The following is a 72,089-nucleotide window of genomic DNA, read 5'->3' on the forward strand; positions in this document are numbered from 1 at the left end:
CTCAAATCAACACGGGTGTTCATGGTGGTACTTTAACTCATACTCGGACTAAACTAGTTTCATAGTTAACAACATCAAACGATGCATAACGATAAACAATGTAAAAACGAACAATAAAAAACAAACATAAAAAGAACGAAATAAAAGGGAGAAGAGGAGGATTTAATGCACCCTCAACCTACATGTATCGTTGACACCGTTTTGGGTCGTAATCGATCATAGATTTTATCTCGAGAGGCCGTCATCGACGAAGGAACAAAGCAACAACACGTTTTTTGGTAAATCTGGACAGCAACTTTCAAACTGCAATTTCTCACTCGTTTCTCGGTGAAAATTAGATTTAAAAGATGTTTTGAAAACTAGAAAGAGAGTATAGTAAATATCTTAAAACAAACCACGCTCGTTCTGAGTTATTGGGCACGAAAAACGAGCACAAACAGAACTGAACAGACAGGAAAAGCCGCGAAAACAGAGTGTATGACACTCTGTTTTTCGAGGGGATTCGTGTACTCTCAAGGTCAATTTGGCTCGTGAATATTTGTCTAAGATGTAGATGGATGTTATATGGTTAATTAGGAGCAAGAAACTCGAATTTTAATGGAGATTTGAAGGGGAAACGAATGGTATTTCGAGAGAGACACAAACTGTTTCTCAGTTTGGATGTCTCGGTTTTGTCGAGAGTTTTGAGAGGCCACTAGGGTTTGTTTGTGGAGATTAATGCTGGTGAGTGATGGTAGTATGTATGGAGAACTTAGAGGAATGAAATTATGGCATAGGGGTGGTATTTATAGGGAGTTAAAGTAGGGTAAAAGAGAGCAACAAGCAGTCGGGCTCCTTTCTTTCGTTGCTGCTGTCCAGCAGCTTTTGTGAGCTCGTGTAGGGTTTAGGAGGGGTTTTTCTTGGTGGTTAAGCTAGGTTAATATGGGTAGGATACTAGGGTATGGATTAGGGTTAATGGGCACGGGTTTAAGTGGCGTTTGGAGCGGGTTTGGGGCTTGGTAAAGCTGAACACGGGAAGGGTATGGACTGGTTGTGTGGGCTGTTTGGGACGTGATTTGGGAGGGCTAAACCAGGGTTTTGTGGTGGGATTTGGCTGGAATTTGAACACGGGTTGGAGGAGAGGGGATTGGGCCGAAAGTGCGTCGAAAATCGAGCCCAGATCAAGTAGAAAACGAGCTCAAAATCGCGTATAAAATCGTCGTAAAAATCGAGTTCTTCAAATACGATTTATAAAACGATTTAAATTGATTTTTCAAATCAAGTAACTTAAAAATGATTTTTCAAATCAAATATCTATTTTATTTTCAATAAAATAACTTAAGAAAATAAATTCGAATTAAAAAAATATTAACTTAAATATCATTTAAATTAATAAAATACTTCATCGACGACGCCCATTCTACATCGTAAAACGAGTTCCAAATAATGACAATGACAACTAAATAATACATGTCGTCCTATCATCATCGGGTGTTTGTCGGGTTTTCTATAAATTCCAATATCGACGGATACGGGTATCTATATGTTGATATATTGTAGGATTTTAGTTAGATAATACTTACTTGAAACCGACATTTTGTGGTTTGTTTGTTCTACTGTTGGAGCTTGTGTCCTCCACAAATTAGTGTGATAACATTTGTTAATCTCTTAAAGGTTCACAAGGGTATACTTCGTATTTAATCAGTTGATTAACGATTACCTAATAACGGTTGGCTTGCTAGAAAGTTTGACGTTATTATCATACAAATGACGGTGATCAACTGGTCCCTAAAGGTCACACCTAAAGGATGTGTTTGAGAGATGTGGTTATGGAAATGTAATCACATGGATGCCTTATATGACTAAACAGTTAGTCAATGTGTTGATGAGACGATTATTTAATGCCGATTAAATAATATTAGTTGAGACGAATTAACTGTCAATTCGTAAATTGAATATAATAAGTTATATTTAATTAATGTATATGATGTAAGCTTGGACGAATTAATATGTTAATTCGTAATTAAATGTAATCGGTTATATTTAATCAACAAGATGAATGTGTCATAGTGGTAATAGTAAGGGTACTCAAACCAAGAGGTTATGGGTTCGATCCTCACCAGATGACAATTTATATTTAACACATTTTATACATTTTTGGAATAACCGAAAATAAGGATTTTAATCCTTATTATTTCGGTGGGATTTGGGCCGAAATGAGGAAGAAAAAAAAACTCTCCATTCACTTTTTTTTTCCGATTAGAATAAGAAGAAGAGGGAGCTTATTTTTTTGACCTAATCATTCAAACTCATCCTTGCCTCTCATCTAAAAACACAAAAACAAAACCCTAATTAATTTACAGAAAATTTGAGGAATCGATTCTAGCAACAAGTTAAGGGCATATCTCATATCATCTTGGGTGCAACTGATAGGCGAATATCAACTTTGATATTGTTCTTAGGCCGTATTTGCTACTTTGCTAGGACCGAAGGTTATTTCTTAATCCTTTATGCTTTTGTTTATGCAATTTAGTTTTATGACTCGTAATCGTCACTTTATTATTCGTTATAATCCTTGAATTTAAAGGGATGCATACAGATAAATCTCACAAGTGGTATCAGAAACAAGGCCACGAAATTATTTTGATGATTTTCATAAATTGGATTTAAACAAAATCGGAAAAAAAAAAAAAAAAAAAACGGCTGGAATTTTTTTTGCCTTGGTTTTTTTTTTGATGCCGTGTGTTTGTTCTTGGTTTTGTTTAATTAGTTCCATTTTGATTTTTCATATGGTTGTTTTAATTAGTTAAAATGATTATATGACGAATTTGTAGATGTTTGATTTAATGAGGATTAAATTAAAATGTAAATGGAATAGTTTTGATTGATGATGATAATTTGTTTTGCTATATAGTTTTTGGCATATATGGTTAATCTTGTTTCATTAATTTATATGCTAATCTTGTTCTAATAGCAACCACAAACGAATTCGTTCATCCTTTTTTGTTTAGGGCATAATGCCGAATTGATAAAAAACTTGGGCTGTTTTCGTTTTTCTATCAGCCGTGTATAATAATAAAAAAAACTGTTGTAATTTTTTTTTTACCTATGCTGTGAGCTGAAAAAAAATAGGCTGTTTTCTTTCGGTTTTTGCAGAATTGCCGAGGAAGAAATTTTTTTTTTGGTGCCCGTTTTTATTTCAGCCGTGCTGAAATTATAAAAAAAAAAAAAAAAAATCTGTTTTTTTTACTGTTCAGCCGAGACCAAAAGAAAAAAAAAAGGATTTTGTCTTTTGTTTGTTTTGGCCTATATTGATTATACATTAAATCTTTAATGTGTGATCAATTGTTGTGAAGAAGTTCACAATTTTAGATACCTAATTATTTTAAAGAGGTTTAAAATAATGTTGGATTAAATTCATATTACAAGTTTAATCTGAATTAAGATTAAAATTAATGTGAGTAATTGAGGAATTGTCACTTAATTTGATCATTTAAATAGGTGGTTTGGGAAATTAATCTACATAATTAAGGAATTATGTCTTGAATGTTAAATTTTTAGTTGATGCATTTTTTGTTGAATGAATCGTTGAATGGTTTTATTTACGTATTTTTGCAATCGGTTGTAATTTGTAATACCTAGTGTGGCCTTAGTTAAATTATGTTTTCGTAATGATGGACATAATTTTTAATGTAATTTGAGATCTCGCATCTCCGTTTGGTTTTCTTTATTTATTACGGTTTTGAAATTAGAATGTAAATAGGTTTATTATGTAATTTTAATTTGTAATTTTAAAGAAGACTAAAGATGGAGATTGGAGCTCACTCCCGCTACATGGATTAAGATGGAACATCAAGACAAGCTTTTCGGGTCCAAGGATGGATTCCAAAATTGTATTTTATGTTCATTTTGATAGATAGGCCACACTAGGACTTTATTTTTGTTTTACGTTTTACCGTTCTTATTGCTTTTCATTCACTTGTTAGTTAATGCATCATTTTCCGCCTAAAACCAAACCACCTACTAAAATGCATGAAAATTGACTCATATAGATTGTATGTTAGTTTTCATAGACATACAGATGTCACACAGTTTAAGCCATCACCTTAGTTTATTCATTCACGCATGCTAGATATTAATTCACTTAAAATGAATTAAAATAAAGCTGATGGGATCTTCCTCTAAAACGGAAATTGAGACTAGTCTTTATAAGGGCAAACAACTATGAATCCCTTCTTCGTCGGTAGGCATAATATGACCCCTTCTACGTTGGGTAAGTAGTTTGTGTTGACTTAGTTTATCTCAACATTATAGTCCGAAGAGTTTCTCGTTATTATGATGGACTAAAGATAGAATTTACAGAAATTTATCGACCAAGAATTCTAACAGTAGAATTAGCCAAAAGGTTGGCTTATCAATTTACAGATAATTGAGTCTTGGGATCATTTATATAATTCTTGAGGGAGGTCAATTGTATAAATGCATGAGTCTTCGCGTTATAACAGTATTGCATAAGATTTAAATCATAACGATGAGTATGCTTATTAAATTTATTCTTCTTTTCGCAGTGTAGAATACGTTTTATATCGATAATATTGTTACAACAAATGGCTGGAAATAACGAAATCCCAATGCCGAGTGCCACACTTGGACGCGAGTCCTGGTTGAAAATTTTTATGGACAACATGAATCAGTTCACACGTCTGAAAAATGACGGGTCCAACTTTGTGGACCGGGAGGCAGCACTACGGAATGCTGCCATTGCTGACGGTAAGCTCAAGTACTTAACTGAGCCAATACCGGTAAACCCAGGCCCCAATGCAGGAGTTAACGAGTCACTTGATTATAGTGATTTCGTCATGGAAGCAGGTGCGATAAAGAACGTACTCATCTTTGCAATGGAAACCAATTTACAGAGACGCTTCATTGCCCAAGGTGCAAACAAGATTTTCACCACGCTCACTAACGAGTTCTCAAAAGCACCGAGAATCGTTACTTATGAGCATACCTATCGCTTCTTTGATGCGAAACTCCAGAAGGGCCAACCGGTTAGCCCACACATTCTTCACATGATTGAGAATGTCGAGAAACTGGAGTCACTTGTGTAACACCCCGTATTTTATTAAGTTGGATAAAATTCTTTTAATTGCTATTTCGAATTTAATTACATCATTTAGCGATTTATATATATATGCTTAGCTAATTAATTAATTTCATCATAATTCGATACGTTAATTTTAATAATCATTAATAAGTTTATTTAAAGTTAGTTCGAGTTTATTGAAATTAGTTCGGGTTTATTTATTTAATAATTTCCGTTTCCGTACGAGTCCTTATGAAAGTTGTTTTAAGTGAACCCGAGATGGATTTTGGGAACAAAACCGTCCAATTAGCTATTTTGAGCTTATTTCACTAAAATAGCAATTTTTATTAATATCCGTTAGTTTCGTAAAAATCGCTAATAATTCTGATTCAAGCTGATATCGTATTATTTCCGTTAACTAGCTGAGTTTATTTTATTTTCACTCATTAAATTTATTTATTAATTTCGTTTTATTACTGAAAAACTTTACTAAAATCGCTTCTATTTAACTCGAGACGATTTTAAAAACGAGTGAAATTACTTAACGATGAAGAAACGTACGTATAATATATAGCAGGAAAGCAAGCTCGTCATTCTTTTATTATTATTACTACGTACCGTCCCCACCCCCCAACTTCATTTCCCCTTCCTTGTTTTCACGCAGCAAAGCAAACAACAACAATGGAACAATTCCATTTTCATCCCGACCTTAAAACCTCAGATCCCGCCTCCTTTCTCAACCAAATTCGATAATTTTTGTACCATTAGCTTCCTCGTCCTTTCCTCGTTCTTTTAAGGTAAGAAATCTTCTATTTTGTAGAAGTTCGAAAATACCGTCTTAAATGACAACTCGATTTCTTGTCTTAATTAACTCGTTTTTCCTCCTTTTTAGTTGAAGACTGAAGAAAGGCTCGTGCTTTGGACGTTTTTACTCGGGAATTCGAGAGTTAAAGGTAACGGTGATAGGATACTCGAATTATTTATAATACTAGCTATTATATTTCCTATTGTTAAGTTAATTAGTTGTGAGACGGGTTAATACCAATGGTATAGCTTAGAGTTGTTTACGAATATTGTTTTAATTTAGTTTCTGAGATAATTAATTTGGGTCACGAAAAGAATTACAAGGTGATTGGGAGTGCTAAGTATATTATACTAGATGTAAACCGTAAGATGATTGGCGTAGGCAATTTGGTTTGACATAAATTGTGGGAGACATTATTAAATTAAGGCCTAGTGGACAAGATTATTTGGTGCGTATGATTTGTAAATTGAGGCATTGACTCGATAGTTCAGGAGGTTGTCTTTGTTTGTTGAGCAAATTATTGAATTTGTTAGTTCACCATAGCCGAGATGAGATTTTTTTGGGATTTTGGATTTTAGTGTTGTAATTTTTGTTGTCATTGGGTTGTATGCGTTTCTAGGACTGTTTTAGGACTGTTTTGAGGACAGTCGAGTACGGTTTTGGTGGCTGTCTCGGCGCGGTTTTAAGTAGCTGTACTGGACTGTTTTTGATCCACTTTGAGCAGGCCGCTTATGGGTTAGTTACGGGTTACACGGTCTGGTATGGGCTGTTTGGGAATGTCAAGTAGGGGATATGGTGGTTGATTTGGGTGATTAAACATGGTTTTGGTGGCTGTTTTGGACAAGAGTAAGATCCGTAGAGGGGAGTGCAGGGGCATGGTTATATGGTGTTTATGAGGACTGTTTTGGGCGAGAATTTGCAGGCCAAGTAGACTGTTTTACACGGCTGAAATGAGGACCCAATGGACTGAAATTTGGTTGTATGAATTGGATAAATGGTTGTTGTAGTATTTGAGACCGTCACATTTTTGGTTTGAAGTGAATTCTAGTCTTATGGCTACATGGTTATATGGAATTAGATGATTAGGATTGTTGTAGTTTATATGTTCTAGCTTGCTTTAAGGTGATCTTATTGTGGGAGATTATAGTGGCAATTACTAGTTAGCCTGCAAAATGGACATGGGTAGATGATGATGGGAAACAATAAGGTTTTGAATTGAATTTGTATTGGTCCTATAAAGAATAAGATGATGAGGGTTCTCGTACTTCATTTATTATGCTAAGGTTTAGAGTATAGATTTTTACTTGGCTTCTGACCGGGAGCTTGAGGTTGTACTAAGGAGTGGAGTATGCTGGTAACGTTCTTCAGTGGTCGTATTCCTTGACCATGGTATAAGTGGGTGAGTAGCTTAGAATTTATACTCTTGTGGGTTGAACATGATTCCTTGAATCTTTGGTACTATAACAATGAAATGGAGATTAGATAATGGTATTGAGTTACGTGGCCTGCTGTGGCCTGGCAACAGCTTGGCAGTGGCCTGGCAATGGCTTGGCCGTGGCCTAGGCAGTGGCCTAGCTAATTCATGAGTTTGAGGCCATGTGTAGTTGGTGGTTAGGCCGAGTTTGAGGTTGTCATTATAACTTTTGAGCCGTGTCTATAAATTGTTTTGACGCTAGTTTGGTTTATTTAAAATATAATTAAATTAGTTTCCGTCTCATATTTTATATAAAGATAATTCGTTAATATCGTCCCTTCACATAATTATTTTAGGTGGCTCATATGTGGTTGAAGAGGAAGAGTAATTTTGGGTTTTAGAAGCTTTCTCAAGTTTATTACTTGTCTCTTTGCTAGCGTAAGGTAACTATTCCGAGTTACTCGACGAATAAATGTCACATTCTTTGCTTTTTGTATGATTTTGTGAATGTTATATTTAGTATAAGTAGCATATGGGTAATTTTATGAAATGAGTAATGTTAGTAGTAAATATAGTGTTGATGGTAAAATTATTCTTATGATGGTAGTTGTAATGTTTTGTTGATTGTGCCGAAAACTGAGCCTTAGTCCCTTTAACTGATGCGATGTCAGTTAATTGAGTGATTGGTCAGCCGCAATTTGACCCGTACCTGTCGCAGGGCTGGGGTTGCGGGTAAAAATTCGGTTGAATGAATTAGATAATCGGCCTTTTTCTTGTTTTAGGCCATTTATTATATCTCTATTTCACATGTGTAGTTAATTGAATTTAAATAGCTTCTTATTTAGTTAGTTGAATTTAAATAGCTTCTTATTTTGTAGAAATGGCCCTAGTTTCCCCTAAAGCCTTAAATATTGTTATAATTGCTAGGATTGGAAATTAGTATTGAATACTTATTGAGGAACTGTTGGTTTTATCTATTTGAATAGACAATATTATATAGCCTTTCACATGATAGAATGTTAGAATTCATATTGATAAGTAGGACTTTTTGCCCTCTTAAGGTTAAGTGGGTGTCTTACTTGACTTGTGTGGTGAGTTATGTGTGGTGTGGGCTAAAATATTCAAGCTGGGACTAGCTGGGACTAGGTCCTAGGTGAGTATTTCGGCCTCCATCATAGATAGGTCTTTATAGTCTTTGACGAGTATATGTTCACTGCTTGATAGCCTTTGTGTTCCTGACTAGTGGATGTTTATCCAAGTTGGGGCATGACCTCAGGTACTTATTTTGATAGTATGGGGTCAGCTTAAGTACTAGCCAACCCTTCGGTGGTGTCCTTAGGGTACTCACTTCACTTTGTTTTAAAAAAAGTTGTGAGTCTTGGGTGCGGTGGTGTGTATCCGCATGTCTAGGTCTGCGCAGATTTTAGGCTAGGGTTGTGTTGTCTCTTGGCCATGTTTTCTTAATAGTAACCGCTGAGCCAAGATACCGGTTCGATTACCTTCCCTACCTCGTGGTATAGACTCGAGTTACAAAGTGACTATTGACCGTACTAAGAACTTATGCCTGTCTTTGATATATTGCCCTTTCTTGTATGGTGATTCTATGAATCATAGAAGGTGAGATGCAAGCCGGCTATGGTTGATAGAGTTTGGATTCTGGATGTTATGTGATTCACATGATAGTGTAGTATGAGTCGGTCTAGTATTCACATGCTAGGACTATGTGTTGTTATATTGTTGTTCACATGATAAGCACGATTGTCTAGCATCTATATGCTAAGGCTATGTGTTATTCATATTCATATTCTTATGTTTACATGTTATATTAATTATGACATTTCGTGGTTGGGAGAACTCGGAGTTACTCCCCATCGACCGTGGCTTTCGTATTTGTATAAAATGCGAATGACAGGGTAGGTGATGCATATATGGGGTACATGGACGAGCTAGCGAGCAAAGTAACCTTGGGACCTAGGCTGGTTTTATTTCATTGTGACCCTTAAACCCTTTTTATGTCACATACATTTTAGGGACATATGTCTCCCTTTTCTATTTTGGGTTTGTATCTTTACTTTTTCTTATCATTAGCTATGTATGTAAAGTAGTTCATTAGCATTGCAGGTTTTGGCACCCGCTTCTGGGAATGTTGGAAATGTTGTGATTGGTTTAGAAATTTTTTTGAAATTACAGGTTTTTGGCTAGTTGAACCAATTACAAACATATCCTACCAGTTTTTCTGTAGAATTACGTGTTTACTTTTCCGCAATAAATGAGGGTGTCACAGTTGGTATCAGAGCATATTTGCTCCCGACGCACGTTTGTGCACCCCAATATAAATAACTTGACCTTAAAATAATAAACTTGAGAGATGGGTAGGATGGGTAGATTTAGGATCTTATGTTGTAGTCTCTTTGTGTTTGCTCCTTGTTAGGTACTAACCTGTTTGTTGATTGTCATTTAATAATTGTTGCGTTCTTAGATCAATGACCGTGAGCTTATCTATAGCTAATAGAGTTATTACCCTTATTATAAAAAAAAAAATTGAACTAAAGGTTTTGAAAATATTTTAATGTTTTTCACTGGTTTTAACGTCAATTAGTGTTAAAGCTTGTTATTGGAGACGTCTGATAATTAGTTTTATCATTTGTTGGTGTAAAAATATATTTTTATGTCTTTGAATTGGAATATTGATGTTCTTGAGTGATCGCCAAGAGTATCTCCGTTCCATTGAAAGGACACTTATATTTTACGAAGATCAAGGTTTGGTGCCTATTGCTGAAGATTGAAGATTTGTTCAAGTATTGAAGAATGCTTTTTCTTCCTCGAAGATGTTCCTTATTCTTTGTGTATCTTGCCTTACTCTTTACCTCTTGGTGCCTATCCTTCGTCTAAACCCTCTTTTCTTCTTCCTAGGAAGTTACATTTGTATCCTCCCAACTTGTCCTTTCACCCTTGCTAATCCTCCCTTAACGCCTTTTAGATAGTTCTCTTTCTTTTGAGGAATGTTGACCTTGGTTGGAAATTCGACTTTTGAGAAGATTGTTTGTGTTTGACCCTTTCCTGGTTTTGAGAGGATTTGATGATGGAAAGACATAGGTAAGGTGATGAGACATACTTAGTGATTCTTATACCTAGTTCCTTGATAAAGTGAGTATAATTGATTGGTGGATTATTTGTGTTAGGAATGAGTTGCCTATGTAATTAAAAGTTATAGAACTTGGCTTTGTTGTTTATGTTTGGGGATTTGAAAGCTTAGTAGGTTGAGCGTCGTCACCCTAGGATAAACATGAGATAAGTTTAGAATATGAATTTGGAAGAAAACCCATTTTTAGATGTTAACAATCCCGTATAGATTGGGAATGTGATTTGGTCGTTTTGTCATGAAGGTACAATACCCTAATAGGCGTTTCCTTGTTGTCTAATTTCCCTTTCTCCTTGATCATGAGCGTTACCGTTCATACCTCCTTTCCTCGCTTCATCTTGCTCCTCCTTTAAGTTTGACACTCGTATCTTGGGAAACTCTATCTTTTAACATCCTTGTAATTTTGACTTCAATTTTTACCCTATGAAAGTCATTATAGCTCTTCTGTTGGTTAAGCTTGAACCCTCTTAGCATACTTGTATCTATGATGCCTAACTTACTTTTCATTTCACACAATTTCTAAATATTTCAAACTACTATTTTTGGTTAGTTGTTAAAAATTTATGTTACCATTACAAAATTTTCCCCACTTGTATAGATTTGGAAAATGAAAATTCGATTAAACTCTCTAATTGTTCCTTGTGTATAGACTTCTTTATCATGATTTTAATCGCTAAACCCGAGATTTCTTTAAATTTTATCCAATTTCTGTTAACTTTGATCTATTTATGACTTCTTTGTCAAAGTTTAATATTATATTTCAGGAATTTAACTCCCTTTTTAGTTTAAAGGTGAAACCTTTATTTCTATTTTGGCTTTTTGCAAAAGAAAATTTGAGTAGATTACATTTCTCTTATTTTGATTTTAACGTTGATCGGATGTTAGAACTAGTTATTGGAAACGTTTGATAACTCGTTCTACGCTTGTCAGCGAATAATTTTTGTTTTAAATTTGTCTCTGACTTGGAAAGTTAGCGCTCTTGTGTGCACGACAAGGGCAATTCCGTTCCATGAATGAGACTTATATTTTTGAAAACTCTCTATAAATGTTTTTGAAAGCATTTTGATTTTTGATTCATTCAAATGATTTACTTTTTGACCTTATCTTTGATTTGGAATGAGATGTTCTTGACTACGTAACGAGGACACTTCCGTTCCTCTGATGAGAGTCTGGTTCTGTCGGAAAATCTTAGTTGAATCTCTTGAAAGAATTTTGATTCTTACGATAAATAACCTTTAAAATGTTTTGGTTACTGATTCCAATTCCAGTTTTATTTATATAACTTTTCATTTATACTTTCAAGTTTCGAGGACGAAACTTTTTAAAAGATGGGGTGATTGTAACACCCCGTATTTTATTAAGTTGGATAAAATTCTTTTAATTGCTATTTCGAATTTAATTACATCATTTAGCGATTTATATATATATGCTTAGCTAATTAATTAATTTCATCATAATTCGATACGTTAATTTTAATAATCATTAATAAGTTTATTTAAAGTTAGTTGAGTTTATTGAAATTAGTTCGGGTTTATTTATTTAATAATTTCCGTTTAAAACGAGTCCTTATGAAAGTTGTTTTAAGTGAACCCGAGATGGATTTTGGGAACAAAACCGTCCAATTAGCTATTTTGAGCTTATTTCACTAAAATAGCAATTTTTATTAATATCCGTTAGTTTCGTAAAAATCGCTAATAATTCTGATTCAAGCTGATATCGTATTATTTCCGTTAACTATTTGAGTTTATTTTATTTTCACTCATTAAATTTATTTATTAATTCCGCTTTTTATTCTTGAAAAACTTTACTAAAATCGCTTCTATTTAACTCGAGACGATTTTAAAAACGAGTGAAATTACTTAACGATGAAGAAACGTACGTATAATATATAGCAGGCAAGCAAGCTCGTCATTCTTTTATTATTATTACTACGTACCGTCCCCACCCCCCAACTTCATTTCCCCTTCCTTGTTTTCACGCAGCAAAGCAAACAACAACAATGGAACAATTCCATTTTCATCCCGACCTTAAAACCTCAGATCCCGCCTCCTTTCTCAACCAAATTCGATAATTTTTGTACCATTAGCTTCCTCGTCCTTTCCTCGTTCTTTTAAGGTAAGAAATCTTCTATTTTGTAGAAGTTCGAAAATACCGTCTTAAATGACAACTCGATTTCTTGTCTTAATTAACTCGTTTTTCCTCCTTTTTAGTTGAAGACTGAAGAAAGGCTCGTGCTTTGGACGTTTTTACTCGGGAATTCGAGAGTTAAAGGTAACGGTGATAGGATACTCGAATTATTTATAATACTAGCTATTATATTTCCTATTGTTAAGTTAATTAGTTGTGAGACGGGTTAATACCAATGGTATAGCTTAGAGTTGTTTACGAATATTGTTTTAATTTAGTTTCTGAGACAATTAATTTGGGTCACGAAAAGAATTACAAGGTGATTGGGAGTGCTAAGTATATTATACTAGATGTAAACCGTAAGATGATTGGCGTAGGCAATTTGGTTTGACATAAATTGTGGGAGACATTATTAAATTAAGGCCTAGTGGACAAGATTATTTGGTGCGTATGATTTGTAAATTGAGGCATTGACTCGATAGTTCAGGAGGTTGTCTTTGTTTGTTGAGCAAATTATTGAATTTGTTAGTTCACCATAGCCGAGATGAGATTTTTTTGGGATTTTGGATTTTAGTGTTGTAATTTTTGTTGTCATTGGGTTGTATGCGTTTCTAGGACTGTTTTAGGACTGTTTTGAGGACAGTCGAGTACGGTTTTGGTGGCTGTCTCGGCGCGGTTTTAAGTAGCTGTACTGGACTGTTTTTGATCCACTTTGAGCAGGCCGCTTATGGGTTAGTTACGGGTTACACGGTCTGGTATGGGCTGTTTGGGAATGTCAAGTAGGGGATATGGTGGTTGATTTGGGTGATTAAACATGGTTTTGGTGGCTGTTTTGGACAAGAGTAAGATCCGTAGAGGGGAGTGCAGGGGCATGGTTATATGGTGTTTATGAGGACTGTTTTGGGCGAGAATTTGCAGGCCAAGTAGACTGTTTTACACGGCTGAAATGAGGACCCAATGGACTGAAATTTGGTTGTATGAATTGGATAAATGGTTGTTGTAGTATTTGAGACCGTCACATTTTTGGTTTGAAGTGAATTCTAGTCTTATGGCTACATGGTTATATGGAATTAGATGATTAGGATTGTTGTAGTTTATATGTTCTAGCTTGCTTTAAGGTGATCTTATTGTGGGAGATTATATTATAGTGGCAATTACTAGTTAGCCTGCAAAATGGACATGGGTAGATGATGATGGGAAACAATAAGGTTTTGAATTGAATTTGTATTGGTCCTATAAAGAATAAGATGATGAGGGTTCTCGTACTTCATTTATTATGCTAAGGTTTAGAGTATAGATTTTTACTTGGCTTCTGACCGGGAGCTTGAGGTTGTACTAAGGAGTGGAGTATGCTGGTAACGTTCTTCAGTGGTCGTATTCCTTGACCATGGTATAAGTGGGTGAGTAGCTTAGAATTTATACTCTTGTGGGTTGAACATGATTCCTTGAATCTTTGGTACTATAACAATGAAATGGAGATTAGATAATGGTATTGAGTTACGTGGCCTGCTGTGGCCTGGCAACAGCTTGGCAGTGGCCTGGCAATGGCTTGGCCGTGGCCTAGGTAGTGGCCTAGCTAATTCATGAGTTTGAGGCCATGTGTAGTTGGTGGTTAGGCCGAGTTTGAGGTTGTCATTATAACTTTTGAGCCGTGTCTATAAATTGTTTTGACGCTAGTTTGGTTTATTTAAAATATAATTAAATTAGTTTCCGTCTCATATTTTATATAAAGATAATTCGTTAATATCGTCCCTTCACATAATTATTTTAGGTGGCTCATATGTGGTTGAAGAGGAAGAGTAATTTTGGGTTTTAGAAGCTTTCTCAAGTTTATTACTTGTCTCTTTGCTAGCGTAAGGTAACTATTCCGAGTTACTCGACGAATAAATGTCACATTCTTTGCTTTTTGTATGATTTTGTGAATGTTATATTTAGTATAAGTAGCATATGGGTAATTTTATGAAATGAGTAATGTTAGTAGTAAATATAGTGTTGATGGTAAAATTATTCTTATGATGGTAGTTGTAATGTTTTGTTGATTGTGCCGAAAACTGAGCCTTAGTCCCTTTAAGCGATGCGATGTCGATTAATTGAGTGATTGTCGTCACCGCAATTTGACCCGCACTGTCGCAGGCTGGGGTTGCGGGTAAAAATTCGGTTGAATGAATTAGATAATCGGCCTTTTTCTTGTTTTAGGCCATTTATTATATCTCTATTTCACATGTGTAGTTAATTGAATTTAAATAGCTTCTTATTTAGTTAGTTAAATTTAAATAGCTTCTTATTTTGTAGAAATGGCCCTAGTTTCCCCTAAAGCCTTAAATATTGTTATAATTGCTAGGATTGGAAATTAGTATTGAATACTTATTGAGGAACTGTTGGTTTATCTCTTTGAATAGACAATATTATATAGCCTTTCACATGATAGAATGTTAGAATTCATATTGATAAGTAGGACTTTTTGCCCTCTTAAGGTTAAGTGGGTGTCTTACTTGACTTGTGTGGTGAGTTATGTGTGGTGTGGGCTAAAATATTCAAGCGGGACTAGTGGGACTAGGTCCTAGGTGAGTATTTCGGCCTCCATCATAGATAGGTCTTTATAGTCTTTGACGAGTATATGTTCACTGCTTGATAGCCTTTGTGTTCGTGACTAGTGGATGTTTATCCAAGTTGGGGCATGACCTCAGGTACTTATTTTGATAGTATGGGGTCAGCTTAAGTACTAGCCAACCCTTCGGTGGTGTCCTTAGGGTACTCACTTCACTTTGTTTTAAAAAAAGTTGTGAGTCTTGGGTGCGGTGGTGTGTATCCGCATGTCTAGGTCTGCGCAGATTTTAGGCTAGGGTTGTGTTGTCTCTTGGCCATGTTTTCTTAATAGTAAACCGAGCCAAGATACCGGTTCGATTACCTTCCCTACCTCGTGGTATAGACTCGAGTTACAAAGTGACTATTGACCGTACTAAGAACTTATGCCTGTCTTTGATATATTGCCCTTTCTTGTATGGTGATTCTATGAATCATAGAAGGTGAGATGCAAGCCGGCTATGGTTGATAGAGTTTGGATTCTGGATGTTATGTGATTCACATGATAGTGTAGTATGAGTCGGTCTAGTATTCACATGCTAGGACTATGTGTTGTTATATTGTTGTTCACATGATAAGCACGATTGTCTAGCATCTATATGCTAAGGGCGTGTGTTATTCATATTCATATTCTCATGTTTACATGTTATATTAATTATGACATTTCGTGGGAGGAGAACTCGGAGTTACTCCCCACATCGATCGTGGCTTTCGTATTTGTATAAAATGCGAATGACAGGTAGGTGATGCATATATGGGGTACATGGACGAGCTAGCGAGCAAAGTAACCTTGGGACCTAGGCTGGTTTTATTTCATTGTGACCCTTAAACCCTTTTTATGTCACATACATTTTAGGGACATATGTCTCCCTTTTCTATTTTGGGTTTGTATCTTTACTTTTTCTTATCATTAGCTATGTATGTAAAGTAGTTCATTAGCATTGCAGGTTTTGGCACCCGCTTCTGGGAATGTTGGAAATGTTGTGATTGGTTTAGAAATTTTTTTTTGAAATTACAGGTTTTGTCTAGTTGAACCAATTACAAACATATCCTACCGTTTTCAGTAGAATTACGTGTTTACTTTTCCGCAATAAATGAGGGTGTCACGGTTGGTATCGAGCATATTTGCTCCGACGCACGTTGTGCACCCCAATATAAATAACTTGACCTTAAAATAATAAACTTGAGAGATGGGTAGGATGGGTAGATTTAGGATCTTATGTTGTAGTCTCTTTGTGTTTGCTCCTTGTTAGGTACTAACCTGTTTGTTGATTGTCATTTAATAATTGTTGCGTTCTTAGATCAATGACCGTGAGCTTATCTATAGCTAATAGAGTTATTACCCTTATTATAAAAAAAAAAATTGAACTAAAGGTTTTGAAAATATTTTAATGTTTTTCACTGGTTTTAACGTCAATTAGTGTTAAAGCTTGTTATTGGAGACGTCTGATAATTAGTTTTATCATTTGTTGGTGTAAAAATATATTTTTATGTCTTTGAATTGGAATATTGATGTTCTTGAGTGATCGCCAAGAGTATCTCCGTTCCATTGAAAGGACACTTATATTTACGAAGATCAAGGTTTGGTGCCTATTGCTGAAGATTGAAGATTTGTTCAAGTATTGAAGAATGCTTTTTCTTCCTCGAAGATGTTCCTTATTCTTTGTGTATCTTGCCTTACTCTTTACCTCTTGGTGCCTATCCTTCGTCTAAACCCTCTTTTCTTCTTCCTAGGAAGTTACATTTGTATCCTCCCAACTTGTCCTTTCACCCTTGCTAATCCTCCCTTAACGCCTTTTAGATAGTTCTCTTTCTTTTGAGGAATGTTGACCTTGGTTGGAAATTCGACTTTTGAGAAGATTGTTTGTGTTTGACCCTTTCCTGGTTTTGAGAGGATTTGATGATGGAAAGACATAGGTAAGGTGATGAGACATACTTAGTGATTCTTATACCTAGTTCCTTGATAAAGTGAGTATAATTGATTGGTGGATTATTTGTGTTAGGAATGAGTTGCCTATGTAATTAAAAGTTATAGAACTTGGCTTTGTTGTTTATGTTTGGGGATTTGAAAGCTTAGTAGGTTGAGCGTCGTCACCCTAGGATAAACATGAGATAAGTTTAGAATATGAATTTGGAAGAAAACCCATTTTTAGATGTTAACAATCCCGTATAGATTGGGAATGTGATTTGGTCGTTTTGTCATGAAGGTACAATACCCTAATAGGCGTTTCCTTGTTGTCTAATTTCCCTTTCTCCTTGATCATGAGCGTTACCGTTCATACCTCCTTTCCTCGCTTCATCTTGCTCCTCCTTTAAGTTTGACACTCGTATCTTGGGAAACTCTATCTTTTAACATCCTTGTAATTTTGACTTCAATTTTTACCCTATGAAAGTCATTATAGCTCTTCTGTTGGTTAAGCTTGAACCCTCTTAGCATACTTGTATCTATGATGCCTAACTTACTTTTCATTTCACACAATTTCTAAATATTTCAAACTACTATTTTTGGTTAGTTGTTAAAAATTTATGTTACCATTACAAAATTTCCCCCACTTGTATAGATTTGGAAAATGAAAATTCGATTAAACTCTCTAATTGTTCCTTGTGTATAGACTTCTTTATCATGATTTTAATCGCTAAACCCGAGATTTCTTTAAATTTTATCCAATTTCTGTTAACTTTGATCTATTTATGACTTCTTTGTCAAAGTTTAATATTATATTTCAGGAATTTAACTCCCTTTTTAGTTTAAAGGTGAAACCTTTATTTCTATTTTGGCTTTTTGCAAAAGAAAATTTGAGTAGATTACATTTCTCTTATTTTGATTTTAACGTTGATCGGATGTTAGAACTAGTTATTGGAAACGTTTGATAACTCGTTCTACGCTTGTCGTCGCCGAATAATTTTTGTTTTAAATTTGTCTCGACTTGGAAAGTTAGCGCTCTTGTGTGCACGACAAGGGCAATTCCGTTCCATGAATGAGACTTATATTTTTGAAAACTCTCTATAAATGTTTTTGAAAGCATTTTGATTTTTGATTCATTCAAATGATTTACTTTTTGACCTTATCTTTGATTTGGAATGAGATGTTCTTGAATACGTAACGAGGACACTTCCGTTCCTCTGATGAGAGTCTGGTTCTGTCGGAAAATCTTAGTTGAATCTCTTGAAAGAATTTTGATTCTTACGATAAATAACCTTTAAAATGTTTTGGTTACTGATTCCAATTCCAGTTTTATTTATATAACTTTTCATTTATACTTTCAAGTTTCGAGGACGAAACTTTTTAAAAGATGGGGTGATTGTAACACCCCGTATTTTATTAAGTTGGATAAAATTCTTTTAATTGCTATTTCGAATTTAATTACATCATTTAGCGATTTATATATATATGCTTAGCTAATTAATTAATTTCATCATAATTCGATACGTTAATTTTAATAATCATTAATAAGTTTATTTAAAGTTAGTTCGAGTTTATTGAAATTAGTTCGGGTTTATTTATTTAATAATTTCCGTTTCCGTACGAGTCCTTATGAAAGTTGTTTTAAGTGAACCCGAGATGGATTTTGGGAACAAAACCGTCCAATTAGCTATTTTGAGCTTATTTCACTAAAATAGCAATTTTTATTAATATCCGTTAGTTTCGTAAAAATCGCTAATAATTCTGATTCAAGCTGATATCGTATTATTTCCGTTAACTAGCTGAGTTTATTTTATTTTCACTCATTAAATTTATTTATTAATTCCGTTTTATTACTGAAAAACTTTACTAAAATCGCTTCTATTTAACTCGAGACGATTTTAAAAACGAGTGAAATTACTTAACGATGAAGAAACGTACGTATAATATATAGCAGGCAAGCAAGCTCGTCATTCTTTTATTATTATTACTACGTACCGTCCCCACCCCCCAACTTCATTTCCCCTTCCTTGTTTTCACGCAGCAAAGCAAACAACAACAATGGAACAATTCCATTTTCATCCCGACCTTAAAACCTCAGATCCCGCCTCCTTTCTCAACCAAATTCGATAATTTTTGTACCATTAGCTTCCTCGTCCTTTCCTCGTTCTTTTAAGGTAAGAAATCTTCTATTTTGTAGAAGTTCGAAAATACCGTCTTAAATGACAACTCGATTTCTTGTCTTAATTAACTCGTTTTTCCTCCTTTTTAGTTGAAGCGAAGAAAGGCTCGTGCTTTGGGCGTTTTTACTCGGGAATTCGAGAGTTAAAGGTAACGGTGATAGGATACTCGAATTATTTATAATACTAGCTATTATATTTCCTATTGTTAAGTTAATTAGTTGTGAGACGGGTTAATACCAATGGTATAGCTTAGAGTTGTTTACGAATATTGTTTTAATTTAGTTTCTGAGACAATTAATTTGGGTCACGAAAAGAATTACAAGGTGATTGGGAGTGCTAAGTATATTATACTAGATGTAAACCGTAAGATGATTGGCGTAGGCAATTTGGTTTGACATAAATTGTGGGAGACATTATTAAATTAAGGCCTAGTGGACAAGATTATTTGGTGCGTATGATTTGTAAATTGAGGCATTGACTCGATAGTTCAGGAGGTTGTCTTTGTTTGTTGAGCAAATTATTGAATTTGTTAGTTCACCATAGCCGAGATGAGATTTTTTTGGGATTTTGGATTTTAGTGTTGTAATTTTTGTTGTCATTGGGTTGTATGCGTTTCTAGGATTTGTTTTAGGACTGTTTTGAGGACGATCGAGTACGGTTTTTGTGGTCTCGGCGCGGTTTTAAGTAGTCAGATCTTTGGACTGTTTTTGATCCACTTTGAGCAGGCCGCTTATGGGTTAGTTACGGGTTACACGGTCTGGTATGGGCTGTTTGGGAATGTCAAGTAGGGGATATGGTGGTTGATTTGGGTGATTAAACATGGTTTTGGTGGTACATTTTGGACAAGAGTAAGATCCGTAGAGGGGAGGGGGGGCATGGTTATATGGTGTTTATGAGGACTGTTTTGGGCGAGAATTTGCAGGCCAAGTAGACTATTTTACACGGCTGAAATGAGGACCCAATGGACTGAAATTTGGTTGTATGAATTGGATAAATGGTTGTTGTAGTATTTGAGACCGTCACATTTTTGGTTTGAAGTGAATTCTAGTCTTATGGCTACATGGTTATATGGAATTAGATGATTAGGATTGTTGTAGTTTATATGTTCTAGCTTGCTTTAAGGTGATCTTATTGTGGGAGATTATAGTGGCAATTACTAGTTAGCTTTGCAAAATGGACATGGGTAGATGATGATGGGAAACAATAAGGTTTTGAATTGAATTTGTATTGGTCCTATAAAGAATAAGATGACGAGGGTTCTCGTACTTCATTTATTATGCTAAGGTTTAGAGTATAGATTTTTACTTGGCCCGGGGAGCTTGAGGTTGTACTAAGGAGTGGAGTATCTTTGGTAACGTTCTTGGTGGTCGTATTCCTTGACCATGGTATAAGTGGGTGAGTAGCTTAGAATTTATACTCTTGTGGGTTGAACATGATTCCTTGAATCTTTGGTACTATAACAATGAAATGGAGATTAGATAATGGTATTGAGTTACGTGGCTCTTTGTGGCTGGCAATGACTTAGCGTGGCCTGGCAATGGCTTGGCGTGGCCTAGGCAAATGGCCTAGCTAATTCATGAGTTTGAGGCCATGTGTAGTTGGTGGTTAGGCCGAGTTTGAGGTTGTCATTATAACTTTTGAGCCGTGTCTATAAATTGTTTTGACGCTAGTTTGGTTTATTTAAAATATAATTAAATTAGTTTTAGTCTCATATTTTATATAAAGATAATTCGTTAATATCGTCCCTTCACATAATTATTTTAGGTGGCTCATATGTGGTTGAAGAGGAAGAGTAATTTTGGGTTTTAGAAGCTTTCTCAAGTTTATTACTTGTCTCTTTGCTAGCGTAAGGTAACTATTCCGAGTTACTCGACGAATAAATGTCACATTCTTTGCTTTTTGTATGATTTTGTGAATGTTATATTTAGTATAAGTAGCATATGGGTAATTTTATGAAATGAGTAATGTTAGTAGTAAATATAGTGTTGATGGTAAAATTATTCTTATGATGGTAGTTGTAATGTTTTGTTGATTGTGCCGAAAACTGAGCCTTAGTCCCTTTAACTGATGCGATGTCAGTTAATTGAGTGATTGGTCAGCCGCAATTTGACCGCACTGTCGCAGTGTAGCTGGGGTTGCGGGTAAAAATTCGGTTGAATGAATTAGATAATCGACCTTTTTCTTGTTTTAGGCCATTTATTATATCTCTATTTCACATGTGTAGTTAATTGAATTTAAATAGCTTCTTATTTAGTTAGTTGAATTTAAATAGCTTCTTATTTTGTAGAAATGGCCCTAGTTTCCCCTAAAGCCTTAAATATTGTTATAATTGCTAGGATTGGAAATTAGTATTGAATACTTATTGAGGAACTGTTGGTTTATCTGCTGAATAGACAATATTATATAGCCTTTCACATGATAGAATGTTAGAATTCATATTGATAAGTAGGACTTTTTGCCCTCTTAAGGTTAAGTGGGTGTCTTACTTGACTTGTGTGGTGAGTTATGTGTGGTGTGGGCTAAAATATTTTTGGGACTAGTGGGACTAGGTCCTAGGTGAGTATTTCGGCCTCCATCATAGATAGGTCTTTATAGTCTTTGACGAGTATATGTTCACTGCTTGATAGCCTTTGTGTTCCTGACTAGTGGATGTTTATCCAAGTTGGGGCATGACCTCAGGTACTTATTTTGATAGTATGGGGTCAGCTTAAGTACTAGCCAACCCTTCGGTGGTGTCCTTAGGGTACTCACTTCACTTTGTTTTAAAAAAAGTTGTGAGTCTTGGGTGCGGTGGTGTGTATCCGCATGTCTAGGTCTGCGCAGATTTTAGGCTAGGGTTGTGTTGTCTCTTGGCCATGTTTTCTTAATAGTAACCGCTGAGCCAAGATACCGGTTCGATTACCTTCCCTACCTCGTGGTATAGACTCGAGTTACAAAGTGACTATTGACCGTACTAAGAACTTATGCCTGTCTTTGATATATTGCCCTTTCTTGTATGGTGATTCTATGAATCATAGAAGGTGAGATGCAAGCCGGCTATGGTTGATAGAGTTTGGATTCCTGGATGTTATGTGATTCACATGACAGTGTAGTATGAGTCGGTCTAGTATTCACATGCTAGGACTATGTGTTGTTATATTGTTGTTCACATGATAAGCACGATTGTCTAGCATCTATATGCTAAGGCTGTGTGTTATTCATATTCATATTCTCATGTTTACATGTTATATTAATTATGACATTTCGTGGCTGGGAGAACTCGGAGTTACTCCCCACTGACTGTGGCTTTCGTATTTGTATAAAATGCGAATGACAGGTAGGTGATGCATATATGGGGTACATGGACGAGCTAGCGAGCAAAGTAACCTTGGGACCTAGGCTGGTTTTATTTCATTGTGACCCTTAAACCCTTTTTATGTCACATACATTTTAGGGACATATGTCTCCCTTTTCTATTTTGGGTTTGTATCTTTACTTTTTCTTATCATTAGCTATGTATGTAAAGTAGTTCATTAGCATTGCAGGTTTTGGCACCCGCTTCTGGGAATGTTGGAAATGTTGTGATTGGTTTAGAAATTTTTTTGAAATTACAGGTTTTTGGCTAGTTGAACCAATTACAAACATATCCTACCAGTTTTTCTGTAGAATTACGTGTTTACTTTTCCGCAATAAATGAGGGTGTCACAACTTGATTGCAAAATCAGTGAGAGCATAGTCATTGACCGAATGCTTCATTCTCTTCACGATGGTTTTGCCTTTTTCAGGGCGAACTACTATATGAATGACTTAAAGAAAAGTCCTCATGAGCTACACTCACTTCTCGTACAGACTGAGAAGGATATGAAATTGAGTGGGAGCATGAAGCAGGACGTTCTCACGATTTCCAACAAGGGTAAAGGTAAGGGCAAAGCTCCAGGCGACCTAACTGTAGGTAAGCCAAAATTCAAGAAGCCAGGAAACGGTATGAGTGGGCTTGGTGAGACTAGTGGCTCACAAGGCAAGGCAAAGAGCAAGGGCGGTGACATAGAGTGCCACCATTATCACAAGACTGGACATTGGAGAAGGAACTGTCCCGTCTACCGTGAGGACATCAAAGCAGGCCGCGTCGTTCCTGTTGGTATGTCATCTTATATTCATATGATTGAGATTAACCATGCAAGTTTCGGAACTTGGGTACTTGATACTGGTTGTGGTTCTCATCTGTGTAATCATTTGCAGGGCCTAAAGAACATCATACCTCTCGAAAAGGGTGATGTGGACCTGCGAGTCGGGAATGGAGCACGAGTTGCTGCAGTCTTGAAGGGAACATGCATAATCCAACTCCCTAGTGGTTTTGAGTTATTTCTATATAACTGTTACTATGTACCCAGTTTGTCTAAGAACATTATTTCTGTTTCCGTACTTGCTAAAGACGGTTTTGCATTTTCAATAAAGGATAATAGCTGTATTTTCTCTTTCAATGAAATGATTTATGGCAAAGCAGTTTCAATGAATGGAATTTACATCTTAGATCAAACCAAGGAAATATTACACATGAATAATAAGAAATTAAAGGTTGGTGAGAAAGATCAAACCTATCTATGGCATTGTCGAATGGGACACATAAATGAAAAACGTGTAAAGAAACTCGTCGATAAAGGGACTATTCCCGCATTCGATTTTTCTACATATGGCACGTGTGAATCATGTCTCATTGGCAAAATGACTCGAATTTCCTTCAAAGGTGTTGGAATGCACGCTAGTGACCTATTAGGACTCATACATACTGATTTTTGTGGACCTATGTCAATTACCGCTAGAGATGGCTATAGATATTCTATCACTTTTACGGACGATTTGAGTAGATACGGATATGTCTACTTAATGAAGCATAAAAGTGAGTCCTTTGAGAAATTCAAGGAATACCAGAATAAGGTTGAGAAACAACTGGGTAGAAAGGTTAAAGCACTTCGTTCAGGTCGGGGTGGCGAATATCTTTCAAATGAGTTTGATCAACACCTTAAAGACTGTGGAATCGTTTTGCAGTTAACTCCACCTGGAACACCTCAATTAAATGGTGTGTCCGAACGCAGAAATCGAACTTTACTTGATATGGTTCGATCCATGATGAGTCACACGGTAGTACCTGATTCATTGTGGGGTTTTGCTCTTTTGTCAGCTGCTCTTATACTTAACCGAAGTCCGACTAAAGCTGTCGACAAGACTCCATATGAAATGTGGAGGGGAACGGTCCCTAACTTGTCCTTTATTCGGGTTTGGGGCTGCGAGGCTTATGTCAAGTGGAGACACGAGGATAAGCTCGGCCCGCGATCGGTCAAGACATACTTTATAGGTTATCCAAAAGGAACATTTGGTCATTACTTCTATTTGCCTACCGAACATCGAGTATTTGTTGCGGCTAGTGCGACGTTCTTAGAGAGAGAAATTCTCAAGAACAAGACAAGTAATAGAACCTTCGAGCTGTCGGAGATTCAAGAACCAACAACCGTGGAATGGATGGAGGAAGTTGTTCCTCCAACTGATGATACGGTTAATATTCCTGAGGAACCTAGGAGGTCGGGTAGAGTCTCTAATCCTCCGGACAGATACATTGGTATGGTCGAGGAGAATGACGTTTTACTCCTAGAGAGTAATGAACCCGCTACCTATAAAGGTGCCATGATGATAGGCTATCTCACACCTATACAAAGATAATATTTATACCCTAGACAACAAATGAATGTAGTACTTAGGGGTCGAACCCAAAGGATACGGGAGTTATTAATTAATTGTTATGGAGCGAAGTTTATCTTGAGTCGATGCGGTTGATTGAGTGATTGGTTGATTATGCAAATAAAATGAAAATAACAATAAAAAGAAATTGTCTAGGGAGGTCGGGTCACACATGCTAATTACGTTAATGTTTATGTCAAGTAGGAAGTTGATTTTGCGGTAAATGTTTAGGCTTAGAGATACCCACCTTATGGCATTAGTATCAACCATAGACCAGGTCCTAGAGAAACTCTCGTCCATGACTAGGTCGTCCTACTACACATGCTTAGTCTAATTCAATTCCGTGCCTCTCGACTTTAGAACGAATGAACATACTTAATCGATGAATAAGGCCTTTAAACATAGATTAACATTATGGTGCAAACATGTGATAGAAACAATTATACAATATTAACTTATCCTTATTTTGACATTTACAAATTACTTAATCATGCATGGCTTCCTTTATTCCCTAGACAAAGGTAAATTATTCTAACATTGTGAAAATATAAACTAAACTAATGCTAAATGAAATGATAAATAACATAGTTAAAATAAAGATAAAATTACCTTGAATGAAAATAGAAGAACAATTGCAAATGGAAATAACTTGGAATAAATCTTGACCTTGATAATAGAAATTGTTCCGGGTGTAATTCCAGAGCAATTATTTGTTACCACCCGTGCTTGTAGAATGACGTCTTTGGTTGAATCCTCCTCTCGGTCTCCTGAAACGATGAACAAACTGAGGGCTCGGCTTTGGACCGAGCGAACTCACTCCGACGCTCAAGTCAGTAAACTTAAAGAGAAGTTGTTGTTACTTGGCGAAGTATATATTGTAGAGAGATAAGGAAGATATTACCAGATGAATAGTGATTCTTAGGTTAAATTGTGGATCCTTTCCTCAATGAGGGTTGAGGAGTATTTATAGACTTTCACCTTTTGTCACGTAGTGGCCAAGTGGCTAGCAGGTGGAAAGACTGATCTATCTACCCTCGGCCGAGGGACCCATGGCAGGCCGGCGGGCCCTGTTGACTCGCCGCCGAGGGGTTTTGGATATGAGTTCGCGGATATGTGCCCCGGCTGGCTAGTTGTCTCGGTAGAGACCAGTGTGACAGCCGACAGCTGCGTCGGTTAAGTTATTTGTCTAAGTCGTTGACTTGCTTGTGGATATCTTTGACCTTGCTCAATATGTTGACTCGGTCAGCGGGTGCAGAATATGCCCCATCAATTTGCCCCCAGCGTAGTCTATGCCGTGGTATGGGCTCCGATGTATGTTGAGCGTATATTCCGCGTAAGTAAAAATTTTCTTTCTCGGCCTCTTCTACCTCGGCTTGGTTCTGCTTAAGCCGTACCATATCCCCCGTCCACATGGATGTGTAAAGGGCATCCGATGTGGAAAAGAAAGTGACGCTGGCCGAGACCTGGGTTGGGAGTGCCGGTTGTTTTTGATTGCCCCCGGCCGGTGCTACCTAGCTTGGTTAATCATGTGGCCGGCGGAGATCAGATACTTAGGAATTTTTTGAGGAAGATGAATAGGCAGAGAGATATGAAGGGGCGTGTTGAAGACGCTTGGTCACTGTTGCATTGATTGACGTTCAACTGTTGCAACGATTGACATTCCGTGGTCGCATGTCTGACACGTGTCTGTTCGCTGATTGGCTGACGTTTCATGGGCTGTGCCCTGATTGGTCCATCTTCATGGGCTTTCCCCTATAAATAGGGCAGTTAGTCCCTGAAATTGGCCACCAATTTCATTTTCTCTAAAATTTTCTTCTCTCTAAACTCTCAAGGGCTTTTTTTTTCTTCTAATCTTCAGAGTCGTTACTTCGGCTAGTGCTTTTCTTCAAGGTAAACAAACAAATTTTTCTCAATCTCTTATTTTGTTAAGTAATTGTTGCTACCATGTCTTCTACTGATGCCGGGCCTAGTAACCGTGCGCCGGGGGGTTCCCCGTCGCGTCTTGATGAAGAGGAGGCACTGGCCGCCGTGCCGCTAAGGTCCGAGGGTCCTAGGTCTCCTTCTCCCGAAGTTGACCTGAAAGTTTTGGAGGGTTGGGAGGATGATGACGAAGCTGATGAAGACTTTGATGATGACGGTGAGGAAAGGATTCCTTCTGGTGATGAGAGGCAGTACATCATGGATCACGGCGACGTCTGTAAGGTCTGCCCTGACCGCGCGTGGACCCATAAGTTCGCCAGTTGCTCCGGCGAAACACTTTTCGAGGGCCATTTCTACTTCGGCGGGGGATACAAAATTTTTATCCCTGAGGAGGGTCAGGCCGTCTGTTGCCCTCCCCCGGGTTGCACCGGCGTATACACCCGGCACCTGGAGTACGGGCTCCGGTTTCCGCTGAATGATTACGTTATGGCCATCATTAGAGCCATGAACGTCGCCGTGGCCCAGCTGCACCCGTTGGCTATTAGGACCATAGTCGGCTTTGTCTGGCTCTGTCTCTTCAAGGGGGAGGTCCCAACGGTTAATTTATTCCGTCGGCTTCACCACCTTCGGCCGTCATTTCCCGGTCGTGTCGGATGGTACAGCGTGCAAATGGAGCCGGGTTACGTCTCCGTTGATAAGCTTTCCTCCTGCAAGGACTGGAAATATCGGTGGGTGTACGTTGAGGTGCCGGATGACTATCCGCTGCCCCGGTCCTTCCAGCACCAAGTTAATTTGCGGTGCGAGAGTAAGGCGGAGCGTGAGAAATGGGTCACCCGGAGTAAGCTTAAGATGGACGCCAACAAGGTCCCTCTTAATGCGGATGAGAAGCTGGCGATGAGGCTTTTTGAGGCGGAGAAGAATGGGGTGCCGAAGAGATGGATTCCCCCGACATAGATCATTCTTCAGGATGAGCTGCTCTGCCATGTCGGCCTCATACCGGCCCTAGCACAGGGTGAGTGGGGTCGGTGTGAGGCCCATCTCTACTCTCAATGTTTCCGTTTCTTGAACTTTGATTTACTTCTTCTACTTAACTCTTGCTTTGTTTCCTTTGCAGACCACTTTGGACCGGACCTGTCTGAGGATATCCTCCGGAGAATGGGGCTGCACAAGGATAAGACCGTTGCTGATTTGCATCCTAAGGCTCTGGCCCGTGATCGCAGAACGTCGCCGAATGATCTCATGGATCAGCAGCTGAAAGGCTTGAATGTGGAGGCGGCCCAGGCGAAGGTTGCTAGTAACATGCCGCGCCGAACGCGGAAAACAAAGTCTTCGGCGGCGACGGCGTCGACATCAGTTCCACCTCCCATCCCTTCAGTCCAGAAGGAGACGGTGGTGATCGTTGACATTACCAATGGGGGGGACTCCGATGCGGAGGGGTCTCCCCTTGTCCGTAAAAGGAAAGAACCTACCCCTGCTGCTGATGCTTCAAGCTCGCTCTTGCATCGCTGCAATCTGCGGCAAGGAAATGCGTCCTCCGAGCAAGAAAGCCAAGCATGGTACAGATCTATCCTGTGGCTCAGACTTAGCCGGTTCATTAGGCGTTCCTGATGACAGGCTCTCTAGTATGTCCATGTATGTTGACACGGATGCTTTAATTGAATTTTTTGTAGATCAACCACTGCCGTCTACCGGTCACGCTATTGAACGGCGTGCCGAGAAGAAAACTGCGCAGGCAAGTGGTCAAGATGCCACCGTTGTCACCTCCTGCCCTCAGCCTACCCCTTTACAGATTAAGTCGGAGGGCCTAAGTTTGGCCAGGTTGCTGTCGAAGTGGGTTGATACGGACGGTGCTCTTATTGTGGAGCAAGAGAAGGCCATTGCTGAAGCTGCCCCACAGCTTGAGCGGCTCGGGCTTGAACTCGACGCTGCGAACAAGGAAGCCGAGAGGGCCAAGGCTGAGGCTGAGGAGGCAGTCCGCGCTGAGAGAAAACTCAGGGAGGATGCTGAAAAGGAGGTCCTTGCTGAGAGAGCCAAGGCAGAGGCTGCGGCGGCTGAAGCTGCTAAGCTGCTGGAGGGGCGTGACCTCGTTCAGAAGCACGCCGACCTTTACCGTACGCAGAGGGACGAATGGAGGGGCATGTTTCAGGCCCAAGGGAAGGTGGTCCGGAACAAGGATGCTATCATCACCCAAAGGGAGGAGGACATTGAGACGCTCCAAACCGTTATCCTCCCTAACATGTGCGCCCAATACCGGGACCTGGCCGAAGAAGCTGCCAGGGAAGTGATTGGGGAGCTCTTCCCTCTTGATGGCTCCTTTCCGTGGGACAAATTTGACGAGCTGTTTGATAAAAAGCTCGAAGCTAAGGAGAAAGCCGCGGAGGAGAAGGCCAAGGAGGAGGTAAGGGTGAAGAAGGAGGAAAAGGTGGCCGCGGAGAAGGCAGCCCTTGCTGAGAAGACTAAGGCGGCCAAGGAGGAAGCCGAGAGGATGAAGCGGCGGAGGCTCGCCGAGGCCGAGGCCGAGGCCGCCAAGAAAGCCGAGGCCGAGGTCGCCGAGAAAGCCGAGATCGCCAAGACGACTTTCGGGTTGCCCATCAAAGATGATGTTGCTAACGCCGCTGATGGCAAGCAGCAACAGGCATAGGGAGACGGGCGGTTGTCACAAGGCTTACCCGGCGTCTCGGATATCTTCAGCTGTTCGGGAGCCAATTATTAATCCTTTCCTCCCTGCCATGTTTTGGCGCTTAAATGATATGTCTGTAACCTTTTGCTTTTCTTTTCCTTGTATTTTGTACAACTTTGGTAGGTTGTGTTTTGGCTTATCCCTATGGGGGACGTCGTCGTCGTATTTTCCTCACTTGTAACCTGTTATCATTTTTAATAAGAGTTTGCTTATTTTGCCTCTGGCTTGGCCGAGGTCTTTTCTTGTCTTCGTCTGAGTTGTCTTCTTACGTTATTAATTGAGCGCTTCTTTTGTTTCTACCTCGGCCTGGCCGAGGCAGTTAGAATGCGTATCTCAACTGTGTTTAACGTCTTTTTCTTGAACATGTTAGCATGTTGGTCGCTTCCTCTTTCACTCTCGGTCTAGCCGAGGCGTCGGAATTGCGCTTCCCAACCGCTGTTGTGAACATGTTAGCGTATCGACCGTTGTGTCCTCTGCCAGGCCTTCGGTTGGCCGAGGCGACTAGAGTTTACGGCGCGACAGCGTTCGTTAGCGTATCGACCGTTGTGTCCCCTGCCAGGCCTTCGGTGGGCCGAGGCGACTAGGGGTTACGGCGCGACAGCGTTCGTATCTGTAGACATATTGATCGCTTCCTCTGCCAGGCCTTCGGTTGGCCGAGGCGGCTAGAATTGCGTCTCAACTGTGCTTATACGTTCCTAAGCTCAGGCTTAATTTGCCGAGGGCAAGTCGCGTTTCACTCGTCTCTTCTCGGCCTTGGCCGAGGCAACGGAGCTTACGTTTTGACTGTTGTTGTAAACATGTTAGCATCTTGGCTCGTTCCCCCGTCACCCCCGGTTTTGGCCGAGGTGATCGAGGTTTTGGCGCTGTCTGCTGTGTACATGTCTTCTTCTGTAGGACTATGGGGGGGGGGACACTCTTATTTTGATGGACAACTTGGAACATTCCTCATTAGATATACACGCGTTGGGGTGCCAACAACAGTTTTGGACACCTCCGCCGCTATACAAAGTATTTCCTGAGGTTGTCAGTGTTCCAATGGCTTATCAAAATTGATGGTTGAACTGGCAAGCTTTGAGAGAGCGTCGGCTCGGTTGTTCTCAGACCTGGGAATGCATTGTATCTGGAAGGATTTCAATTTTGAAGTGTCGGCTTTTACCCTTTCCAGGTATCTTATCATCCCGTCGTCCCGAGTCTCGTACTCTCCTCTAATTTGATTAGCCACTAAGAGTGAATCTGTTTTCAAAATGATGTGTTCCGCCCCGGCAGCTCTAGCTAGCTCGACTCTGGTTATCACCGCCTTGTATTCGGATTCGTTGTTTGAGGCCGAGAAGGTAAATTTCAAGGCGTACTCAAACTTGTCCCCGTTTGGGCTGATGATAAGGATGCCGGCTCCTGAGCTGTTCGCCGTGGAGGACCCGTCGGTGTATACTTCCCATACTCCGGGGTTTGGCTCTTCTTGACATGTGCACTCGGCCAGGCCTCGTCGGTGCTGCGGCGACACTGTCCTCCCGCGAGTGCGGGAAGGACTTAGGTCTACCACTTGCACTATGGGCTCCCCCGGCGTCTTGACAGGGTCAGCTTCCTCCAGGGCTCCGTTCAAGTCTCTCGGAGTCACATTTTGGGCCCTGGTCTCCTGTTGAGGTGCCGCCGCTCTTGTCGTTGTGACAGTGTGAGCCGGCGTGCTACCCATTAGGTCTAGGAGTAGCTTCAGTTTAGCTGCATCAACCATATGTCCCATGGTGGTGACTTGGTCGGCGGGCAGCGGCGTATCTGGTATTATTGGCATCCCGTTGGCCGGTTGGATTACTCGGCCGGTGGAGGGCTGCACAACCCCAGAATTGTGGACGGTATCATCTTGGCAGAGTTTGGTTTCGTCAGTCACAATTGCTTCTGGCTGTTTTGACATCTTCTTAGCTTTTTGGGTGGGTTTTTGTTTTGTGTTTTTTTTTTGTTTGGGAATGAATGTGACTAGCTTCTAGTATCTTTCCCCACAGACGGCGCCAATTGTTCCGGGTGTAATTCCAGAGCAGTTATTTGTTACCACCCGTGCTTGTAGAATGACGTCTTTGGTTTAATCCTCCTCTCGGTCTCCTGAAACGATGAACAAACTGAGGGCTCGGCTTTGGACCGAGCGAACTCACTCTGACGGTCAAGTCAGTAAACTTAAAGAGAAGTTGTTGTTACTTGGCGAAGTATATATTGTAGAGAGATAAGGAAGATATTACCAGATGAATAGTGATTCTTAGGTTAAATTGTGGATCCTTTCCTCAATGAGGGTTGAGGAGTATTTATAGACTTTCACCTTTTGTCACGTAGTGGCCAAGTGGCCAAGTGGCTAGCAGGTGGAAAGATCGTTCTACCCTCGGCCGATGGACCCATGGCAGGCCGGCGGGCCTGTTGACTCGCCGCCGAGGGGTTTTGGATATGAGTTCGCGGATATGTGCCCCGGCTGGCTAGTTGTCTCCGAGACCAGTGACAGAAGCCGACAAAGGCTGCGTCGGTTAGTTAAATTTGTCTAAGTCGTTGACTTGCTTGTGGATATCTTTGACCTTGCTCAATATGTTGACTCGGTCAGCGGGTGCAAGAATATGCCCCATCGAAATGTTGTAACAAACTAATACAAGCTAAACTAAACTAAACTAAACTACTAATATTTAGAGAGAATTTTGGAATAAAAATATATGTGAATGGTGGTGTCTAAAGGTGTGTGATTAGCACCCCTTACATAGAAAATAAGAGAGCAAAATTTGTAGAGGAATCCAAAATGGCATCCTAAACACACTCTTAATTTTCTCTTCAATTCTTGGTTTAATGCTCAAGGTATCCAAAGTTGGTGCTTTAATGCCTTGTTTATGAGTGTGATTAAGAGCATTAAGGAGGACATCTTAAGTATTTTGGCATCCTAAGCTCTTCTTTAGCATCCAAATTTTCCACCACATTTTGGACTTGAATTCTTGGGCTTTGACTTGCACAATGACTTTGCTTGCATTTTCATTTTGATCCAACACTTTCTTCATGCAAAATCCATGCACATCCAACACTTAGTCCAATCTCGATCTCATACTTAGCCTTGTTTCTAGTGTTGACACATTTTATAGTACTTTAGCTCATTTAGCTCATTTTCCTACAAAACACACTTGTACACGCAATTGCACTAGAAACACAATATTAGCTTAAAAACACTTTGATAAGTGCTAAATGATATGTAAAATCAAACTAATATAAGGGGTTAAAATGTATAAAATATGCACTTATCAAACTCCCCCAAGCTAAGTCATTGCTTGTCCTCAAGCAAGATCATCTCGACATTGCAAATCCCAAGTAGCTAACAAGCAAAATGATTCAAATCCCTAAACAACATGGGAATAAGGATAAGCAAAGTCATGGTTGAGATTTACACGGCGGCGTAGCGTGGTCGACTTCAAGTAAACTTTTCGGCTCTTGCATGATCTTTTGACTTTCGGACTCTCACGATCCACTCATAACTCAATTTTGTGTAAAAGACATTTTTGTGAATAATCACTCAAGTTATCCTCGACTCATGAAAATGTGCCCGCAATCTAATATGGTAAACAATCAAATTATAAGCCAAAACAATCAAATGCAAGCAAAATGTGAAGCCAAAGGGTAAGAAAAAGGCTTTTTGTGACATGGGAAATAAGGGGGAACAAAAGAATTATGGTATGTGGAGCTAAGGTTAAGCTAGCAACAACCATAAAAGGATGCTTAATCCAACCCAAATTACCCAAATAGAAATCAAATTGACAAATGACTTCTTATATTACTAATCATGAGAAATTCTCCATAAGATGTTGATAAACACATGAGAACTCTTAATAACACAACCTCTTCTTCCTTTCTTCCAAATTACATCACTTTATTCTTTTTCATTTTTTTTTTCTTTTTCTCTTTTTTTCTTCTTTTCATTCTTTTCGGATTCTTTTTTTTTTTCTTTTCTTGCTTCAATTCTTTCTTTTATAACTCCGGAAAACAATGACATATCCGGCAAACCAATTTCACAATGATATAGATTTTAAAGATCATCCCAATTTTGAGCATCCCATCACCAAAAGAACTTAGCTACTAGCTTAACAAGGGTAGGCTATTTATATATAGCTAGGGAAAAAGAACATGTGAAAGAGGATAGAAAATGGGCTAATTTATTAATGTGAATTTGGCTTCAAAAATGCATAGCAAAATAAAAGTAATGCTTAAAAGAGATGAAAAGAAGACCATATTTGTGCGTTTTAATGTAACACACACTATAAGGAGACCTACCACTCACTTAAGTGAGACCAAATAAAGATGAAATGGCCTTTAAGGAGGTTCTACCTTACCAATTTTGTAGCTTGCCAAAAGTCAAGATCAAGCCTACTTGGTTTAATTTCCATCTTTCACCTACTATGTCAAGACATCCTCATGCATGCTATATCCCGTCAAAAGTAGCGAATCAAGAGCTATCAAGCCAAAAATGGGACAAATAAGAGGGCATAAGTAGGACAAGCAAAGAATTAGAAGCAAAAATTCACACAAATTTTTCAAAAATTCTCACTAAATCTATACTAACTAAATGCAAACTAACTAATATGCGAATGCAATCTCCTCCCAAGCTAAACATAACATTCTCCTCAATGTGCCAACAATTAAATTACCAAACTAAACCATAACAATGGCGCAAAGCACATAAACAAGAAGGACAAGAGGTCATATTTAATGGGTTGCGAGAAATAAACTAAAGTGCAAAACAAAGAAAACTTACTAGACTAACGAGCCTCCCCCAAGCTAGCATAAACATTGGGGGATTCCTCCATTTAGCATCTCATCAAAAAAATGGGTCAAAATTCCGGTGGGTACTTTGTCCTTGATGCTAATAGAGGTTTTCGGATGTGATTTGACTGAGAAATGAAGAAAAATAGAGAGAAGGAGTACCGTCCTTTGCTTTTGAAGCATATGGAAAAGATTAGAATATCCCGTCTTTTATTAAAACGCGTAATAAGGAAGAAAGTCACGACCCCGATCGGGGTGGTCAACCCCGATCGAGGTTGACCGTTGACTTTTTTTAATTTTTTTTTTTTTTTTTTTTTGTTACGACCCCGAACGGGGTTACAACATGGGGTAGTATGCTATCCTTTAAAACGCTTATTCTCCTCTTCAAACACCTACAAATCACAACTCAAAATAGCTAATTAGTCTAAAATTTATTCCTAATTCTAATAAAACATGAAATTGCGAAAAAAATAAAACAAAACAAACTAGTTATTTTCTAATGAATCCTCCATCATCCTCTAAAAACCTCGTCAATGCCCTTAGAAGTAAATCATATACCTGTGCATGAGCAACATGAAAACATATGTACGCAATTGATAAGATTAAAACATGAAAGATCAAGGGTAAAAATTTATAAATCTTATCGATGGGCGCAAGAGAGACTTCAAATATTACCACCGTATCACTCCACTCGTCAGCAAGAGATGGAGTATCATGCTTAAGACCATAAAATAAATCGTTAGAACACAAATTATAATCATATATGGTCTCAAATGGGTGGCATAAAGAATAAAAGAGAAAAGGGTCATCAAAAATAGGGGGTTCATCCCACTTAATTTCTATATCAAAATTGTTTATCCCCCTATCTTTCTCGAATAGATCAACAACATCCTCTACAAATGGATTGTCAAGCGGGTCAAAAGACTCGGGAAAAACCTCATTAGAATCACAAGGAATCTCAACAAATTCATTTGTAGAAGGTGACTTATCTACTATGGGGTTAATGTCATCAACATGAGTCTCTACATTTTCTATTTGAATGACACTAGGGGAGATTTTAAAAGATAAAATCGGACCATCATCATCATCCAATAAATCAAAATCATTAGATTGAAAAGACTCACATTGGGGAGGTGAAAAAGCAAAATGAGAGAAGATAGGCTCACGTCGTCTCGGTTTCTCTTGAGAATTTTTTCCCAAACGAGCATGTAAAACTTTACGCTCCTCTTCGATGCGCCAATAATGGAATTGGCGTGCTAATTCCCGACATTAGGAAGCCATGAAATTTAAGAAATTCCAAAATTCCGGCCCAATCATGTAGTAGAGACTCCCATTACTCAATTTTAGAGCCAATCCACGGGTCTCGAAATCCATGCCACCAAGCACAAAATGACCCAAGTAATCCCCATCAAGGACATGTCCAAGGGAGATGAGACTATCGCAAAAGTAGTAGAATCGGTCAAGATAGTCAGGAAAAGGCTCATCTTGGAGTTGTGGGACGAATTCGTAACTCATTATGTAAGGCCAAGATTTATTACCTACAAAATAGGCGCTAAAACTACAAGAAAATAGTGAGATGAATCTCAAGGAACAAGTGTTCCTCGAGACAAAATAAAAAGATAAAATTCAACAACTAATTAGCAAACAAAACCGTCTCCCCGGCAACGGCGCCAAAATTTGATAGGCTATCGCACACCTATACAAAGATAATATTTATACCCTAGACAACAAATGAATGTAGTACTTAGGGGTCGAACCCAAAGGAGACGGGAGTTATTAATTAATTGTTATGGAGCGAAGTTTATCTTGAGTCGATGCGGTTGATTGAGTGATTGGTTGATTATGCAAATAAAATGAAAATAACAATAAAAAGAAATTGTCTACGGAGGTCGGGTCACACATGCTAATTACGTAAATGTTTATGTCAAGTTAGGAAGTTGATTTTGCGGTAAATGTTTAGGCTTAGAGATACCCACCTTACGGCATTAGTATCAACCATAGACCGGGTCCTAGAGAAACTCTCGTCCATGACTAGGTCGTCCTACTACACATGCTTAGTCTAATTCAATTCCGTGCCTCTCGACTTTAGAACGAATGAACAAACTTAATCGATGAATAAGGCCTTTAAACATAGATTAAACATTATGGTGCAAACATGTGATAGAAACAATTATACAATATTAACTTATCCTTATTTTGACATTTACAAATTACTTAATCATGCATGGCTTCCTTTATTACTTAGACAAAGGTAAATTATTCTAACATTGTGAAAATATAAACTAAACTAATGCTAAATGAAATGATAAATAACATAGTTAAAATAAAGATAAAATTACCTTGAATGAAAATAGAAGAACAATTGCAAATGGAAATAACTTGGAATAAATCTTGAACTTGATAATAGAAATGTTGTAACAAACTAATACAAGCTAAACTAAACTAAACTAAACTACTAATATTTAGAGAGAATTTTGGAATAAAAATATATGTGAATGATGGTGTCTAAAGGTGTGTGATTAGCACCCCTTATATAGAAAATAAGAGAGCAAAATTTGTAGAGGAATCCAAAATGGCATCCTAAGCACACTCTTAATTTTCTCTTCAATTCTTGGTTTAATGTTCAAGGTATCCAAAGTTGGTGCTTTAATGCCTTGTTTATGAGTGTGATTAAGAGCATTAAGGAGGATATCTTAAGTATTTTGGCATCCTAAGCTCTTCTTTCGCATCCAAATTTTCCACCACATTTTGGACTTGAATTCTTGGGCTTTGACTTGCACAATGACTTTGCTTGCATTTTCATTTTGATCCAACACTTTCTTCATGCAAAATCCATGCACTTCCAACACTTAGTCCAATCTTGGTCTCATACTTAGCCTTGTTTCTAGTGTTGGCACATTTTATAGTACTTTAGCTCATTTAGCTCATTTTCCTACAAAACACACTTGTACACGCAATTGCACTAGAAACACAATATTAGCTTAAAAACACTTTGATAAGTGCTAAATGATATGTAAAATCAAACTAATATAAGGGGTTAAAATGTATAAAATATGCACTTATCACATGACCTGTTCCGACTCAAAGCTAAGGCTTGAAGCCATGCAATCCGAGATGGACTCCATGTATGAGAATAACGTATGAGATCTAGTTGATTTACCTAATAAGGTAAAACTTCTACAGTGCAAATGGCTTTACAAAATAAAGCATTCTGTAGACGCGCAACCAGATACCTATAAGGCACGACTAGTGGCAAAAGGTTTCACTCAAGTGCACGGATTGCATTATGATGAGATTTTTGCACCTGTAGTCATGCTACATTCCATTCAGATAATCTTAGCGATTGTCGCATTTCATGACTATGAAATTTGGCAAATGGATGTGAAAACCGCCTTCTTAAACGGTTATTTGGAGGAAGAGTTGTACATGGTGCAACCCGAAGGTTTCATAGATCCTGAGAATCCTAAGAAAGTGTGCAACCTTAAGCGTTCCATTTGTGGACTTAAGCAAGCTTCTCGGAGTTAGAATCATCGTTTCGACCAGGTGATAAAAGAGTATGGTTTCACTCGATCGGTCGAGGAACCATGCTTATATATCAAGTCGAGTGGAAGCAAGATTGTATTCTTGATATTGTATGTTGATGACATACTTTTGATTGGGAATGACATTCCTCTCGTATCTTCGGTTAAAGGATGGTTGAAGAACCATTTCCAGATGAAAGATCTGGGTGAGGCATAACGTATTTTGGGAATCCGTATCTACCGAGATAGATCACGACGGACGTTATCACTTAGTCAGGAGTCTTATTTGGATAAGATTCTTGAGAAGTTCAGCATGACCAACTCCAAGAAGGGGAACCTTCCAATGACGACTGGGATGCAGTTGAGCAAGTTTGATCCCACGGACGCTTTGAAGAGATTGAGCGCATGAGTCGTGTTCCTTATGCATCTGCAATAGGATCGATCATGTATGCCATGATATGCACACGTCCAGACGTGGCATATGCATTGAGTATGACGAGTCGGTACCAAAAGACTCCAGGTGAAACACACTGGATAGCTGTAAAAAACATCCTCAAGTACCTACAGAGGACTAAGGATTGGGTATTGACTTATGGAGGCGATACTAAGCTATGCGCAATCGGTTACGCAGATGCTAGCTTCCAAACGGATCGGGATGATTCAAAATCTCAATCTGGGTTCGTTTTTACTCTTAATGGTGTTGCGGTCAGCTGGAAAAGTTCCAAACAGAGTGTTGTAGCATATTTTACTACTGAATCCGAGTACTATGCCGCTTCGGAGGCTGCAAAGGAAGCGATATGGATGCGTCAATTCTTACAAGGACTTACGATAGTTCCTAGTTCGAATGACCCGATCACCATCTATTGTGACAATAGAGGTGCCATCTTCCAGGCTAAGGAGCCAAAGTCTAGCAACAAATCTAGACATGTACATCGGAAAGCTCACCTGATCCGTGATTACGTGGAGCAAGAGGAGATAGTGATTGACAAGATTGCGATGGATGATAACATCGCGGATCCTCTCACTAAACCGTTGAATTATGATAAGCATGTATGGCACGTTATTTCCATGGGAATTAAACGTGTTCCTGATTTGTAGTAGTTGATTATGGATTTGATACATTATCTTTTTCATATACTATTTAATTAATATGTTAATTCGTAATTAAATGTAATCGGTTATATTTATTCAACAAGATGAATGTGTCATAGTGGTAATAGTAAGGGTACTCAAACCAAGAGGTTATGGGTTCGATCCTCACCAGACGGCAATTTATATTTAACATATTTTATACATTTTTGGAATAACCGAAAATAAGGATTTTAATCCTTATTATTTCGGTGGGATTTGGGCCGAAATGAGAAAGAAAAAAAAACTCCCCACTCACTTCTTTTTTTTCCGGTTAGAATAAGAAGAAGAGGGAGCTTATTTTTTTGACCTAATCATTCAAACTCATCCTTGCCTCTCATCTAAAAACACAAAAACAAAACCCTAATTAATTTACAGAAAATTTGAGGGATCGATTCTAGCAACAAGTTAAGGGCATATCTCATATAGTCTTGGGTGCAACTGATACGCGAATAACAACTTTGATATTGTTCTTAGGCCGTATTTGCTAGGATCGAAGGTTATTTCATAATCCTTTATGCTTTTGTTTATGCAATTTAGTTTTATGACTCGTAATCATCACTTTATTATTCGTTATAATCCTTGAATTTAAAGGGATGCATACAGATAAATCCCACAGTTACTTCTAAATTTATTATTGGAGTTACAACACGAACCTTTAGCATTTGCATTATTGTTTGTTTCAGGTTTTAAATATACTAGAGTTATGTATGGAGTATGTTTTTAGCTTGGTAGATAGTTTAAGAAAGTTACGGAGTGGAGAAGGGAAGAAATCAGGTTATGCTTACTGCCTTACAAGGTTACTACTATTCTAGAGCAGGATCTTCTTTTAGGACTGAAAAAAAATTGTGTTATATTGTAAAGATTTTATGCAAATCATAGTATGTGGACTAACATTGTGAGCTTCATCGTCTGCTCTATACAAGTCTGTCCAATGTAAAGTTGGTGTCATGGTGATGGGGGAGGGAGACTGAGTGGAGGAAGAAGGCAAATATGGTAACGTAACAAAGGCCCTGGTACAATTAAGAGTACAATATACTGTCTGACTGTCACTTACATTACATTGTGAGTTCCGCGGTTGCTATTTTCAAAGCTGTCCATGGTAGCAATGTAAAGGTGGTATCGTGGTGATGAGGGAGGGACAATGAGTGGAGGAAGAAGGCAAAGATCGTTGTATAGATGTGGTGGGGGTGAGGGGTTAAGGAAAATTTCATAGGAAATTGATGTCATATGGTCAAGGTTGGAGTTCTCCTATACGGGGGGTGATCAAAGTTTGAGTGCTCAACTGCTTATATATTTGTGGAATTTTGAAACCTCGTTTTTTTTTACTAAATATTTATTTATGGCTTATGTAGTACAAAAGCTGGAATGCGGCTATGAAAATGTGCCGCGTTTGCTGTTATTTTGGGTCTGTGGTTGAGTGTAATTCTCGCATATATTCAAGTAATTAGATGCGATTACAAGGAGTAGAATTGTTTTCTGACTTCTTTATCGGCTAAACCTTTCGGTACTTTTAAGTTTTAACTTTTAAGAGTATCCCAATTACATTTATACATCAAAATTGGCCATCTTTCTAATGTTTGCATATGAGGGACTCTTTGCAGTCTTTCGCTTCATCATTGTTATAATGATATCTTACTTTTCCTTCAAAACTGAATTTATCAACAATGTCAAAGGCTGTCTTTTTAGTGTAAGTGACAGTATATTGTGCTCTTAATTGTACCAGGGCCTATGTTACGGTACAATAGAGTATGACCAGTTCAACCTTTTTGGACTAATAATTATTGAAAGAGAAGAAAGGAGAATGACTCTTTATCCATGAGTGTCATCTTAGTTAGTTGTCCTTTTTATTGCTGTTGGTGACCATTTCACTATAAACAATGATACTTGTTCTCTTGTAACCTCTCTTATATCTTTAATGATCCTTTTAAAATCTGTTGTGATGCAGTTTGCTCCTCATAATACGTTATTATATGACCATTTTATTTAGATAATAAGTGTGCTATGAAGCACTGGTTGGTATGGGGGCATCTAATACGTTGTATGGAAGAGATTCAAATCGGAGAGAAGTGAGAGAGATAGAGTATCCATTTAGCTTGAATAGTAGTTCTTTTATGTCATCTTTTTAGTCTTGCCGCTATCAGTTGAGGATGATTTTAAATATGGTGTAAACGTAAATGGAAGGAGCTTTGTTAGTAAGGTTCATGTTTTTTTTATTGTGATCCAAATTGAGGTTTTATAGATTTAGAGCATCATGGTAGTTTAGATTTTTTACAATTTTATTTAAAAGTGTAAATATTTCGGGGGAAATTTGGTTCTGATATGAACTGCTCTTAGCTCTGGACACTATAAGAATATCGTGCTGATTTTTAATTTAGATAACTTTATGTTATAGGTCAAATTTCGTAGAATCCTTTGTCACTGTTTGGCCAGTATATTGATGAGAAATCGGATGGTGAACCAAATACAGCTGATCGTGCATCATCGGATAGAAAACAATTAATACTAGGGCTTATTATCATTAAGAGATCATGATTATTAAGAAGCATTCATATAGGTCAACGGTTGTGAAATGGAGTGATTATTCGTCGTGTTTTGTTCTTGTAGAATTGAAGCATGAGTTTGCGGGAAAATGTTTTAGATAAAGGTGGTGAGATTACTGTAGGCAGTTTAAGAATGGGCAAACCACCTTATTTCCCCACAAGTACTCTTAGGAGTTAGGATGTCAAAGAATGTTGCATTACATTTTACCTTGTGGAGGCGGTCTAAAAATTGACCTTTATTATGCCTTGTGAGGATTGCACTAAACTTGGTCCAGATAACGAGCTTTTAGAGAAACAAATTGATGGGTTGCTATAAGAGTTTTTGAGCTTCACTGTACATAACTCATAGGTAGACTAAAAGGAATTATGTTAGGAGATAGTTCATATGTCTACTCGGGACTTTGCTAGGCATTGTTACTATCAGAGAATGGTAAATTAAAGGATCCCAGATGCATTGGCTAGGATTAGAAATTATACCATGTGATGAGAGTTGGCCTTCTTTATTGGAGATGCGAGTCAACTTTTTGGTGCCCAAGCATGCATTGTCAATGTCAAAAATGCGGAAAAATTAAAAAAAAAATAGCACAGTTGAATGAGTATGAGGTGGAAAAGACACCAACCTATTCGGTATTATTACTCTTATGTTGCTGTTAGTGTATGTTTTTTGGAGCTTTTCCTGTTTCTTTGGAGGCTGGCTTATTATTTTGGATAGCAATAAGTAAATTCTTTATTTTTTTGTGTTAGAACTGGGATTTTGTTCCCAGGTGATTGCTGATAATGTCGGTGATGGAATATTGCCGGCCTGGGATCCAATCTCTTTGGTTTCTATGCTGAGTGGTCATGTGCTGCCCTTGTTGCATCCCATTTCTTCATTTGGGATAAACCATGAGCTCACTGCAATGTTGTACTCTTTGTTAGTTAGCTTAGTTGGTATCGTAATGTGCTTGATTACAACCTTATTTGCTACTTTTTCTTTGAAATTAAGGCTGTGAAGGAGATTGAGCCAGCTATTTAGAGGCGGCTAATCATCTCCACTATGTTGATGACAGTTGGGGTTGCAGTTGTGTCTTAAGAGGTAGCTAATCGTCTCTACTTTATTCGTTGTCTTAGCATAAGGCCCATGTATGATTCTCAGACCCAACTTCGGTCTTGGGATAAAGTCTGCCTTAGTATGTCAGATTTATTATGACCACTTTGATCCTGATGTGTTGTGCATATTCCCTTACAAATGATTAAGGATTCACTGATTTAGTTTCCCGTTCTAAATGATATTATTGAGGATGTTGTAAATGATACGTTGGTTACTAAACGCCAATGATAAAAGAAGCAACGATTTGGTGAGTCGTACACAAAAGAAGACATAGCATGTCTCGTGCTTTAGAATAAAGTTTGTCTCGTGGATTATGGATCATTAATAGTCTCATTTAGATTTGTTGCGAATGACTGATTCTTTTTATCATTGGCCAGGGAGGGATGGAGTTACGCATAACATGCAGGGTGACATTCACAATCTTTAGCGAAGCGTTGAGGTCGTGAGAATCAAATGCTTGGGTTAGTCCTGATATGGACAATATTTACTTTCGCCTTGAGGTATTAATGTGTTCATGTTTATCTTGTCTACCCCTTTTCACGTTAGAATTATCAAAAATCGTCAGTGCATCATGTGTCCATTTTTTTTCTCTCTTATAAGACAAATCAAGTGGGAAAGTTGTTTATCATCACTTGAACGTTCTACTTCACTGTTAAAAGGAGGTGCCCTTAACCTTAGATCGAAACCTCTACGGTTTCACCTAGGAAGTGGGAGGTTAAGGGCGCCTCATTGAACGGCATCAAATATCAGTCATTAGTGGGTAAAAAGCCCTTGATTTTATGTAAGTGGTGGTTTGTAACAAATTCTGATTCTTCGTATCTATGATTGCAATGATGCGGATTATTTAGCGCTGAACACTTCTCCAAAATTCTACTTGATAAAGTATTTGTCTATTGCAAGTAAAATTGAGGAATATTAATAAGTAAACTTATAATGTCCTAAATGGATGTCCATGGTAATGAAGCTCTACATTTGGCAACTCATTGTCAACCTCATAGGTGGTCTTAGATAGTATGAATCAGGGATGAACACCTTTAGCATACTAGGGGAGGAATAAAGCCGTGAAAAAACCATCATCATTCCTCAATTTCATAATTTCATACGAAGCCAGCCGATTTTTGTATAAAATGAAGTTATACATGACTACACACCATATACTTTTGTTGTGGGCACACCATATACTCAGGGCCGTCTGGGAAGTTTTGGTGGCCCTGTGCGAAACTTTAAAATAGGCCCCCGTATGTTACAATATACGAAAGAAACACAAAAAATAATCGCTACAAATTTCATCTTCCATACATTACATTGATTACAACAACAAAATTTATAATGTTTAAGTCTCATCGTCATTAATAAATGAAACTAACCACTTAGTGATGGCTCAGGGCCAACTTTGACATTTTCGGGGTGCTATTCGATATTTTACAAAGAAGCCCTTGTAATATTAAATTATATACATGAGAAAAAATCTTAATAAAAGTCCCAAAATGTTGTAAAAACCGTTTATCTAATAATACACTACTATTAAACTTACTTCATTGGAAAATTACTTGATAGACACTATAGCTATATATCCTTATTTACTTTGTTTAATTAACCAAGAATATTGTGGCTGAGATGGTTCATCACCCTCTCTAGGGTCTTGAGGTTGAGGGTTCGAATACTGTTTCACACATTAATTGGTTTTCATTTTAGATAAAATAATATCTAAAAAAGGCTGGTACTGTGAATCGAACACACAACCAATTGACTAGAATAAAATGCTCTTGCCAACCGGCTCAGTTACTCTTAGTGTTCAAAATAATCGCTGTAAAAAATATATATCTAAACTACATGGATTTTCAGAATATTGGGCCCCCTAAAATCGGGGGCCCTGTTCGGTTGAACGGGTTGAACACCCTCTTAGCCGGCCCTGCATATACTTTTGTTATGGGATGCAATTGCTTTATCTTTACATCTTTGTCATTATTTAGTGAGTAAAGTTCTCTTTCGGGTAGAGTTGGTGGTTAAGTAGTTTTATTTAAAACGTATTTAAAGCGTATTTTATATAAATAAATTAGTGGTTAATTCTTTGATTACAAAATGAATTGCCTTCGGTTGCTACATGTTATGGTGCAGGTAGTAAGCGAATGGTGCTAGATTGACATTATATAAGGTAGACGTCATGGCTCAAAGATAGTAGCACAGTACAGGTTGGTTCACATAAAACTGGCTTGTTTTACATCCGATTTGGTGTCAAATAAGTAGCTCTATAATGCTGTTTTTCTGTCATGTTGTTATCGAGAGGGAAACATTACTTCCATTCCACTATCATTGAGTGTGCTTATCAATTTAAGGTTCTGAAAATCATTAAGCTCTTGCCCAAACTCCCCAAAAAAAAAAAACCACATTTGTTGCACGTTTTGTTGTCTGTTTGGTTGTAAAATATGCAATTGGTATTATTCATTAACAGCCTGATAACTATATACAGTGTTATTTCTTGTTTACTAATTACTTCATACTATGTAGCTCTCAAATGTTATCATATATTTGTGCTCTTACTCATTTAGAGTAATATTTATAGTCTCTAAACAATTTATTTGGTTCTAGGTAACAATCTTTTTTATCTGTACTACAATTTAAGAAATTGTTGTCTTGTGATCCATCGGATATTCAGAAGAAGAAAGACATCCGACATCTTTTCTTGACCAATTATGGTGAAGGGAAGCCTCCATTGTTTAAACGGACGGTGGATGACTATAGTGACTATCGTTTCCTGTATTTGCACTCGGTGTTTTTATTTCTTGTCTACTGATTTGTGCTTATGAATTGTAATGGCACTTATTTGTGCTTATCATAAAATCACACATGTTTGTCCCCGTAAAAAGAAGTTGCACGAGTACTTTGATTTGTTAAGGAATATGTGAACGAAAGTGATTATTCTTTTGTTAGCAGTACAAAAAAAAAATTGAGTTAGATGCCCACTCATACATAGTATGTATTAACGAAGAGAGTGAAAAACATCTAAATTTTACTCTCCAAGTATTTCGTATATAACAATACTTGGCTAGCAAGATATACGCACCAAAACACATGCGTAGCAAAGACACCAAACTAAATTGATTGAACTATCTTGGGGTATCGCGCACTACGCGCGATACAACAACTAGTAATATTAAGTATCAATAACTCCTTTATTTTTTCGGAAATTTCTCATGGTACCTTTGAACTTTGGCAGATTACATATGGTACCCCTCATTTTAAATTTCTACATACTCATGGTACCTTCGAACTTTAGCAGATTACATATGGTACCCCTCATTTTAAATTTCTACATATGGTATCCCTGTGTTTACCTTTTCCGTACCCAGAATACCCTTTGACAAACTTCCGTCATAACGCTGTTACTCCTATGAATAATTACATGAATAATTGAGTATGTTATGCTATCAAAAAAGAGGCGTCACAAGACATACAAGTAACGGCGTTACGGCGGAAGTTTGTCAAAAGGGTATTCTGGGAATGAAACAGATAAACACAGAGGTACCATTTACAAACTTGTGTAATCTGCCAAAGTTCGAGGGTATCACGGGAAATTACCGTTATTTTTATTATGCAGAGTTCATCTTACGTTCATTTAAAATTCTTCAATTTGATTGGAATTGGATCAACAAAAACTTTGAAATTTTGGCCAGGTTTGCATTTAGTCACATTATTTGATAAATCGTGCCTTGTTTATTCAATAATACTGGCTTACTGCATATTTGATTTGCTGTTGTGTAGATTATTTTCTTGTTGATTGGTTTTGGTCACTATCCTGTTATCAATCAAGTTTACTGGCTTACTGCAGTTTTGTTTTGTTGTTGCATAGTTTATGTTGATGCTATTGGTTGATTTTGATCAATATCTTTCATGAGTGATCTGCAATCATGTTAGGTTTGCAACTCATTTACATATCACAACAAATGTGGCTTAGAGTTTTGCAACTATTGAATCAGTGTCATGCACTCAAACTAATAGAATTGATGTTTGGATTAGGCCCTTGATGCTTCTAATGCAACATCATACGATACGGTTTGGGTTTGGGTGAGTGATTTGGGCCCGTATATTCAATGTAATCAAGTTTACTGGCTATATCACATGATGAGCATCATGAAAATGGTTTGATCCATGGATTCGTCCCACCTTAAGTGTCTTTGTATGTTCTGTTCAAGTCCCTCTCTCTCTCTGATTTTGCTTATGCTACATCATCACTATGTTTCAATTATTTGGTGTACTTGCGTTAAAGGGAGCTTCATATTAAGTACAATTTTTGGTGAAATTCCTTCAACAACTATATACGTACATGCTACATAGAATGGTTGGTTCATGGTTGCTATAACGGATTAACCGGTTAAGCGTAGTTCATTGCTCTTGTACTTAATGAGTTTGGCTTCTAAACTTTGTTACTTAGAGGGGTTAATTGTTTTAGTTTTTGATAGGTTTGTACTTGGTGGCGCTTCTTTTTGTAAGAAACAATATAATTTTGTGTGGTTATGAATAAAATTTTCTACTTTTTACAAAAGAAAAGTTGCTAGTAATTTAAAGAAGTATATCTAGCAATTTAAAGGTATATATGTTGTAACTTTTACAAGTGTATATTGCTAGATAAAGGTATGTATCTAGTAATTTAAGGAAATGTATCTAGCAACTTAAAAACATGTAGCTCGTAACATGAAGAAGTGTATCTAGCTAGTTAAAGGTATGTATATCTAATAATATAAAGGAGTATATCTTGTATAAGTATGTATCTTGTAACTTATACCCGTCCCTCTCGTTTGATCCCGTTCCCCTTATTACCGGAACGGAGGTGGTAACAAAAAATAAATCCTAAAAAGATAGGGTGAACCCCTTTCCGAGGGAGAATGAGATCAAACGAGAGGGACGGAAATCTTTAAGTAAAAGTATGTATCAAGAAACTTAAAGGAGTGTATCTAGCTAGCTAGAGGTATGTATCTAGGAATTTAAAGGAGTGTATCTAGTGACTTAATGTAATTAATCGAGGGGGCACGTATGCTAAATTTAGTTAGAGATGTGATAAAACTAGCCACGAGGAAATAAGGAGTGTATCTCTAACAAGTTTGTTGCCTTCGTATTTTAAAGGAGAATTATATTTTCCCTACTTCCGAATAAAGAATATAGAGGTGAAGTAACGCGTAGTGTAGAATACAGTTATTTCCGAACATTTTTTCTATCCTATTTCTTCTTTAAAATCCATACACTTAAAAGTTTAGACTTCCTCTACTGTAGCTATGAATAGTTACCTCAAGATCTCAGCCCTTAATTCCTAACACATCTTATCCCTCCATTCTTCCTTACCTTTCTTATGCACCACTAACTAGCCTTTCTTCTACACCACTCACTCATCCTCTCACTCACTTTCTCTCGATAATTCACTCACCTTTCTTCTACACTACTCACTACACTGCTCACTCATCTTCTCTCCATAACTCACTCACCTTTCTTCTACACTACTCACTACACTGCTCACTCATTTTCTCTTGATAACTCACTCACCTTTCTTCTACACTACTCACTCATCCTCTCACTCATCATCTAACTCATTGTCTTTTACACCACTCACTCATCCTCTCACTCATCAGCTAACTCCTTGTCTTTCCCACCGTCTGGATCATCAGCTAACTCATCGTCTCTCTCATCATCTGGGTCATCAGCTAACTCGCCGTCTTGCTCACCGACTCACCCGCTGTCTCAGTGCTGATCTTATCTCCACAGCAAAGGATCTTCTAGATTCGGGTTTCGAGTTGTAAACTTCTGCTATACAGGTATTCATTTATCCATATATCATTCTCTCATATATCATCCTCTTTTTGCTGGGAAAAAATGAAGCTCCGGTTTTCTAAAATAGTGTTTAGATCTCGAATTCAACTGCAATTTAATTTGGTAATTATTTTTTTAGGTACTACACGAATTTCATCTGGGTGGTTTATTCAGATCCCTAACTAGACGGTTTCATTGTTTGCGTTTGTAGATCCGCAGGCATGCGACCTGTTGGGAGTTTGGCTAACAAGCTTCTTTTTGGAGGTATATCTCCTAATTATGTTCTGATTTGGCCCATTTGTTTTTTCCCCCAAAGATAGGTTGATTGTAACTGTTACTGGTGTTGGTGCTTTACTTGTGCTACCATTGGTTCTTTGAGTATGATCCGATTTATTGTCAGGTAATTAGGTATGTGTTTCTCAATTCGGCGGGTGGAAGGGGTAGTTCTTACATTGCAAAATATAGGTTAATTAATTTAAGATTTAGGTTTATTTACTTTGCAAAATAATAATTGTTATTGTTATTATTACTACGATGATAATTGTTGATGTTTGTGACGCTTCCGTTGAGTGGATTGAGGTCGTCTGCCTTGCTTTCTTTAACTATTCTGCTTTAAATATGGGCTGACCACATCCGATTTATTGTTAATTATATTGTTGTAGTTGAAGTAGGCGATCTTTAAAAACTAGGGTTTGTTGATTTCCCTTTCTTTAGTACCATTGGTTCTTTGTTCAGTATGATCCGATTTATTGTTTATTGTTCTTTACGTATGTATTCATTTCGTGTTGTTTGTTACTACCGTCGACTGATTTCTTACTTTTATGTTCTAAATCTTGATTTGTCCCATGCCCCATGATTTACTACTGTTTCACAATTTGCAATTTGCGGCTCATATGTGTATATTTTACTTGACTGCAGAAAACTGTGCTAGGTTCTATACAGTTGTGTATGGGCTGACACTGAATCCTCCTATCTTGCAGACGGTTTTGCTTCGATTGGTGTTGTGGTCTTCCTTTTATTTCTTTATTTATCTTTTATATTTTTTAAAACTTTTCGGTGTTGTGGTTGCAGTGCTGTATAGTGGACGCTTCCGCTGACTTTATAATCTAGGTTTAGTGTTTACAACTCTTTTTCTTATATCTTTTATTATGTGAGTATTAATATCAGGTATTACAGCGTTGTAGTCTTCCTTCCATTGTATTTATATATATATATGTAAATTGTCGTTGTTGTGGTTGTAGTTATTTCGAGCTGCGGAGCGAGAGCTTAAACTCGGGACCAGCCCTCTACTTCGGTATTGTGCTACTTTCTCCACTGGCAACAACTGATCTTCACGAATGTATTCTCAGTGATTTGATTTATGTTGGTGGTCTTACGGTTATTTCTTAATTACCCATCTGTTTATTTTGCATTTTTTATGTTCTGTTGATTTGGGTTCATAAATTATTGAGACAGTTTGAATCTTTGAACTTTTTGGTGATTAATCGGAATGAGTTTATGTTAGTTTGTCTAAAGATGGGTAATTCAAATAATAGATTCTATGACTACACGTTTGTCTAACATTATACAAGGTTTCGAATGGGTTAAATTGAACATGTGGTTTTCATACATAAATCATGTTCTTTTAGTAAGCGATCTGTGGCTCACAGCTCGAATCTATTATTTGAATTTAATCTTAGAATAGGTTAGTAAGTATTGCTATGTGTCAGCTGTTATGTTTGAAGATTTGCTGATGGATTTCCTCTATAAGAGCATTGTTTTGTAATCAATATAAATGGAATACTGCGATTGGAAACTATTGCTAATTTGCTTTGGTTTGACATCTGTTTTGGCTAATTAGCACAAGGTGATACTGGGAAAGTATAAGAGAGATTCAGACTCACTCCAGAGAGAAGGTGAGAGTCTACAGGCAGTATGGAGCTCTGACACAAAACTGGTTGCGGTTCTTGTGAGTTTCACCCATTCTTTTTCTTCTTTGCTATTTTTTATTTCTGCTAGAAAATTTCTGTTGCTATGTTTGTGGTTTTCCATTTTTGTTATTTGCTGCTGGTGTCACTTATCCCATTAAAAATCCGGGCGAATGGATGATGTCGCCATGTCGGGTACGTAGTTGGTTGTGGTAGACTGGCAGTGCAGTGTTAATGATTTGTGTATCAACCATTCGATTTAGGGATAAGAGTATTATTCATTTGCTTGTGCTTGGGGGTTACTTATTCTCATTTTACTTGAAATATGGTTGTGGACAATAGTAATAACCTCTGTGTAGTTGTGTCGAAGCACATAAATAAAGATCTTTACTATACCAGATGTTTTATAATGCCTAATCCGATCTAACTAGACTTCCAAGCATACTTCTCAATATCGACCGTGACACCGATACCCGACTAATTTATACAAGTTTGGAGTTTACTGTGACCGTATTTTACTGTACTTTAAGGCGATATTGTTCGCAATTAGTGATAGAGCCGGTATTGCAACTGCACCGCGACCGAAGCTGAGTATCAAATTAGTTAGAATTAGGTGTCTCAAATGCTCAATTGCAAACAAAATTGAAGTTTATTTAATTGACATAGGGCAGTTTCCCAATTTCTCAAAAACTTCTCAAATTTCAAAGGTATTAGAAATATTAGTTTTTTTTCTTTTCGTTTATAAATTTAATAAATTGTTTTTGCTAAAACTTAGAATAAAATTATATGCAGTTATCACAATTTTTTTATTATGTTTTTTCCTGATTTGGCTTGATGCTCTTGGTGGATAAGCAGGAATTGTTTAATCTTGAAGTTAGGCACTAGCCTACCACCAGCTTTGTTCTTGCCGGTCAGGCGGTCTAAACTGCAGTTTCCGACTCATCAAAAGAGGCGACAGTTTGATTTTTGACGTGTCTCTTACCTTGGCATTCACAGTGGTTCGGTTTCTGATTCAACAACCCTGGGTATGCTGCCTAATTTCTGTGTGTTCCTATTACTAATTACCCTTTCTATGTTTTCAGATGAGGCCTTACCATTTTCCACTGTCGTGCTTCATATTCTATTACTGTGGCGTCTATTGTTCCTCGCTCTTCAATACGTGTACCTACACAAAGCCTACCACTGGTGCGATGGAAGGTAGCATGAGCGGGTAATCCTAATCCTAGTTTTTAATTTCTAATGTCTATTCCAAACTAAAATCCTTTCTCGACTTATGTGGTTGCCATGTTGCAGGTGTTATGTGAGCTTTATTGTGATGGATTCCTTTGAGGTTTAGGGCCTGGGAAAAAAGGTGGAATAGGTTGTGCTGTGCGCTGCAAGGTTGCCACCATAGGTGAGGAGTGGCTTTGTATGTGAACACCTGTTGTTGCCATTGATCTACGTTGGCGACTTTGTATGTGAACACCTGTCATGGATTCCGAAAGGAATCCTCTACGCAATCACATTATTCTGTTGTCGGAGGATACTGGTATGGAATTTACTTTTTGAAAGACGGTCTCATATATTAGACTAACCCAAATACTTTTGTAGAATTCTTTTGATTATATTATTGATGGGTTTGTAATACATGTGAGACCGTGTCATATATACATTTTTGGGTAGAACTTGCGGAGTATATGTGTTTCGCTTATTGATAATGTGGGTGGTTTGGTGTAGATGTTTCGGCTATATCTGAGATTAAGCAGGGTCTTGAAGAGTACCTGCCTGTTCTGCTTGGACTGACTATTAAAGGTCTGAAATTTAGTCTGTTTCTTTAGTCTGAAATCCTGAACTTTTACCAATTTTTAGATTTTCCTGTGTAAAGAGAGACACTTGGGAGTTTTGGATTTTGACGGTTTTTGCACCTATGTCATGAATACCACCCCTCACTGACAATTCTGCGTTATTTTTTGTTGTTATAAATTGAACGTTTCTTGATGTTTTCAGAGTGCGGTGCAATAGAGGCAGTACAGTTCAAATGGAGAACTATCGATGGTAAACAGGAAAGACTGAAAGATAAATGGTCAAAAATTTTGATAACTTGAGTAATTTCTGTTGTTTGGTAGCATAAACTAAGCCCTTTGCTGTATATCTTCTGAAATTACGATTTTTTGTTTTTGCTTAAACAGGAGATCTGTGTGTCGAATTCATGGTTTGAAGTACTGTCAGTGGTTTACATGCTGGCTGTTCTGACATTAGTGGAAGCCAACACGATGTTGGTCCCTAAGCATTATACTAATTCTTGTAACGTCGTTTGGATATCCGTGTTTTTGACGGAAAAAAAGTAAATAAAAAGGAGTACATTTTTTGCCTGATCATTGTTGTCTCAGAATGCAGAGGAGTTCCAACAGGTAAATTTTTTGCCCGAGGAGTTCATCTATGTTTTTTGGGGACTTATGTAACCCAACCTATTGTTTCGACATTGTTTACTACTGCCATTATTTATGTTTGTTCATTACTTAACAGAATCAGATGATTTGGGGCTTGGGTGCGGTAGTTGTGTATGGATCTAATCGGTTATTGGTTAACTTTTAAATTCAGTGTTTTAGAATATTTTATTTTGGCTTACTTTGGCTGATGATTACTCTTTAATTCAGTTGTTTTGCAGGTTTTACTTCTGGGAAAAGTAACTTGTATGACGGTCTCATTCTCTTTGCTCTTTCTTATGATGGTAAGCTTGGTAGCTCTTTTGATCTTTTGCTTGTGTACGGGTTTTTTGTTTTTAAAACGTAGGGCAGTTATAAGAGTAGTGTCTGTAAACGAGTAGTCATTAGCCAGGTTGCGGGAACCTGGAAAATCGAAGCAGCCTTGGCAGGGCTCCGCTTTTACCTCTCTCCGAGTCTGGTTATGGTAGGCATGGTAGCTCTTTTGATATATTTATGCGATTGGGATTGCTGTTTTAGTTCGGGAGTTTCATGTCAGGTGTTCAGTTGATCCATTTCTACGCCACCGGTATTATTGGATTACAAGGTTTTTAACTAATCATTTAACTACTTTTCACTTCATGTCAGGACTTCGTCAAACGGGACTGTAGCTACGGCCATTCAATTTCTCCTGCATAGGTATCATCTACATGTCCCTTTTCGATTTAGATGACACCATGGCAGCCTGAAATTAACTTTATATTTATGAGCATGCCACTTAACTTTATTTATGAGTTTTGACTGAACAACATTGCAAAGAAAATTACGAGCTCACACAAGTTTAGGTCACATGAAAAAAGTACTAAGATTGTAATAATCAACTTAATTAACTCTCTAAATCATGATATTGTGCAATGAATTAGAATCATTAGGTCTTGAGAAATTAGTTTGATCAATTAAGGTGGCTTTTTAGGTCATAAAAAAAAATTTAGAGTACTGCATGGTTTACGTGGTATGCCTAGCGGTTTATTCTGCTGGATGATGTTTAATTTGTTTGTTTCTTTGTCAGGGTGATTCCTGTGTGAGATAGCGGTTGGTCGAAAGTTGATGGTAAGTACTCCCTCTTAATTAGGTTATGACTTTATTGGGGTTAGTTTGATTTAATGGCGGTAAGTCGACAGTTGATGGTAAGTTCTCCTGATTGAACTGGTTCTAGAGTTTGATTGTGGGTTGTTGTTTTTCGGATGACTGAGTCACATCAGTGTGTTTGTCTGAGGTATTTCTTTTTTTGGGTAGAATTGGCGTTTACTGGGATTTTGCGTTTAATTGCCATTTATTTTAGCTTTTACTTGGACGTGGATATGTTAATACTTCGAAGTATCTCATGAGGCCATATATACCACTATACCAATATAATTCGCTCTCTTCAGTTTTTCATATCCTTGATTCTCCCCGTACCAAAATTCCGTACCTTGTAGGTGTATTGAGGTCACTGTTCTACAATTCAGGCTTTCTGACAGGATTTCATAAAAAAAAAAAAAAAATTGACAGTGTGATGGAACTCAAAATGAGGGGTAAACCACTTCTCTTATCTTGTCTTTGTTTGTTGGACACTTATTGTCACGATAGAGTTCCAGAATTTCCTCTCTTCTCTTTCATTATCCTTTAAAAAAGAGGACTTGGGAAACTGTAGATAGGTGATAAAGATGGCGACTATATAGTGAGAAATGACAAATTATGTCGGTCTTTCTTATTCTTTTGTATATTCTTGGTTAAAAGATCCAGCTAGGTCAGTGTGTTATCTCGCCTTACGGACTGTCTTGTGTTTGAGTGCAATTGTCGGAGGTGACCCTACTACAAAACCCTTGATATATTGACGCTTTCATGTTGACGCTCTCTCAAGGCGTCATAGAGAAATTAGTGTACCCGGTCGGTTACATCTAACACCTTTCTAAAATATGAGAGCACCATGTTACTATTCATTAATGAATAGTAATCATACACAATGAACAGTGCAGCGCAAACGGGTTGGGCTGGGTCTGTTGTTCGGTTTTTGGTGTATTGTTCGGTTTTGGGCCTATTTTGGGTCTAATGACTCAACTTTCTATCAATCTCTAACTCTCCCTCATCTCCAGCCCACTACCTTGCCTCTTCATACCCCCACTCTCACCTCATCTCCAGCCCACTACTGTTGTTCGGTTTTTGGTGTATTGTTCGGTTTTTAAAATATGAGAGCACCATGTTACTATTCATTAATGAATAGTAATCATACACAATAAACAGTGCAGCGCAAACGGGTTGGGATGGGTCTGTTGTTCGGTTTTTGGTGTATTGTTCGGTTTTGGGCCTATTTTGGGTCTAACAGCTCAACTTTCTATCAATCTCTAACTCTCCCTCATCTCCAGCCCACTACCTTGCCTCTTCATACCCCTACTCTCACCTCATCTCCAGCCCACTACTGTTGTTCGGTTTTTGGTGTATTGTTCGGTTTTGGGCCTATTTTGGGTCTAAGTTGTGAATACTCCTCATAATGGCATACTGGGCCCTTTCTAATACCTCAGCAGCTTAACTTTCTATCAATCTCTAACTCTCCCTCATCTCCAGCCCACTACCTTGCCTCTTCATACCCCCACTCTCACCTCATCAAATGTTAACAGCTTTATTATCTTCTTCTTTTCAACGACACCATCTGAATGGCGCCATTTCCGGCACGGACACAACTGTCCCGGGCTGTCCTAACTTCCCCATCAAATGGGAGCGATTGGAAGGTTCTTAGCTGTGGATTATATTTTATGCCTTTGGCTTGGTTTAATAATGGCCCGGTAATAAATTTTTCTGTTCAATTAATAAGCTTTTCAATTAATAGATACTAAATTGAAATAACTAAATAATGATGGTTTAATAATGGCCCGGTAATAAATTATCCTTTCCAATTAATAAGCTTTTCAATTAATAAGGTTTTTAGTTTGTTAATTTTTTTTTTCGAAGCTGTTGTCTTCAAGCTGAGTTACAATTGGTTATTGGTTTGCTGCCTTGAATTTGCGGGCGAAATGTTTGGTTTTAAATTTTTAAAAATAACAATTAGCTGCACTTAATTTTTACTGTGCTCATTTATTGCAATTAATTTCAGCAGTTTAGACCGCTTTCGTGAATTGGAATTGGTGCATGGAATTTGTGTTTAGCTATTGATTACTCGAAGCCGTGTTGTGGTTCAGTTTAAATCCGCAAATTATCTGATAATATAATTAGTTTTGGTCTGCAATTTACAATTTGCAAGAGCACAGTTTCAGAGGGTTTGATGGATTACAGTTTACAATTACTCATTTATAAAGTTGTGTATAGGTTTATATGTGAGGAATGATTACATATAGTTTTTGGGGGATGGTGGTGAGATATACTCAGTAGTTAAACGTGCAATGGTAGATTAGAAATATGGTTTAGGTACTTGTTATTTGTTGGGAAAAGGCAATAACCAATGGTCAGAGATATGGTTTATATGATTGTTATATTTAGAGATGTCTAATTTTCAGAGTAGCTTCTTTAGCTTAGGGGGTTTTGGTGTAGTCATACCTTATATTGGTACTTGATTGGTATATTTTAATGGTTTGTGTGGATTAGAGTGGGGTTTGGGTTTAGGGGTGCCTTGTAGTAGAGCAAAAAATTAAGGTGAGGTGACCTTTGGTAGTGGGTTGCTTCTAACTATGTAAATTAAGCAATAGGTAGGGTGTGGTGATGTAAGTCTAGACTACATGAATAGTACTTGTAAGGGAGTGTGTTGTCTAGGCAGCTCTATATATGTTTACTTTGACAGTAGCAACAAATTCAGTTCATTCCTCCATAAGCCTGAGGTGAAATTTTATCTAAGGCTTAAACCTTCATCATTTTTTTTGCTTTTCTACGTTCAGAACTTGATATTTGTTTGTGCGGTTCGCGGGTCGGACATTGGAACAACACTTGGGGCAGCTCGGACAGAGGTAAAAGAAGGCTTACTTTACACTTTTTTTGTATGCGATGATTGTGGCTTGTTAACTACCGCTTCTATTTGTTGTTGTGTGAGTTTTGGAAAACGTCTTCCTGTGTTGATATTGGCGGTGTCTAGCTTGTTTTACTTAGGTGGGTTAGCGGTTTATCTATATTTGTAGTTTGTTAGCTTTCATTTTGCCACCAGGTGTAAAAGGGCAGTTAAACTTGGTTGGTAGTAAGTCGAATGGTTAGTTTAATGGTGGTTTCAAGTACGTTGGATGTTTATTGTTGTTGCGATGTAGGGTGTACTAAAGTCACAGTACCACGCCTTCCATGTTAAGTGTTAGATTGTGAGGTTTTAGTTGCCAAGGATGGTGGTGCAGGAGGGTTGTTCCACTGGATTGAGTTGCCAAGGGTAGTGGTATAGGCGGCTGTGGGTAAGGGTGTTACTTGTTTGTAGGATCTGTGATTTGATATCTTTGTCGCGATTTATGGTCTGGTCTGGGCGTTGTTAGGAAGTGACTGAATGTTCAGTCTAGGGTGGCAGCCTTCCAAACCTATTTTTGAAACAAATAATGGTGGAACAGGCAATTGGTTCGTTGTGGCCAGCCTTTTAATTTGTTAAGTTCACAGGTTCCGTTTCAAATGGCGGGTGAGAAAAGGGAGTTCAAGATTTCATTCCGCGGCCTATTGTCTGATGTAACTAAGGCACTTAAGTGGCGGACCGATATACTGACCATGCCAACTTGGCAAGGACCAAGGCTAATTTGGTGCTGGCTAGAGGTCTTGGGCCCAACTCATGCTTGTTTAGAGGGCAACCAGGAAGGGACCTAGCTGAATCCGAGGAGCAGGCAGCTGAGCAAGCAGTGGATTTTCTTGTTCAGAAAAAACAGGTCATCATAGACGACATCAATTTAGAGATGAGAAACATGTATAAGTCGTGCTGTCATTTCTTTAAGCAGAAGAGCACGGCGTTGGAGTCTATAGAGAAACCGAAATCCTATGGTAAGCTAGGGACCGATAAAAAGAAAAAGGTCAATGTGCCTGCTTCCCTACCTAAGATTGTCAGCGCAGATCTGTGGGCCATTTGGATTCAGGTGGTGGCGGCTTACAAAATTACTACTGATGCAGTGGACTTCATAACCCAGGCAGACGGTAGTTACGTTTGTTGTTTTACTGATTACTGGCCGACCACGCATCCAGAGAGCGGTATTTTATCGGAGATAGCTGTAACACTGTGGACACGGCAAGGCATAGCTTGGCCAAGAAAGCGATACAATACTTTCAAAAAAAATACGGGTTCTCTGTCAAGGATGCTAATTTTAACACGATGAAGTGTTCACAAATTCAGTGTGGGTTTAAGAGGCGCAGATACTTATTTGCCAGAGAACGCCACATTTGTCTACCCGCTGATTTAGAATCCGTGCCTCTCTTTATTGCTGATGGCTACCGCACCCCTGAAGGACCCTCCTATGGTATTCGCTCGGGTTTAACTTTACCACCGCCCCCCAAAAAACCTAGGGCTGTTGCAATGAACCCGTCTTCGGGCCCTGTCCTGCGTGAATCATCAGGAGTCGCTGCTACAATGCAAAGCAGCGCGGCTGGCAATGGATCTTAGGTACTGCCTAGGTATTAGGTTGTCCTACGAATAATCGTCCGGTTAGCGGCCCCCGTGTGTTGGCAATGTATTAAAGATAATAAGCCTTTCGTAGGGCACGCTGTAAACTTTTGTAGCAACGCAATAGGCAATCAGGGCCGTAACTCAGTACTCGAGTAACCTTTAGTGCGAAATGTATGCAGTTGCAGATAACAATAGCTGTACTTTTGATAAGCAATGAAATGTCCAAAAAAGGCCAACCAAACCTTTCTTTATTTGCCTGTTATGTGTTTTCTATGCTTGTTTGTTGCAATTGTTTACATTTAGAGTTTTGGGTTTAGCTATTAAGCTACCCTTACAAACATTATGGCCTGGAATTTCAAAACTGCACGCCATATGTGTCGATTTATATTCAGTTTCTCAGGTACATACTTTCACTTGGGTTTGCAAGGCAGGGTTTTCGAATAGCCTGCAAATTCATTAAATACGTAAATGTCGTCTTGCTCTTGCAGTTCAAATCAGTGCTTTAAATAAACACTTACTTACCCCATACATAACTATTCAAACAACTGGGGTTTGTGCCGGGTGCTTATGATTTCGCCATACTTGGTTAGAAATATGCAACCCAAACATAACAAATTCTCTTTGGAATTGTAATAGCTAAATTCAAGCGAGGACGTGTTTTTTTAGAACAAGCGATATAAAAGGTATTTTTTAAAATGGAGTGCTGATGTTTGCTCCGTTAAAAATTGTGGCAGGACGGTTGCTTATATATTGATTGGTGGCTTCAGAGATCAGGAAAACCAGCATAAATTGATTCACCACGGAATTGTCAATGGAGTCTTCTGAGGTTATAGGTCAGCAAAGAGCTTTTGACATTTAGTAGTTGAAAAGGAAGATTGTCGGTATAGATTGCAGCAAGCTTATTTCAAAGAGCCACAAATTTAAAATCTTAGTCTTGTTTTATTAGCGTACAAAACTTTTGAAGGTGAATGCAATATGCCAACAAAAAACAGAACAACTGAATGGAGCAAATATAGGTGTCTAATTTGGAATCATGCACAACTGGACAAACCACATGAGAACAACGTATTCAATGTAAGACAAACTTACGACCCAAACAATGACTGTGCTGCCATGTTTCAAGCCACCTCCCACTAATGATTTTGGGAAGTTACAGGTGACGTCAACACAGGTAGAGCTGCAACTAATGTTAAAAGAAAACGGCGTATTTGGAAAACAACAGCGAGACACTACATCGCACATGATCACAAAGCGGCTAGCCAAACATATAAATCAAGGCGACTTGCACAGACTGAACAACCACCTATTGAGCAGACTCTCACGGGGAACCAGCGCAGGCGCCAAAAAAAAAATGGTAAACTTCACAACCGCAACAACTTTTCTCGGTGGGATGTTATATTCAAAAGCCTAATGTCATTGCCAGTACAAATATAGGATTCAGTATTAAACAACAAACTTGGCTTTTGTAATGGAATTGAATACAGGCAATGCTCCGCAGGCCGAGGGTCAAGCAACTACCCAACCATATAGCTCTAGACGGATGACGCCACCTGTACAGCAACCTATACAGAACACAGAATCAACGGCCAAACGGAAGCGCCAAAGAAAAAAGAGTAATGTTCCTTAATGAACTATTAAATAATAACAGAATTTTTATACCAGAGTTATCCGATTACTAACATTGCAAATATATGATAAATTATTAGACTACAAATTTAACTTGGCTTTTGAATAGAAATTCCGGATGCAGTTGGGGGGAAGCCAGTGCCATCAGAGGCAAGTAAATTAAAAACACCCACCTACTGTGTACACTGTGGAGCAAAGAAGTTTGAATATGAAGCAAAGGGGTTGTGTTGTTGCAATGGTGATATCAAGTTGGCTTTTAATGAATACCCAGAAGAACTGATACGTCTTTATACTGCTAGAGATAGTGAATCCGAGGAATTCCAGACATATTCGAGGTTGTATAACAACCTCTTCGCTTTCAGTTCTTTAGGAGGTCACTTTGATTCAGATTATCACAAGGGAATTTATGTTTTCAAGGCACAAGGGCAAGTGTATCATTTTTTGCCGGATTTAATACCTATGGATAGTATTCCTAGATACCTGCAGTTATACTTTTATGACGGCCAGTACGAAAAGGAAAATCGGATGCGGTTGTTCCCTAATGATCTGAATGAACAAATTGTGACCCTTCTTATGGGACTTATGGATGATAATCCATATGGCAAATTCTTTAGATCTTTGAAGGAGGTGGAGGTAGCTCAAGATACAAGGATAGTACTTACTACTGACCCAGGTCATGACCAACGCGTGTATAATGCACCCACATCTGATGAAGTTGCGGTTGTTTGGCCGGACAACACAGCTATGCAAGGAAATGAAGGCCCTCATATCATTGCATATGGAAAGGGTGCACACACGCATACAATCAAGCATTATTATGGATGCTATGACCCATTACAGTATCCACTACTATTGCCAAGGGGGGATTGTGGATGGCATCAGGGATTAAAGAAACAATCAAGTCCTTCCTTTGAAGGCGAGGGCAGTTCTTCTTTCCCACTATCCGCAATGACAACTGAGGAGCCTGAAACGCTCATACAATTAGAAGTGGCAAGTAAGTTTTTTTTTTTAATAGGGGTTTTTGATTTTCTATAAGTTCTGCAAGTGTGCTATGAATATTTATAAGTAAATTTACCATTGCTAGATGCTGCTAGGAGGCGCACAAGAGCTGACAAGCGAATATCCTGTAGAGAGTACTATGCGTACAAATTTCAAATCAGACCTGGTAACGTACTTCTTAGAGGAGGCAGGCTGTTCCAACAATTCATTGTCGACATGTACGTGAAGATTGAAAATACAAGGTTGGACTTTCTCCGCTTAAACCAGGAAACCATTCGGGCAGATCTGTATCAAGGAATCCTTGACACGCTAGAACTTGGGGAGAACAATGCGTGTAATGTTGGGAAAAGAATTGTTCTACCACCGTCATTCATAGGGGGTCCTAGGGATATGCGTAGAAGGTATTTGAATGCAATGGCTCTCGTCCAAAAATATGGGAAGCCGGATCTATTCATAACTATGACGTGTAATCCTAATTGGCCGGAGATCAAGGCAGAATTAGCACCTGGTGAACAAGCGCACAATAGGCCAGACCTGGTCGCTCGCATCTTCCATGCGAAGTTGACGTTTCTAAGAAAGCTGATCAAGGAAAAGAAAATATTTGGCGAAGTTGCAGCCATGATTCATGTTGTTGAGTTCCAAAAACGTGGCCTACCACATGCACATTTCTTGGTAATACTGAAACCAGGTTTTAAAGTAACATCACCAGAGAAGTTCGATCAATATGTTTCAGCGGAAATTCCTACAACTGAGAATCCTCATCTAAGGGCAACTGTAATCAAACACATGATGCATGGTCCATGTGGTGTTGATTTTCCAAAGTGCGCCTGTATGATAACAAAAAATGGGAAAAGAGAGTGTAGCAAAGCCTACCCCAAAATTTTACGCAACTTCACAACAAATGGGACAGACTGCTATCCGTTATATAGAAGGCGTGATACTGGTCAAACAGTATTAGTGAGGAAAGTTGAAATGGATAATAGATCAGTTGTTCCTTACAACCCTTACCTACTTGCCATGTTTGATTGCCACTTGAATGTAGAGGTTTGCTCAACCATCAATGCAGTGAAGTATTTATATAAATATGTATATAAAGGTCATGATCGAATCTTATTCAACGTTGAAGCTGGAGGTGTGGCTCCGGTGGTTGATGAGATTCACAAGTATCAGTCTGGTAGATGGGTATCACCCCCAGAAGCTGCTTGGAGAATTTTTGGGTTCAACCTTTTCGACATCTACCCACCTGTTCATCCTCTGCCAGTCCATACCCCAAATAGCCAGCTCATCAGGTTCACAGACAACGAAGAACTAGCAACGGTCGCAAGCTGATGAACAGAGGACTAAAACTATGCTTACCGAATTTTTTAAGACAAGTGCAGCACTACCTGAAGGGGAAAAATATCTGTATGGTGAGTTCCCGAGCATTTTGTGTGGATAGGCAAAAGAAAAGCTGGAAAAAAGGAACTCGGTGTAGTCATTGGCGAGTGGCGCACGCATCACCGGAGAAGGTGAACGGTATTATCGAGATTGTTCTTTGGCACATGTAAGAGGGCCAAAGTCATTTGAAGATCTGCAAGCGATGAGACGGTGTTTGTTGTGCAACGTATCGAAGCGGCATTAAAAGAGGGATACTTGAGCAAGACAATGCAAATTTGAAAAATGCATGGACGAGGGTAAAGGTAGAAATGCCTCACGCGCTCCGTCGTCTTTTGCAACTATCTCGATCTTGATTCTCCGAACAACCCCATGAGAATTTTGGGACCAATTTTACCCAGCCCTTTCGGAGGATTTTGCAAAGCAATTCCTGGGGAAGAGGCAAAAATTTTTGATTAAGCTCTTTGGGAAAGTGGAGCAGTTTTTGGAGGGAATGGGTAAGAGCTTTGCACATTTTAATTTGGCTCACCTACATATTATACAGGAAACAGTTGTGCAAAGCACAAGAGATATCAGTGATGCTTTGAATGCTCCGATCCCTCTCCTACAATTAGCTTCCCGGAAAGAGCTCAATACTCAACAACGAACTGCTTATAAGACTATAATGCATCACGTAAAAACTGGCAAAGCCGGAGCCTTCTTCATTGACGGCCCAGGTGGAACAGGAAAGACATTTTTGTATGGGGCATTGTATGCAAAGGTACGATCAATGGGTAAGATATGTTTGCCGACAGCAAGTTCCGGAATAGCCGCTTCAAACTTACCAACTGGCAGGACAACTCATTCAAGATTTAAAATTCCCCTGGATACTGATGAAACTTTGACCTGTGATGTGTCAAAACAAAGTAGTTTAGCATGCCTGCTAAGGGAAACATCATTGTTTATCTGGGATGAAGCCTCGATGGCAAAAAAAACAAAATATTGAGGCTGTGGATATGCTATTAAAAGATGTGTGCAGTAGTTCTGAGTTATTCGGAGGAAAGGTTATTGTTTTTGGTGGTGATTTCCGACAAGTCCTACCAGTTCTTCCACGACGCACGCAGCAGGAGGCTGTGGATGCTAGCATAGTCAGTTCAGCTCTGTGGCCGCAATTGACAAAATTTAGCCTCACTGAGAACATTAGAGCCAGGGCGGATCCTAAATTTTCAGAGTTCTTACTGAAACTAGGTAATGGAGAACTGCAAAGTTCAGAAAAAGGGATGGTTGAGCTTCCGGAGGAACTGATATTGAAAGCAGATGCAGAAAAACAACCTGAAGAGCTACTGATTGATGCTGTATTCCCAGAAATTTGAGGGAACCAATTCAGTACGGATATTTTTACTGAGCGGGCCATATTGACACCAAGAAACAATGATGTTGATTCCATCAACAAAATCTTGATTGAAAAGTTCCCTGGCAACAGCCATATTTACAAAAGTTTTGACAGCGTGATTGATGACAATTCGAATGTATATCCCGCAGAGTTTTTAAACTCGCTGTGTCCGCCTGGAATGACGCCTCATGAGTTGGTAGTCAAGGAAAACTCGCCAGTAATATTATTACGCAACCTAGACCTGCAGCAGGCACGTGCAACGTACACACGACTAATTTGCAAGCGTTTTTTCCCAAACATGATTGAGTGTGAGATATCAACTGGTTTTTACACAGGCGAACGTGTCTTCCTTCCAAGAATAACCCTTAAACCCTCCAAAAGTTCAAAATTTCCTATTCATTTCCAGAGAAAACAGTTTCCCATTAAGCTAAGTTTTGCAATGACAATAAACAAGGCTCAGGGACAAACATTGCAGCGTGCTGGAGTATATCTGCCAAAACCTTGTTTTTCACACGGCCAATTATATGTGGCCTTGTCCCGCGCTAGATCTTCTCAGGAATTGAAGGTTCTCCACAATCCAACGGCTGATGATAAAAAAGGAAATTTAGTGAAGAATGTCGTGTCCTTTGAGGTGCTGCAGAGGGTCGGGATTCGCTAAGCCTTCCAGGTAATACATACAAACCTATGTATTTAAGAAATTAGCTGCTTCTAGATATTTACGTTACACGTCGTCAGGCGTGCAAAGCTAATGTTCTAAATTTTGCCGTCTTACAGGAAATCAGTTCAGCATGCCCAAATCCCTGGGAAGTGCAGAATTGAATCCACAATTACAAAATACTATTCATATAATGTAAAGAAATCAATATGGCTGCCAACATGTTTTTGATAACTGTGTATTTTGGGGGGATGCAAATCAAACAAGAACAGTGACTGACTGTCTTTAGAAAACTGTGCTTGGTTGCTTTGTAGAGATTGCTAGCTCAGTTAAGCTCAATAGAAATATTGTGAGCCAATCATGTAGGATGTATTTTGTTCTCAACAAACAAGGTTTCTATTTGAAATTGCTTGCATTACTTATAGCAGTTTTGCATGTTTAGTCATGGATATTCTTCACCCTTGATAAAGATCACTTGGAACGTGTTATGAGATAGAGTGTTATTATCTCAGAACATTCAGGCCATTTTTTGTTCTACGCAGAACGGATTCCCGCCCTCAAAATTTTGGGAATTGTGCTAACAATATAAAGTGTTGTTACTTCAATGGTTTAAGGATGACCAAAACATATTTGTATACAACTCATATAACAATTTCCCCTTCAGGAATTTTAAAAAACGCTCATGTCTAATAGCGCGCCATTACTAAAGCCGATACTCTTGATTCTTGGTTAACATCTGAATTAGAATTAATTTAATAATAAAATAGAATATGGATATTCCTTTACAACAAATTAAATAACCAAAGTGATAAAGAAATTGACTATAGCCCGTCACCTAGGTTGTACTTGGTTCTCTCATTTAAAAGCCTTAATAGACTTGTCATTTCACACTCAAAATTTCAAAACACTTGAGTTCGGAAATGGATAATCTCTATTTCCTTTCGATCCATTTCCTCGCACAATCTCTTAAAATAAAAATTGCTTCTTACACCCTCATTTTCTTGTATGTTTGTGCGTAAATTTTTAACCAACTGCTATTGCTAATATGCGATTTGGGCTATTAATAAATACTTCTCTCTCCAATTCTTTTGAGGAAATGGAGAGAAAATGGGCTCCTAAAAATCTATAATGATTAATCACAATTATGTGTTTAAGGTCATTGTTTAAATTATACAATATCCAAACAATTTTAGAGTAAATTTGGATTAAATGAAGTCAAACCTAGGCAACAACAGCAAACTTCAAGGCCAGCTATATGGCTATCCGTTTGTACAACTATGAGAATCATTTAATAGCAAAGGGCTTATTGTCGCAAATTTACACTTGCGAAGGTTTAGCCATGTATTTAAGTAAAACACCGGATTTCGACCTACCAATCATGTATGAATAGTCTTTAAAGTTGCACGGGATTATACTTACTTTTTTTTGGCGGAAAATACACGCAAATGTAATATTTAAACAACTAATTGACTTGGTAAACCTAACAAGTGTCTTAAAAAAGAGGAAAGTATACTAGCTCAAGGACAACCAAAGTACATATAAAAAGAATAAAAAAAGAACCAAAAAAAGACTATACAGGACTAGGGTGTACCAGGCAACACCAAAAAAGAGATAAATTCAGTGGAAAGCATGGGAGAGATGACAAGAGGGAGTTGCCAAGTTTCACTGTTAACCTTACAATGGCATGATTCAGTAACTGATTTCTGAACCAGAGCATGCCCAAACACTCCTAAAATAGCTACACAATAAGCAATCAGGCGGGAAAGGACAGGACTGCACATCAACAATCAAGTACTTTTTCCAGCCATCACAACTTCTTGACTAAACGTGCTCCTTCGCGTCAAAGAAAAAAAGGGTCAACTACTCTTTAAATTTCAATTGTACTGACACGGTCTAAGTAACTGATAAATACTTATTTATAGTCTTGAGAGTTGGTATAGGGAATACTCTGAAATCTTTATCAAACAATTGTTAAGCCATATTTTGCAGCATCCATGAAACCTGAGAAAAAACTTGTGAAGGACCTAGATGATAAAGTCGGCCCGCATACTATTCGACTGAAGGTTATTGACAAGGGAAATACACAATATTCACCCAACAAGAGGTCATCACATTACCAGAGGATTGTTTTTCAAGATGAAGAGGTAATTCAGAAATTTAATTTCATTTGGTTGATATAATATGCATTTATGAGTACATAATGTTAGAATAGCTGAATTCCAGTCTTTATGTGGCACCTGCAAAATAATTACAGGATACGTTTGGGGTGATCTAAATTCCTTGACCTCTATACAGTCAGGTGCCAGTTAATTGACGTAGCTGACCTAAGTTAGAAATAATCGTAGCCAAATAATGAACCCAAACTTCGTCTTGTGCCACTTACCATACTGAAATGTTGTCCTAGAACACCAAGCATGAGGCTCAATTAGAACATAGACGTACAAGTGAGCCAAACTAAATCCCTGCAAGCCAACCAACACCACCCAAAGATTAACAGTTTGCAGTTTGGGTGCAATCTAGAGACCCATGGCCCTCTAATCTTGAATGTTATTGTGGTTAATAGCCTGTAATCTGTTTTCATAGAATATAATGACTGCAGCAATCAGATGGCCGTGTTAACTGTGAATCTTTGACAATAATTGTTGTTTACAACAAATACTTTTTTGCACTTTCGCTGTTTATAAGGCGGGTGTTGATTGCAAGTTCAGATACTATTACCTAATTGCTTATTTCTTCTACATTAAATACAGGGCAGCAAGATAAAAACTATCCTCTACAATGATGACATTGGCGCTTATGAAAATATCATACAAAGTAAAGTGGAATATGACATCTCCAATGCAAAGATAAGGCCAATGCCTGAGAAATATCGATTGACTGCTGATGACCATCCTTTTCAGCTTAGCTTTGGTTCTGATACCATTATGAAAGCTGTTGAAGGGTCCAAACCTCCTATTGGTCCGGAGTACGTCACCATTCTTTGCCATACCAAGAACCAACACAACCGATGACAGATATGGTTAGCAATAAAAATCAAATCTGAAATTGTATTCAGGCTAATCTGATATTGTGTTCATGCTACGCCCAAATTAACCTCTTCTGCATGCTGTTAAATTAGATACTGCTTAGTCTTACAAGGTTGCCTTGTTTGATAATGTGTAGATGTAGTTGGCGTACTTATCTATGTGGAGCCGCTGCGCCAGGTACCACGACCAAGTGGGCTACCTTTGGATGTCCGTGAATGGATCATTATTGATCATAGGTAAGAACACAAGAACCACAACTAACCAAAATCTATGTGCTCTTTTACATAGTAAGTACATGTGTTTATGACTATATTACTTACACTGTTGTAGTACGGAACACCCACTGATCATAACAGCGTGGGCGGAGCTGGCCACCAGAGAAGGGCAGCAACTACAAGAAGTAGCTGAATCATTCCCAATCATTGGTGTAACCTCTCTAAAGCCGTCCTATCATAAAGGTACAACATCCTACCGGGGATTTTGTTTTGCTTAAATTGACCAGCATTGGCTTATAAGATATGAACTGCCATGCTAGGTTTCTCACTATCCACTACATCATCAACATTTGTGAAGATAAATCCAGAAGGGGAAAAAACGGATATGCTTCGTGCTTGGTAAGAAACGTCTTTACCATCTTTGAACCAGACCACCAACCAAGGCTGGCCCCCTCCCGTTCTCCACACAACAACACACCGCCAGCACCACCCTCCTTTAACAGCACCCCCACAACTAATATTTCTTGGAAACTAACTTCACTACTTCTGCATGTTATTAGGGCTGCAGCAAATAAGACAACAATCTCTGCTAAGCACTGTCAAGTGTTAGATATTCGTGCTCCAGCAACCACACGAGTGACAACTACAACAAGGAAAATACGCACTAAAAAGGTACACAATTCCCAAATCACATATTGATGGCCCAATTTCAATGGTCTTACACAGACCCACTTAATGAGATGCTTGTAAAATGTCAAAGCTGAGTTATACATAAAAGTTTCAAATTAAACATCAGTTAATCGAAAATATGTTCAAATGTAAATATACAATGCGACCAACAATCATTTACCTAGCCAACTAAGCAAACCTTGCCACCATTTATATCATGGCCATGGAAGCACACAATTACCTTAATTATTATCCAATGGCGGCCAGATTTAAATGGTTAGACGTGGAACTGTTGAAACTGATATTAGATTCACAGGCTGCTGATACACTACAAGAAGAGAGGCACTGGCTTCATGTATCAAGTCCTGAATTCGATCGAAAGGATGTGCGCTTCTACCTTGGATGTATCCACTGTGGAACAGGAAGCAAGAAAGAAATCAATGTCGAGTATACTTGTACTACCTGCAAAAGAGCAGCAGTAACCTCTTTACCCAGGTGCCCATATAGTTTATAGTTATTCAGGAACAATATCAATAACCATAGAAAAACTTTCTAACAACATATTTTTGGGGTTGTATATAGGATGAACATCACTTTTGAAGCCATTGACGAAACAGGCTCTTACATGTTCACTGCATTCACCAATGATGCTGAAAAACTATTGCAAAAAAAGGCCAGTGAATTCTATACAATGGATCTAGAAGTAAGTTTCGAAACTAAGTCTATGCTCAAAGAATTATTGGAAGGGGTATAAGAACACGAAAAGGATTTACATATTTTAAAAGTAAAACTTACGGTGCATACGGCTATGCTGATTCCACGCCTCATTGGTCAGATTTAAAACCATACTCTTATACTGATACATGATAACATCTACGCAGGTTCGTGACAAATGCCTAACAGATGCTGAAAGTAGAATTCGAAACAGCAAATTCTACATTCAGGTAGGGCCAGCACCGGCTCTCTCAAGGAACGGAGTGCTCAAGTGGGTACTCAAACAGCTTTCACTTGAGTAAACTGCATGGCGGCAAAGGTAGATGGTAAACATTTTGAAGATTTTAGGAGGCAAGAACTGAGGCGACAACTATTTTGTTAACGTATGCATGTTCTCATGCCAGAATAAAGAGTGGTTAACATAGCTGCCAAACATGGTGCCTTAGTACAACAATGTTTCATTTGTAATCAGTTGTCCACATAAGTGAGCCTCGAAATATGTACTCATCATAAAACGCCATCAATACTTACAGCTACTCTTTGCCGCTTATTTATCGGATTACCCGAGTATTATAGACCATAACAGGTCCTCTTAATTTGTACTAAATTCTGTTAAATGTGTTTACAACTATGAAGATTACCAAGCTTCTTTACGGCAAACACTGCAAAAAAACAAACCGTTCTGATACACCTATGTTTGTGAGTTCATAGGCTGATATTGAGCTGCTTATATGATGTGCAAGGTGCAAAATTGCAAGATCAGTATTAGCCAGTATACCAAGAATAATCCATCTAACATATACAAGAATCACAGAAATTAGCACATTTAAAATCATAAATTGAACTGCACATAACTTTAACTTAGAATAATTGCATCCCACAGAATTAGAACCCAAAAAACACCATATGAAAGGAACTGTGAAAATGACTATACTGAACAGCAGACCACAAATCAAGCAATTGAAAAAATATCTTTACTGATTGCAGGTTAACTACCCATGGACATGACAACACAATTAGAAAATATCAAATATTATCACATAGGCAGCTGTCAGAGTTATTATTTTTCAGTGCTGAGTAACCCTTGCCATACATTTACAGTACTTTGTGTGTAAGAAAATCAATCATTGCCATGATATCTAAACCAATATTACAAGCAACATAAACTCCTATAACTACAACTGTTCTATACTCTATGCTAACAACACTTCATCAACTACCACTGTAAGTTTAAGTTCTTTACATACTATCCATCTTTTCCAAAGTTGTATTTTAAATTCGTTTACATTACATATATAACCTGTTTGAATAAGACGCTAATATATTAATACTAATTGTGAAGGTCACCATGAAACCTATGAGGAAGCTTGCCAGGGAGATTGCAGGTAAAAAAACTCCACATTCCATTAAGGTCAAGGTCATCGACAAAACGAATTTCCATACTTCATCAGAAAAGAGCAGCTTGGAATCCCAAGTGATTACATTTGAAGACGAAGAGGTAGGTTTTACAAAATTCGTAAATATTTGGGGTTAAAGTATGTTTATTTAGACGGATCACTGTTAGGGATGGATCTAAATATTTAGATTTTTGATGCACTGTGCGTTGTCTTATCTATTAATCATAATCTTCCAAAACGTACTGTTGTTATATTTTTCATGTTAAGTATTTAAAGCTTCACCTACTGCAGGGAGCTACACTTAAAACTATATTATACAATGAAGACCTAGAAATCTTTCAGGATGCTGTAGATGATGGAATGGAATATGTAATAAACAATGCGGAGGTGGATGTGTTAAGTGTTCCGACCTATGTAACTCCAGAACAGCCAATCTATCACATTTACTTTAACAGTAAGACAACCATTCAGCCTATTTATGGACCTGATTCCACATGTTTACCTGAATACATCTTACTCGCATCTATCCCAAGGGAATTGTCACTTGGTCATCGATACGGTGAGACATCACTAAATATTTCTTAGTCTGAAAATTTAGTATTTCTTATGAAATGGATCAACATTTGTTATTGTTCTATTTCAAACTAACTAACAATAAAACTATAGATGTCTTGGGAATTGTTGTATATGTGAGTTCAAAATACCAAGTTCCGACACACAGTGGCCGGCCACGAGAGGCCTGCGAGGTTATCATCATTGATCACAGGTACAAAACTTCATCCATAGCATAAACATACAAATAAAAATTAACACCATGGCTCACCTACCATATTGTTTTGTAATGTAGTTCTGAACAGGTCATGATAGTAACAGTTTGGGGAGAGCCAGCCATTAACGCATACAAAGCTCTCCAATCCATGGCACCATCCTTTCCAGTTATTGGATTCACGGCTCTAAGGATGTCTTATGAAAAGGGTAATTACTCTTAATCGTCATGGAATTTACAGATTAAGTACCATCCCACAAAATTGTGCAGCTGAAACAATTGCCTATTCTAATTATGTAGGGTTTTCACTTGAAACAACCTGTTTAACATTTACCAACTTATATCCACAAGGGGAGGATGCTGCTTCACTGCATGCTTGGTAAAAATTCTACAACTCATGTCATGCTTGCATTGCACCAAAATTATATGAGTTAAACAAGAAAATGTTACAGGGGAGAGGCAAACATAGATCTACTCATTTCGAAGAACCAACAAATCTGTGAAGTGCGCCGTCCACAAACGCAGCGCATAATAACTACCATACAAACCCTCCTACAGAAGAAAGTAAGTGTCCATCTTATTACCATAAAATTGCATGAGCAGTACCCGCTGATAGCTAGGTTCTATAGATAATTGCAAATGTTCATTGCAATTGACAGGTTCAAAACACTCTACAGGAAGAACGCCATTGGTTGCAAGTACAACTAAAAGAATTTGACCATACAAGACTACGCTTATATCTGGGCTGCAGCCACTGCGGAACAGGGAACTATGAAGACATTGAAGTCGTCTATACATGCACCGACTGTTTCACAGAAAATGCTATTTCAACTCCTAGGTAAAGATTCCATAAACCAGAGATGTTAACGAAACAGGCTATTAAATCTAATAGGGCGGGGTAATTATAAATGCAGGATGGCCATAAAATTTGAAGCAACGGATGAAACTGGTGCCTATTTTTTCACTGCGTTGACTAAGAGCGCAGAGCAACTACTAGAAGTGGA

General features: G+C 38.2%; 1 protein-coding gene and 2 long non-coding RNA genes across 13 annotated transcripts in view; all 3 read left to right on the forward strand.

The window, feature by feature from the left end:
• The first annotated feature begins 5,695 nt into the window (after positions 1–5,695).
• Positions 5,696–8,177, forward strand: LOC141621193 (uncharacterized). Its single transcript, XR_012532142.1, has 3 exons — positions 5,696–5,859; positions 5,955–6,015; positions 7,638–8,177. It is a non-coding gene; the product is annotated as an uncharacterized LOC141621193 (long non-coding RNA).
• Positions 8,178–12,301: 4,124 nt separating this feature from the next.
• Positions 12,302–22,734, forward strand: LOC141621194 (uncharacterized). 2 transcript variants are annotated; one of them, XR_012532144.1, is made up of 5 exons: positions 12,302–12,538; positions 12,634–12,694; positions 14,322–14,408; positions 20,984–21,070; positions 22,536–22,734. It is a non-coding gene; the product is annotated as an uncharacterized LOC141621194 (long non-coding RNA). The 2 variants fall into 2 exon arrangements; XR_012532143.1 differs by lacking the exons at positions 20,984–21,070; positions 22,536–22,734 and adding an exon at positions 15,873–16,071 and having other exon boundaries at positions 12,340–12,538.
• A 36,220-nt stretch (positions 22,735–58,954) lies between these two features.
• The window catches only part of LOC141622782 (replication protein A 70 kDa DNA-binding subunit B-like), a 13,747-nt gene continuing 612 nt past the window's right edge, over positions 58,955–72,089 (forward strand). The window contains exons 1-14 of one of the 10 annotated variants that reach the window (XM_074438803.1): positions 66,335–66,442; positions 67,049–67,317; positions 67,461–67,560; positions 67,655–67,782; positions 67,860–67,938; positions 68,100–68,211; positions 70,265–70,420; positions 70,611–70,878; positions 70,986–71,085; positions 71,167–71,294; positions 71,386–71,464; positions 71,538–71,649; positions 71,745–71,923; positions 72,000–72,089. The exon at positions 72,000–72,089 is cut by the window's right edge and continues 31 nt beyond it. In XM_074438803.1, coding sequence (XP_074294904.1) covers positions 67,925–67,938; positions 68,100–68,211; positions 70,265–70,420; positions 70,611–70,878; positions 70,986–71,085; positions 71,167–71,294; positions 71,386–71,464; positions 71,538–71,649; positions 71,745–71,923; positions 72,000–72,089 — 1,238 coding nt within the window. In that variant the 5' untranslated portion in view covers positions 66,335–66,442; positions 67,049–67,317; positions 67,461–67,560; positions 67,655–67,782; positions 67,860–67,924. Of the gene's footprint in view, positions 59,106–59,634; positions 59,886–63,914; positions 64,311–64,417; positions 66,443–67,048; positions 67,318–67,460; positions 67,561–67,654; positions 67,783–67,859; positions 67,939–68,099; positions 68,212–70,264; positions 70,421–70,610; positions 70,879–70,985; positions 71,086–71,166; positions 71,295–71,385; positions 71,465–71,537; positions 71,650–71,744; positions 71,924–71,999 lie in introns of those variants that run through there. The other 9 variants (XM_074438804.1, XM_074438801.1, XM_074438798.1 and 6 more) reach the window with 9 other exon arrangements.

The sequence above is a fragment of the Silene latifolia genome, chromosome X, assembly GCF_048544455.1.
Source record: "Silene latifolia isolate original U9 population chromosome X, ASM4854445v1, whole genome shotgun sequence".
Lineage (NCBI taxonomy): Eukaryota > Viridiplantae > Streptophyta > Magnoliopsida > Caryophyllales > Caryophyllaceae > Silene > Silene latifolia.